We start from the raw sequence: 69,523 nt of genomic DNA, 5'->3' as shown, positions 1-69,523 counted from the left end.
CTGGTCCAGACTCGATTATTTACAGCCTGCCGTCATATAGCTAGAATATTGCTGAGTGCGGCGTTAAACAACAAACAAACAAACAAACTCTAATGTCCAGCACCTATTGTTACAGGTACAAATACACCCGAGCGAATCAGACTGATAAGACATTTGGGGTTTAAAGGGGGCATCTCACATACCATACAACTAATTGGTGAACTTCTCACAAAAAAATGATAAACGGAACAAAAAACTTATTCAAAAAGAAGACTTGGGCTACGAGACCCTCGTCTGACAATTTTTTAGTTCCATGCCGGAGGTAGTCAGCGGTAATTAATGCAAGCAGGATTTGATGTATTTTGCGCTGTACGTGATAAGAGATTTACTGTTACATTTTAAAACCTGTTTCATTTTATCTCTACTTGGGTTTTGCCAGTAATATTCAGTAATACACTTAACTCTATCTTTTCTTAAACTTTGGACATATTAAAAAGAAATGACACTCATCCTCGATAGTATATTTAATAGATTGTTAACAAATATCAATCTACAATCTCTATTTATATTAGTGTAACGGCCATAAGACATAAGAAAAGTCACCTCGTATATTTACGAAGCTATATTTTTTTAACGATGATTGTTGTATTTTGAAACAGGGTAATTTTATAACATGTCTGCGTAAACACTGACAAATCCAGCGGAAGAAATTCATTTTATCGACTTGTTTCGCGAAGAAGATTTAACTGTCCAATATTCGATCACCAATAAAAATGAGCCGCCACTTTCAAAATGTTAGAAAAAGCAACTATCCAGTCAATATCGGGTGTTTCGATTCAGGCTCTGACACGGCGCCGAGCAGGGAAAGTCAGTTGTGTAATGAAGTGCAGAGGGATCTGACGCCATTCTACCTGCATCGCCTGTCCTAACGCCACTTGCTGGAATAACGCTTGTGGGTGACGTTGAAGAAATGGCAGTACAGCTGGCGTTAACACTTCACTGGTGTAACGTGCAGCGGTAAGATTGCTATCAATAACAACCAGATCCGTCTTCATGTTTCCACAAATGCCACCCCAGACCTTCACACTGCCACCGCCGTTTGGTTCAATTGCCTTCACGCAACAACGTGCCGTCCGTTCCCCTGGCCGCCGATAAATACGCACTCTGCCATCTGCTTTGAAGAATTGGAACCTGCTCTCATTTCTCTGCTGCCATCGCTCGACATTCCTCGCCCACCTCATTTTCCGACGTCGATGTTCGGGCGTTAACGTCATTCCCTTGAACGGTCGGTAGGCTCTCAGACCATAATGACGAAGTTGTCTGGATACAGTCTTCATGCTGATGGGATGACCAAGAGCACGGCGTCCTGTGAGGTATTTGTTCCTGAGGTGAAGCAGACGTAAATGGCGGTTTTCCTGAGGGTTGGTAACTCTGGGTCCACCGTTCCTGATATATACAGTTCCATTCGTGTACATAATCTATAAGGCTTTGTTTAAAAATTGCGCAAAAGGTAACTGAATTTACAATCAATGGATTTAACCATCCATCAGCAAAATCATGTGTACGTAATAATGCTTTAACATTAAAAGCCCAAACGTTTTGACAATCAAACATAAAATATCATATGCTAGTGCTAATAAACAATTATTACTCTTTATAATTTTGAACCAATATTTTATTCTTCTTACATATCTCGAAATATACACCGTAATTCACCGTATATTGCTGCATGTAGAATGGACATTAAACATTCTTTGACAAAACACTAGGTGAACACGTTCTATATCTGGTGCATTTTAACACCCCAAACTTCACACAAGTTACACATTGTGAAAGTTAAAAAATGAATTAAAAAATTCACAACATGTCTTCGGCGTAAAAATTACACGATTTTATATTTGAATACAAGACATCCATGAATGGCATTTAGATCTTTACCTGCTGACGCCTTTTGGCATATAGGAAGTTACCCTTATACGTAAATATATTTCCTAAGTGACAAAATTCATTTACCAGCTCTAGCTCTTTACCATTTACAAACCACCATTACGTAAGATTCCTCTTTTGCGAAACACCATTATTTTAGTTTGACTAATATTCATATTTAGCCTCCATTGTACAGAATTATCATGGAGATTGTCCAGCAACATTTGAAGGCCAGTCACGCTTTCAGAAAACATATCCATATCATCTGAAATAGAATCATAAATAAGTGACAAAAATCAATAACCAAACCAGTATAATGACACCTCTAGTTGGGGAGCTATATTCACATAGACTGTATTGCATTATACAAGGGATTACAGATCAAAAAAGTGTTCCAATTTAGCAAATGCACAGGCTCACGTACCGTTTATTTCAAATCCTTAGTGGGGCCGGCACTTGTTTGTTTTATTGCCTGGTACATGTTTATGATTAAGACCCGACGTCAAACTTCCATTCATTTGAAATGTTGGAAAGAGGATTTCAAACCACCATGTACGACGAAGACGAAGCAGCGCAATGTGTCACTGGGAAGTGGGTTGATGCCGACACCCGTGATACTCATGGACCCGTCCATAACCCCTTCTCGGCATGCTGGAACCGTCCAGCTCTGGTTTTTGGTATGGCAGTTGGAACAACTAAAGATATCTTGTATCTTATTTCTTTCTAAATAGTCATTATAGAACACAGCAGCCTACATAGATGCAGACCGCTTCCGTGGTCTTGTGGTAGAGCGTCCTTCCGTGGTCTTGTGGTAGAGCGTCCTTCCGTGGTCTTGTGGTAGAGCGTCCTTCCGTGGTCTTGGGGTAGAGCGTCCTTCCGTGGTCTTGGGGTAGAGCGTCCTTCCGTGGTCTTGTGGTAGAGCGTCCTTCCGTGGTCTTGGGGTAGAGCGTTCGACAGGAAAACGGAAGGCCCGGGGTTCCATCCCCGGCCGCGTCATACCAAAAGACGTTAAAAGATGGTACTTGTTGTTACCCTGCCGGTGCTAGGCATTAAGGGGCTAAAACAAAGGGTATTCATGTTAAAACTGCGGCATGGTATCTCAGTGGGCTTGCATTTTATAATCGGCATGAATCCGGACGAGTACAAGCAGTCACACACACACACACACACACACACACACACACACACACACACACACACACACACCATTTCACCTCACCTATATAGATGCATGTATAACCAATTTAGATAAGTACATATTTGGTTTCATAAGTGACAATGTTATATTTATCTTATATTGGGTGTTAAATATGCCATTAAGAATTCATATATTTTTTCAAGTTGTAATTCATTCACATATTCATGAAACATTCTTCTTGATGATAGCTAAAACCCAGAACGAGGCCAGCAGTTGACGTTGTATTAAGGCGTAACGTCCCAGGAGTTGACGTTGTATTAAGGCGTAACGTCCCAGGAGTTGACAGTGCTAATTGATACATACATATAAACATGCGGCCTCCTTCCACATGATACACCTGGTAACACCAGCTGGCTACTAATGCTGGAAAGTTAGACCTTGGTCGGCCTTTAAGTATCCATAAAGTAAGTACTTACTTACAGTGTGCATAACCACAGACTTTTAGAATATCGGTATTCAAGCTAGTCCTCACAGAGTTGTGCCCCTTCACTGGCCCGTGGGAGTGTCACTACGCTCAAGTACTCCAGATTTCGATTCGCACAGTGGTGATAACCTCATCTGCGCGGCATGGTGCCCAGTAAAGAATAAAATGAGAGAGAGATTATTTCTTATTTGGGCCGCCTACTTTGAACATACAGCTATTCCTCATATCCAACGATATACCATGAGTGCGACATCGGCTCTACCTCAAAGCGCTCCTAAAATACTAATATGCTATTCTGCTTCGCACAATTCAGTTACCAGTGAGAGAGTGAGTATGGTTTTACGCCGCTTTCAGCAACATTCCAGCAATATCACGACGGGGGACGGCTTCACATATTGTACCCATGTCGGGAATCGAACCCGGGTCTTCGGCGTGACGAGCGGATGCTTTACCATAATCGAACATTACAACGTGCAATTGAATTTTTTTTCCATGACATTTTTTAAGGAACTATCTGACCGCGCGACATACTTCAAACTGTGTATTAAAGGTGTTAGTTTTACGCTACGTATGAAATAGACCAACCACGGGGCGACCTAATTCCAAGACCTGATTGGTTCTGTGACAAGCTGTTGACCGTTTACTGGAACCAGACACAATGTCTCTGCTGGAACACAGAGTACACAACAAATAAAACCTGAATTTATCACACAGAATTCATTTGTAATTTTTTCTACAACGCTCTTTTTAAGTGTGTTATTTAAGAAATATACGGCGAGTGGGAGTTGTTTATAGTAGCCCATAATGGTTTATTCTCCATGCAGTGTTTATTGTATATGAGATATCAAAATTATGTACAGGCTCTTTAAAGATGTTAATAAAATGTACAAGCTTTAAAAATGTTTACCCAAATTTTAATAATGATGACTCCCTTAATAGAATCCGACCTCGGCAATACCGGACAAGTCCATTTTATGAACAGGTGGGTTAAGTTTGGTATTTCTCGCATATTCTCACAATCCTCACGTCGATTATCTGTACCTTTTCTCCTAATACCGATGTTATGTTAAGGTAACTATTTTTAAAGCTTGTACATTTTATCAACATCCTTAAAGAGACTGTATATAATGTTGATATCTCCTATAAGAAATAAACGACTCGTGGTCGTTGTTTATCGTTTGCGCCCCTCGTGGTTTATTCTCCCTGCAGTGTTTCATTGTACGATAAACAACTCCCACTCGCCGTTTTTTTCTTAAGGATAGTAAACGACTAATCGTGGCGCATGACAAAATTATACTGTGGCCTTTGTTTACCTTGAATTTGAACAGAGGTCTGCCAAGATGTGTTGTACGACCCTAAATATTCAGACAATGGTAATTAAGGAACTGTTTTACGTGGAAGTGTGTGAGGGCTTATGGGAGATATAATCTCATTTTCAGCTGATTTCACACACTATTACCATAGGTTCTTGGCGTGTCTAAAGACTGCTACTACGGCCATGTTTGCGAAGGTTAGTGAGTGTGTCCGGTTTAACGCCGATTTTAATAGCATTCACGTTATATCACATCGTGTCAGCTTAATGTGGGAGGAAATCCCGAAGGCGGTCTGAGGCGTTTACGACGAGAAGCCCACGGGCACGGGTATGGTGCTGACAAACCTAGAAAAATCGGGGATAACCGGGATTCGAATCCACAATCATAGGTTTCTGGCGTTCCCAAGGGACGCAACTCTAGACAGCGAATTGTGGCGCTTTAGACGACTGGGCCATCTGTGCCTTCTTTCGAAGGTTGACAAACGATGCCTTTCTGTGTCGCGGGGACGTACACAGCGGGTTTAGTGAATCTATAGAGTGCGTTTTTCATCGTGTCTCTCTCTGCAGCATCACATCGAAAACCTAAATCTACTCCATACATATGAAAATGTGGGAACCAACATGAGCACGCCCAGCTAGACTTACCCACCGTTAAAATCCAATAATAGATGATGCTTAGACTAACGCTTAGTCGCTGAAAATATATTATTTATATAGAAACAAACAACTCCATTTAAACTGAAAAGGAGCGCCAGGGACGTGGAAGTTTCAAACATGAACCTTTGTAAAATCTAATTTGCTTCATTTTGAGCGTTTAGTGTGAGGGCTAGGCGGAAGGGAATAAAATATGGTTCAGGGACTGTGAGACAGGCTAGATGATGCTATCCCTAGGCGTCCGCTACACTGGCGTGTGTAGAAGATCCGCGAGGATCTGTAATCATCTGAGTGACTGACTTAATGCAATGAAGGGGGTAAGAAGATTAATGGCATATCCCGGTTACTGCAAAACAAACACAATCTGTCGTTCCAATGCCCAGTACATCATTCTAACTTGTCTCCAGGAGCCAAAACAAATACGACCTATCTAAATGGAGTAGAAACAGTTCGTACCGATCTATGGTGAAACTGGGGATGTGTCTACAAGCTTCAGCTCTTCTGTTGATGCGGTCTAGCCACTGACCTCATCGGGAGATATATGCGCATTATATCTTTCATATGGAATGCTGTAAGGGACATTCTCGCGATCTCGACCTTTGGAAACAAATATGCCAAAAAGACGAGAATACGAGATCGCGAGATTTGGCCAAAATCTCGCGTTCTCGCGATCTCGCATGCTCGGTTTTTTTTGGCATATTCAGCTCGCTTCCAAAGGTCGAGATCGCGAGAATGTCCCTTACAGTATCCCATACTGTCACGAACAACCTCAAATCACAAAGATTCTGCATAGTACCATCAAGTGAAATGTATGTATTTCATAAGAAAGACTTGACGGTTCTTCTGTCAGCCGTCGCTGACGTAGTCATAATTTCTATTCAGTATTCAGGGCGAGTTTGTCGGTTAGATTGTTAATTGTTAATTGTTTCTTTGTTCTTAACGTCGCACTAAGCACAATGCCAGCTATATGACTGTGGTCTGTAAATAATCGAGTCTGGACAGAACAACACAGTGATTGACATCATGTGCATCGATCTATGCAATTGGGATGAGGTGACGTGTATCCCATAGCTGCCTCTTATGACAGGCATGGGTTGCTGAAGACACTGACCCTCAATGGAATATACAGCACGCCTACCAACATAGGTGGTTCTGTATGTAAGACTGTTGGTACCAACAATAACAGTACGCGTGAAACCAATCAGATATTGCTGTTAATGTAAGTCGCGTGAGACAGTGGTGTCATTGTGAAACAACTCGGACAATGATGTCAATGTGAAAAACATCAGACAATGGTTTAAGTGTGGACAAAATCGAACAATGGTGACAATGTGAAACACATCAGACAATGATGGTAATGTGAAACAAATCAGACAATGGTGTAAATGTCGGACAAATCAGACAATGGTGTCAATGTGGGACAAATGAGACAATGACAATGTGAAACGAATCAGACAATGGTGTCGATGTGAAACACATCAGACAATGGTGTCAATGTGAAACACATCAGAAACTGATGTTGGTGTGAAACACATCAGACAATGGTGTCAATGTGGAACACATCAGAGAAGGGTGTCAATGTGAAACAAATCAGACAATGGTGTCAATGTGGGACAAATCAGACAATGGTGTCAATGTGAAACGAATCAGACAATGGTGTCAATGTGAAACAAATCAGACAATGGTGTCAATGTGAAACAAATCAGACAATGTTGCCAATGTGAAACAAATCAGATAATGTTGTCAATGGGAAACTAATCAGACAATGGTGTCAATGTGGAACACATCAGAGAAGGGTGTCAATGTGAAACAAATCAAACAATGGTGTCAATGTGGGACAAATCAGACAATGGTGTCAATGTGAAACAAATCAGACAATGGTGTCAATGTGAAACAAATCAGACAATGATGTCAATGTGGGACAAATCAGACAATGACAATGTGAAACAAATCAGACAATGTTGTCAATGTGAAGCGAATCAGACAATGGTGTCAATGTGAAACAAATCAGACAATGTTGTCAATGTGAAACTAATAAGAAAATGGTGACAATGTGAAACAAATCAGACAAAGTTGTCAATGTGAAACAAATCAGACAATGGTGACAATGTGAAACAAATCAGACAATGGTGACTATGTGAAACAAATCAGACAATGGTGTCAGTGTGAAACAAGTCAGACAATGACAATGTGAAACAAATCAGACAATGTTGTCAATGTGAAGCGAATCAGGCAATGGTGTCAATGTGAAACAAATCAGACAATGTTGTCAATGTGAAACTTATCAGAAAATGGTGACAATGTGAAACAAATCAGACAATGGTGACAATGTGAAACAAATCAGACAATGGTGTCAATGTGGGACAAATCAGACAATGACAATGTGAAACAAATCAGACAATGCTGTCAATGTGAAGCGAATCAGACAATGGTGTAAATGTGAAACAAATCAGACAATGTTGTCAATTTGAAACTAATCAGAAAATGGTGACAATGTGAAACAAATCAGACAAAGTTGTTAATGTGAAACAAATCAGACAATGGTGACAATGTGAAACAAATCAGACAATGGTGACTATGTGAAACAAATCAGACAATGGTGTCAGTGTGAAACAAGTCAGACAATGCCGACTAACAATCTATGTGAAACAAATCAGACAATGTTGTCAATGTGAAACTTATCAGAAAATGGTGACAATGTGAAACAAATCAGACAATGGTGACAATGTGAAACAAATCAGACAATGGTGTCAATGTGAAACAAATCAGACAATGACAATGTGAAACAAATCAGACAATGCTGTCAATGTGAAGCGAATCAGACAATGGTGTAAATGTGAAACAAATCAGACAATGTTGTCAATTTGAAACTAATCAGAAAATGGTGACAATGTGAAACAAATCAGACAAAGTTGTCAATGTGAAACAAATCAGACAATGGTGACAATGTGAAACAAATCAGACAATGGTGACTATGTGAAACAAATCAGACAATGGTGTCAGTGTGAAACAAGTCAGACAATGCCGACTAACAATCTATGTGAAATAAATCAGACAACTGTGTCAATAAAGTATAGTGTTTAACGCGGGCAGCCCTGAACGGAAATCCTGTTATATCCCGGCAAGTCAGCTTCATGTGGAGGAGTAAAACCCTGAATGATAACATACACAATAAACACACACTGCCATAAACATTTTATTTCATTCATGACTGAATTTATTCCATGGGTGGACCTGTAATATTAAATATATATCACGTGACTAAACTATTTCGATACATGATCTTTATTTATCTAAGTAACCATCATTTTAACTTTAAGCATTCATAGCTTGTAGTGATGTACTCACATTGCCTTAAACAATGTGTTCAGAGATAAAATCCGGTGTGTAGAAAAGGTGCAATAATTCACACAAAATTGTGTGATTTTTTAAAAACATATCGTGGTTGCATATACCACGTACAGAGGTCGAATGCACAACTTTATACCGGCGTTATGTAACTTAAGAGGTGTGATATGTAACGTTCCGTTAATGATATAAAACAGACCTTATTAATATAAAATAAATCTAGAAACCGTTAAAACAAAGAAAGTGTGTAAATTTCGAATGAATCTCAGAAGTTAGACCGTTTTGAACTATTCAGGAACGCACCGAAAGAAAATTATCCAACAAAACTCTCATAAAATCCTGATATAGTAACTTTTAGTGATCAGCGCATATTCACTGAAGAGTTGCGTCCCCCTTAACCGGTGACGGTTCAAATTGAGAGCCTATACAATTTATTTCACCAAATAGTATTCTTTTTTTTCCTTAATTGTAAAGTATCATTTCCAAAAGTTTTCTTATACACTGTTCTTTTACTTTGTTTAATAGTAATTCAGGTTGTGACATGTACAAAAAGCATGAATATGTGTTATAAAACAAACATACAGGCGAAGCTATTCGGATTATGGGAGTGATTCAATATTTGTGACACCGTCTTGTCACAACATGTGGTGAAAGAAAACGTGTAAATTTGAACATTTTGTCGTGCTCGGTCTGGAGATCAGCTGAGAATGACGAGTGGGGAAGATGGTGGTGGTATTCCGAGTGAAATGAAAGAAAAGCTGGCATCCTTTGATTCAGCTTTGACCAGCCTGGAGACAGAGTTGAAGCCGCTTCTAGCGAAACCAAGAATGGAGTTCTTCGAAAAGGTGGCACTGAGAACGAGATATTAGGAGGCTTTGTATCTGTTAGCTGTTAATGTTATTATCATGTCGATGATCACTGAAATACAACCATCCCACAGTCACGAAGTTATCGATTTAGATACTAGACAGAAACCAACTGTAAAATAGGCCTAACTTGTCCTTCTTCAAGGTCTTGATTTCCAATCTAAACAACCATGGCTCTTATGGGTACTGTCGTATTTATCAATGCCCCCACAACGATTTTGTGTGGGTTTTTTTCTGTTTCTTTGTGTTTTCTGTGCAACATCGAGTATATAACAAATAATTTAATATGGCTAGTGTTTAGGTATAGTGTAAATATGGCAGTCTAACAATGAGAGGGTGGTATCTCACTCTGCTTGTTGTGACCAGTACAACACTGCAAGAAACAAGAAGAGATGACTGTGATCATGAGTTAGTTGACTGAATTATTTAGTGTTCATACGGTTCAGCCAAGAAATAAATGTAGTTTATTTTCATGCTGTGTGTCAGCCAATGAACATGAGGAATGAATGTATTTCAATAATTTGATTGTGAATGTTTCATGGGTTCATGGCTTTATAGCCAATATATTTTATGAATTAGGCCCCTAACCAGTATACACCGTTGTATCCCCAAGTCGCCCGTTTTCAAACCACTTAGCAATACATAACCACTTGCTTAATGACGTAATCAAGGCAGACGCTAAAAAGCCCACTGAAGACATCAAAGTGTTCGCCACCGGAGTTATGTTTCAAATAAAGCTACATTAGGAAAGGTTTTCAATAAGTAATGAAAACATACCTCAAAACTTATTTTTTCACAAATGCACATTTTAGTAAACTTGATCTGTTGGTAAATTTGGATCAGGACAATAAGTCCGAAATATTACATGACAGTTTATTGTGTGATGACCATGATCACTGTAACACAGTATTTGAAGTGGTGATGATACGTTTGCACCTACATTGTTTAGGCTGCAGAGTTTGCACTTTGCTGAAATCAGTGCCAACACTTTCAGTCTTTTGAGTCTGGGCTTAAAACTCATTTTTTCCAGCTGACTTCTTCTTCGTCTTATGCCAGTGACTCTCATGTTTCAGCTGGAGCCCCTGGACATGGGGAAGATGGACTTGGTGGCATCGTATGCAGTCAACTCATTGTTCTGGAGTAAGTTCCCCCTGCACAGTTTCCAGTTCACTTTGTACACTTCTTGCTACTCCTCATCACAGTCCTTCACAACACCAGACAATTCCAGTTAGACCCATCTCAGATAGTGTCATCAGCATGTTCAGACACTTCGAAGAATGACCTCAATTCTGATTAGTGTTTGGATTCAAATAAACATGATAAAGGATTAAACATGTCGAGAAGTCATCATTTTTACAAATCAAATGTTCAACATTAACACATATTATAGGATTGTTTAGGTCCTTTGGCAAAAATATGTAGCCAAAAGTCTGATGCTGTTCAGCGACAAGTAACAAATCTATCTGACAGTTGTGGGAAAATTCCTGCAGCCCGAAAGAAAAGTTACCAGCCATGGGCAGGTGGGCAGGCAGTTATTTCAGACACACCCACAGACTTGGACTATTGATTATAGTACTTTGTTCACTAAGTAATTCTGTGCTCCTGTTGTTGCAGTGTATCTGAATGTGTGTGGAGTCAACCCCAAAGACCATGCCATCAAGCAAGAGCTGGTAAGAAGGGATTTCTCAGTTTGCATTTCAAGAGTTGCCTCCCTGTAAGCTCTTCTCTAACTTGTAGAAAATCCGTTTTTAAAATAATGCAGTTTTACTGCCAGACACATCATCTCCAAATTTGTGGTACATACAATTTGAAAGTATATTGTGAAGGGTTTCCATTTACCATTGTATTGTGCTCCAGGAGCGTGTGCGTGGATACATGAACCGCGTGAAGGAGATTCAAGACAAAGCAAAGGCCCCAAAAGTTAATGCTGGAGCTGCTAAACGTATGGTGAAGAGTGCTCTTTGGCAGGCAGCACAGAAGAAGGTCGAGCAACAGGGTAGAGGTGAGACCAGTCACATGTTTTTGGCTAGTTACTTGGCTGGAGTAAAGCCAGTCATAGACTGGTCACAGTCACATAGCCTGTCACAGATTTGATTCACAATGGTGGGACCTACAAAAATAAGTCATTGGATATACCCAAACAGGCTTTAAGCAAAAGAATCATGAGTGTGAGTGAAATGAACTCAAAAGAAAAACTCCAAATCACACAATTAATTTGTGTAATACATCCCTAATGGTTCAACTGTGGTTAAACTTATCTGTGCCCTTACTCTACATATTTGTGGCGAGTAGAAGTTAATAAGGGCCAAAGCAGTGTTACATAAGTACTCTCTTCTATTCAGACGAGGAAGGACCTTCGCAGTCACGACATTCCCTTAATGCCCCTGGTGGGAGCAGGAAGAGGAAGTTGGATGACGTTCAGGAGACGAGGAAGGGGAGGAGAACCAGGTGACAGGATGCCAGTCAAGTGAATGTAGAGAAGATGGTGTACTTCGACATACTGCCAGCAGTATGCTCTAGGATGGGGATACACTGGTTTCCTGGGCTAGTTGTCCTATCTCACTCTTGAAATGCTGTGTATCCATTGGTGAGAACTTGACTCACATGGTCCTTGGCAAGTTCAAGACAACATGAATCACTGAATGTTGTGATAGTCCCTATCAAGACTCAGGGTGCAAGGACTGTATGTTGGATAAGTGTTGATGATGTCTAACAAGATGCAAAGTTATGTATTCAAATTATTGCTTGAAATCCTGATAAAATGCTTTTCCAGGAACATTGATTAAGGGAGTTGAAGCGTGTACCGCTGTTCAGTCAAGACACTGGGAAGGTCAAGCTGCTTATTTAGTGTGAACTTAGTTGAATCCTATTTCAGACATGAGACACACAGGTCACTGGTCACAGGTCCAACACAATAAAGCACCATTTAATTTTCAAAAGTATATATGAAGGTCAACTTGCATGTGTTGCAGATAAAAAAGTTATTAAATCTCATCACATAGAGCCAGGCCCTGCTGGGGGTTTAAAATACCATGGAAATATAGTTGAAATACTGTTAAAGACCAGACTTAAACCCCACAATAACATTACCCTATTTAAGAGAGCTGTTGACATAAAAGTGACATTTTTGGTCATGGTGAATACCACTAAAGGGATTTACCTGTGTTATTTATTTTGGGGTTCAGGGGACACACAATCTTCAATTGTAGGGGGCGGTCAGGTAGCCTAGTGGTTTAAGCGTTTGCTCATCACGCCGAAGACCCGGGTTCGATTCCCGACATGGGTACAATGTGTGAAGCCCATTACTGGTGTCCCCTGCCGTGATATTGCTAAAAGCGGCGTAAAAACCTCACTCACTCAATTGCAGGAGTCCCATGTTTAAGATTGGTGTTCCCAAGAAATGACAAATATTGAATATATCAATGTTGATTCAAATAAAGTAGCTTCTTGACTTGCTGGTTTTTATCATATTTAATATGTGATATCATATGGAAGTTTTCCTCATGTTTGTTTGCACTTATTATAAAAGATGTACTCAAACTCCCCCCCCCCCCCCCCCCCCCGAAATAACATTCACATCTAGTTTTGTCCTGCTTTGAAGCACACACTTCACCCCAATCAATACAGAGATAGTACTCTACCATCTGACCACAATTGATCCATGCAATCGGGATACGCTGACATGCATCAACCAAGTCAGCAAGCCTGACCACCCGATCCAGTTAGTCGCCTCTTACAAGCATAGTCGCCTTCTACGGCAAGAGACTGCCCGTGGTCTTGTGGTAGAGTGTCCGCCCAGAGAGTGGAAGGTCCGGGGTTCGATCCCCCGCCGCGTCATACCAAAAGATGGTACTTGTTGTTACCCTGTCTGGCGCTCGACATTAAGGGGGTAAAACAACGACTGGTCGGCTCGGGGTCAGTATACTGTGTCTAGTGGGGTATTCATGTTAAACTGCGGCATGATATCTCAGTCAGCTAGCACTATAAATCAGCATCAGTCCATACAAGTACAAGCAGACACACACACACGTGCATGCACATCGCTATATAAGTGCAATAATTTTGGACATGACGTTAAACCCCATTTCACCTCAACTCTACGGCAAGCATGGGTTGCTGAAGACCTATTCTACCTGAATGTATTAAGTGGTATCCAATTATTCATTCCTTAACATGCGTAAAAACTTGTGGTTGGGTTCTGTATATCTTTCCAATTTTGTGTGCGTTGGAAGCAGGATTTCCCATCCTGTGACTCCCAGCACTATCTAAAATGAGCATAAAGCTAATGTTGACAGACTACAGTGATGTATGTTCCTGGTACAAAACATGTAGGACAAACACTGTGTTGATGTGTAAAATATTTATTGCACAGGATGATATAAACAGGTATATCACAGTGGTTGTGGCAACAACGAAGTGCAGAATAACAAAAACTTGTATAGAATTCAGTTGTGTGAACACTGACTAAAATATTTTATACATTATTGAAGTGTATGATCCCCGAGAGATATAGTTCATCATGACATTTCAGGGCAATCCCTTCATCAAGTGACCAAACCATTCACAGGGTGAGCAAAGCTGATTAAGGGGCAGGAAGTAGCCCTGAAACGTCGAAACAAGTAATAAAGAAGTTGTTATACAACCTTTCAATTTCTGAATGCCCATCAAGGGTTGTATGACAGACAGACATGTTTTGTGCATTTCAGGCCACGTGACCAAAGTACATATAGTATTACAAGTACTTTTAGAGTTACCACTACTCTCATATTGACTTATATTATGCATATAAATATTAATGAGGTTTAGCAAAAGAAAATACATTCGAGAAACTTAGTAAATGGAACTAAAATATTGATATCTTTTGAGGTACACAAACTTTTAAGTGAGTAGTACTGGTTATTTGTTAATCTTGGTAGTAAATCCCTACGGTTATCTTCATAGAACATGCATACATATACAACATGTGCTTCATCTTCAACTGATCCACAATGTTTACAAAGAATCTTAGGATCACCAAACGTAATATTAAAGGTTGTATGATGCCACATCAGTTGGCAGACTAGCACAGAGCTGCTCAGTAACAAGCCTGGCCAGGTGTCGGATAAGTGCTCTTTCCCCAGTGCCCAACGTGTATATCAGTAGGAAAATAACATGGAATGTTAAAGAAGTACAACAAATTTAATGACAACAAATCCCTTCAGAAGTAACTCATTAAACATAAGAAACAAACTGTTCACGATCAGGTGATATGGACATTGGACGGTTTTACATCACATCTTCATACATGTTCCTTATGAGAGGAATAGTAGTATACAGCCAATTCTTGAACATGCTTAACATATGGGAGCTGAGATCACCAGTCCAGTTCTCCATTAGTCTCAGTTCTGGACCATGACACCAGTAGTTGAATGTGCTGTCAAAAGCAACATCACAAAGTAATCTAAGAACTCCAAATTCTAGTTCAGGAGTGCATCACACAGATCTAGTTCAGGAGTGAAACACAGATCTAGTTCAGGAGTGCATCACACAGATCTGGTTCAGGAGTGCATCACACAGATCTGGTTCAGGAGTGCATCACACAGATCTAGATCAGGAGTGCATCACACAGATCTAGATCAGGAGTGCATCACACACATCTAGTTCAGGAGTGCATAACACAGATCTAGTTCAGGAGTGCATCGCTCAGATCTAGTTCAGGAGTGCATCACACAGATCTAGTTCAGGAGTGAGGTGAAAAGATCTATAGTTGAAACTCTGAGCTAAAACAGACAATGTAAGAGTCTTGCCAAGTTTGATGACGCTTTCAAAGGAAAGTTTCCCGATCTATCTAGGTCCCAATGGTACCAGGATCTGTGCATGCTCCTATTGGAATTACAACATCTGAAGTTAAATTTGGATTTCATGGAGAACGATATATGGGAATATCCTTTCGATCCCATTTGACACACTGTTTTAATTTGTATGGAGTTTCACAAGATATCTAGTATAAAGGTGAGAGGTTGTTATGAGCTTTCTTAAACTTTAGGCAGACTACTAACATTGACTACGATGACTGGAGTTCCAGGCTCACGTGGTACAGAAGGCTTACTGTATACAGGTGTGAACGTTACAACGCCAAGTGTGGATGAACATCCGTGATTATCCAAAGGCAGAAGGCAGCAAATTTGTAACCATGGTTACATAATACTGAAGCAAAGGAGCCAACTCCAGGCAATTGTTTGTGTCAGTAGTTGTACTCACTGAAGTTAACCTCATTTGGGTTCATCACAGTCAAGAACACATGCAAATCATGGGGTTTCCCAGGACATAAATGACCCTCACCGTTTATTGTGCGTTGTGAGGTGACACTCTTTGGTACATTTCAAAACCTAAATTTGTGTGATTCCGGGTTCGAACTGGTCGCTAGTAACCTATGCCGTTTGTAAGAGCTAACTAAACCGATTGGGTGGTCAGACTTGATGACTTGGTTGATTTGATGTCATCGTATCCCGATGGCATGGTTTTTAATATCAATCACTGGATGGTATGGTCCAGACTCGATTATTTACAGGTCACCTGAGTGCAGCGTTACACAACAAACAAAATGTTAAAGCGTGAAGCAGGTTGTGTAAGATAGAGCTCGAGCAGGGACAGGGTTGGCCGTCCAAGTGATATATACCCTGTATTCACCCAGTGCATGATAATATCAAACTGAGCCTGGATCCACCAGCTCCTCTCAATCTCCCATGTTTCCTTCCATTCACACATAACAACATGAAGCTTTCATCATACACAGAACACATTATGCTACCTACATTGATTATTACTCTCTATGCCACGAACTCCATGCATGGGTCGACACAGGTCCCCAGCAAAAAATTCAGTAAATAACATGATTGAAGTAGGAGTGAAGTAATCAAGAAGTTTCCTCAGCGAATTCGGGGCTCGATTTATAGAACTTTTATTTAAATTGCACCAGGTGCATGTTGACATGAAAACCAAGTTGCACCCAAAACAAATCCAGGTCCTATAAATTAAAGTTGAAACTGGCCGGACTGCTGCCATTGTCACATACGTCTATAAAGCGACCCCCCTGCACAAGTCTTCAAAATCGATGCTTATTTATATACCCCGTCTATAAATCGAATCGGAATGAAGCACATCACCAGTGCATACACAATCCCTACATTTGCAATAAAAACGTGTTTGTCTTCCGCAGAAAAAATTACATTGTATCCCTTTAGTGAATTCAGGGAAAGGGGACAGATGATAACAAACTTGGTCAATACAAATTTGAAATTTGAGACAAAACATCACTACACATGATGATTTACCAATTAAAATGTATTGGGTTGCATATTCCAATAATAGGTTGCACTTGTGCATGTTTCATATAGCTAAATCAAGCCCTGGAATTTGCTATGGAAACTCTGAACTCAGGATTATGCTGAATATGATACAACACTGGACATCAAGCTTCGTCCTGAAAGACATGCTTAGTTTGCACTGGTTGAGATTACAGCTGTCATCATGGTCATGCATAATCTGGACGGTTTTATTGTAAAAGAGATTATGTTCTAAACTCGTCTTTAAAAGACAAAAATATTGTGACTATGAAAAATCATCTTGCCGAGACAAGGGAGATAACTGACTATAAAAGTCCCATTTCCACACTTAGCAAAGTAGGATGGAATTTCATGGCTCTGTCATAGTCTCACCAGTAGCTATTATGAGTTATTGATTCCACCTCTCATGTTACTTGCATTTGTTTGAAACAGAATAGCTGCGTCCAGTCAAGACATTCTCATTGATAAGCAAGATCTATATTGTAATGAAATCTGGAGAAGTGCATCAAACCACTTTACCAAGTTGATCAAACATTAAAAGATTTGGAAAATATCTTTCGACGCCCAGTTGGTGGTTCATCTGCTTTGCAAATCCTGCAATCAACCGAAATCTGCCCGTCAGTCGCCATGTTGTTTATGATTAAGATGTTGATTCTGTTACGTGATTTTGATTGGACTATGCATAGACTCGTTTGGACAACCAAAAATAAATCAATAATTCCATCATAGTTCGGCAAGGGTGGAAACTGGACTTGCATGGTCAGTTAACTCCCTTGTCTCAAGAAGATGCCAAATGGACAGGAGTTTGTATCAAAACTGAAACATTGTTAGTTGTGGTACAGCAGTGTACCAGGACGGATGATTCTCCTGCAGGGTGGCGTCGGTGGAACATTGTTGTCTAGGTGTGATCCTACCTAGGTGGCAGGCTGTGACCTGCTGGTCTGTCCAATATGGTGCAAGACAACACAGTTACAACATATGATTGGCGGTTGTTTAGAGTAGATGATAGTCGTTGCAGCGCCATCTAATGGTGACGATCTGTGAACACACAAAAAGTAGAAATTCATATAATGGTTCCTGCAAATCAATATCTACAAGCTTTTTACACACTCTGATTTATCTAACAAATATTTCTTTCTCTGAAACGTTTACCTGCATCTCAAAGCCTGTAACTTTGATTTTGGACTAGCTATTCTATGTACCAAGATGAGTCCAACAACTTGGATGCGTGGCAATGTTGAGTTAGAGCTGGGGTATTTGAACTACAAGGTTCTTGAATGTACATAGATTTTGGCAGAGAATTTAGGCTTTCATTGACAAGAGTCACTCTCACCCCCTGATACTTCACAGGGACTGCTGATTTATTTTTGGTGCACTAATGTACTAAAAATAATGACGAGCCTCTCATGCTTGTCAAATTCTCAAACATTTGAATGACCCTTCCCACATGCTTGTACATTTATTTCATGACCCTCCCTAAAAAGACAAAATGCAAAAGAACTTTATATTTAAAATAAAATGTTCATTTTTGTCATGACCCTCCCATAATATGTGTCTCATTTTTTATCAACCTCCCCTAGGGACTGTCAAAATGAGGTGATCACCACCCCCCTCATTCCCTATGGTAAATGACCGGTTCCTTACACATAATAGATGACAAACAATCTGTGACAAAGACTGTATAATGAAATTTCAATCCAGGTCGAAGCTACACACTGTCCAAAGGATACTTGACAATAGTGTCATAGTAACATTGTTAGAGCTTGTCTTGATGCTTTAATACGGAACTAATGAGGAACAGTCGGTCAAAGTGATGGCTGTAGTGCTTCGGGCCAGGAGCAACAGAAAGGGAGAGCTTAGTGAATGAGTGAGTGAGTGAGTTGGGTTTAACGCTGCTTTTAACAGTAGTCAAATTATATCGCGGCGTGTCAGCTTAATGTGGGAGGAAAGCCCCAAGTGATGCAGGTCTCAGACGTTTACCACTTCGGTGAAACCCACGAGCATAGGTATGGTGCTGACACACCTAGAAACATAATCAGGGCGAACCGGGATTCGAACCCACAATCATAGGTTTCTGGCGTGCCCAAGGGACACAACTCTGCACAGCAAATCGCGGTGCCTTAGACGACTAGGCCATCCGTGCCCTGAGAGAGCTTAGACTTTGGATAGACACAAAAAAGGTGACACCTTATTATTTCATACTGATGATAATATTTATTATTAAAATATGATTAAAACATAAAAAAAACATACTTCAGTGGGAAACAATCACATGCATATAGTCAGTGACAATAACAGAAGACAGTGGTACAGAGAGGGCACTCTGGCATCAGTGACAGTAACAGAAGACAGTGGTACAGTGTGGACACTCAGGCATCAGTGACAGCAACAGAAGACAGTGGTACATAGAGCATACTCAGGCATCAGTGACAGCAACAGAAGACAGTGGTACAGAGAGGACACTCAGGCATCAGTGACAATAACAGAAGACTGGTACAGAGTGGACACTCAGGTATCAGTGACAGTAACAGAAGACAGTGGTACAGAGAGGACACTCTGGCATCAGTGACAGTAACAGAAGACGGTGGTACAAAGTGGACACTCAGGCATCAGTGACAGTAACAGAAGACAGTGGTACAAAGTGGACACTCTGGCATCAGTGACAGCAACAGAAGACAGTGGTACGGAGAGGACACTCAGGCATCAGTGACAGTAACAGAAGACAGTGGTACAAAGTGGACACTCTGGCATCAGTGACAGCAACGGAAGACAGTGGTACAGAGAGGGCACTCAGGCATCAGTGACAGTAACAGAAGACAGTGGTATGCAGTGGACACTCTGGCATCAGTGACAGCAACAGAAGACAGTGGTACAGAGAGGACACTCAGGCATCAGTGACAGTAACAGAAGACAGTGGTACAGAGAGGGCACTCAGCATCTGTGACAATAACAGAAGACAGTGGTATGCAGTGGACACTCTGGCATCAGTGACAGTAACAGAAGACAGTGGTACAGAGAGGACACTCAGCATCAGTGACAGTAACAGAAGACAGTGGTACAGAGAGGACACTCAGGCATCAGTGACAGTAACAGAAGACAGTGGTACAAAGTGGACACTCTGGCATCAGTGACAGCAACAGAAGACAGTGGTACGGAGAGGACACTCAGGCATCAGTGACAGTAACAGAAGACAGTGGTACAAAGTGGACACTCTGGCATCAGTGACAGCAACGGAAGACAGTGGTACAGAGAGGGCACTCAGGCATCAGTGACAGTAACAGAAGACAGTGGTATGCAGTGGACACTCTGGCATCAGTGACAGCAACAGAAGACAGTGGTACAGAGAGGACACTCAGGCATCAGTGACAGTAACAGAAGACAGTGGTACAGAGAGGGCACTCAGCATCTGTGACAATAACAGAAGACAGTGGTATGCAGTGGACACTCTGGCATCAGTGACAGTAACAGAAGACAGTGGTACAGAGAGGACACTCAGCATCAGTGACAGTAACAGAAGACAGTGGTACAGAGAGGACACTCAGGCATCAGTGACAGTAACAGAAGACAGTGGTACAGAGAGGACACTCTGGCATCAGTGACAGTAACAGAAGACGGTGGTACAAAGTGGACACTCTGGCATCAGTGACAGTAACAGAAGACAGTGGTACAGAGAGGGCACTCAGGCATCAGTGACAGTAACAGAAGACAGTGGTACAGAGAGGGCACTCTGGCATCAGTGACAGTAACAGAAGACAGTGGTATGCAGTGGACACTCTGGCATCAGTGACAGTAACAGAAGACAGTGGTACAGAGTGGACACACAGCATCTGTGACAGTAACAAAAGACAGTGGTATGCAGTGGACACTCAGGCATCAGTGACAGTAACAGAAGACAGTGGTACAGAGTGGACACTCGGGCATCAGTGACAGTAACAGAAGACAGTGGTACAGAGAGGGCACTCAGCATCTGTGACAGTAACAGAAGACAGTGGTACAGAGTGGACACTCTGGCATCAGTAACAGTAACAGAAGACGGTGGTACAGAGAGGACACTCAGGCATCAGTGACAGTAACAGAAGACAGTGGTACAGAGAGGACACTCAGGCATCAGTGACAGTAACAGAAGACAGTGGTATGCAGTGGACACTCTGGCATCAGTGACAGTAACAGAAGACAGTGGTACAGAGAGGGCACTCAGCATCTGTGACAGTAACAGAAGACAGTGGTACAGAGTGGACACTCTGGCATCAGTGACAGTAACAGAAGACAGTGGTACAGAGTGGACACTCAGGCATCAGTGACAGTAACAGAAGACAGTTGAGACTGATAGGGAGAGGATAGGCATGCAAGAAGCAACAAGGACCATCAGATAATGATAGAGAGAAGAAAGGTAATATTCGATGAGTTTGATAGGATTCAGCAGATGTGGACTTGAGTGTCAACAGGTAGTTGTCTGAGCAGTACAGATGATGTAAAGTGTGTGAAAGACTTGGACGGCATATCATCATTTAGTATTATGTAAAACACAGTTGCAAAATTACATAATTCATTTGAGTCATCATGGCTATACGAACAACAAAGTGCACAATAATACAACAAAATCATGGACTGATAGAGATGACACTCATGGGCCAGACATGATCTCACTTGCTACATCAGTTGTGAGATTATTCTGCCCCTCAATAAATATTAATGTTGACAGTACTGATCTCTCAGTTTTCACAAGAAATTGGTCAGGAATTATGTCCTCATGGCTGTCTTTAGTGCCGAATAATGGATCGTTCTGTGTTTTTAAGTCATGCATGGAACAATTTCCGAGTGTGATGTCACACTTTTAGTTCATGCACAATTCAATTCTCAAACCAAAACAACAGAGCTCCACACAGAAAAGCCGACAACCCAAGTGCTGCGCAGAATAGTCATGTTTTAGTTTAAGGCAAATTAAAGAGAAAGGGTTACAAAAGTCTAACTGCCAGCTTTATTGGATTAAAAGCCAGTGTTTATCAACGTCAATACTACAAAATAAATGCCTCGGTCAAATGAATCCATGGTATCACTCGTCTACCCAGAGTTCCTTGCGGCCAGCTCGCCTACTATCATCACAGTCAATGACAGTCCATTCAAGATATTGCATGTTTTTCATGTACACATCTAGATAAACATGTGTCATGAAGTGTTTAACTTTCATAGAGAAAATATCCTGAGGCGTGAAAAACTGTTTCCATTTGCATATTTATCCTTTGTTTACATTGGTTGTACAGCTCCACAAGCTGTCATTGAGGCCCTACGGAGAGCTAGCAATACCGTCACTCACCCTCTCAGTTGTAGTAGTATGTCAATACAATTATACAAAACAATATGTAAAGCATTGGGTCCGCCTGTTCTTACTTAAGAATAAGTGCATTTGTTTACAACATGTACAAAGAGAAAAGTCTGGGTCACGTGATAGGCCTACACCCGCATTGTGGTCACTGGAGCAGACACTCCTCTCGTGGAATAAGGAGAGCCGAGTAAGCTCGATAGGGTTATCGGCTTATGTTTACAAACAAAGCTTCAGAATGGTCAACCTATTGGCCCTTTAATGCTGTCTGTGAACCCTATTTGGCCAGCACTGCAACTGCTGATCTCTTCTGTTTAAAATTTAATCTGATACATATATTTCATCTTCCCGAGGCAAGAGGGTCCACTAGCCTTTTTATCGAAGTCTTGTTTCAACCCTTGCCACATCAAGCCTACTTTCCTGTGCTAAATATGACTGGACTATTGCACATATAAATAGTGCAATCAGGGAACCTTTCATAAAATCAACATCCACGACTGGTACACCTTGTTACGTGGTCATCTTTGTGAAGGTATACAAGATAAGGACAGCGGTCTGATTGGATATCGCGTTTTAATGACAAGGGGCACAACTCTTGATGGCTGGGGTCGAGCCAAGAAAAGTGGCCTTGATGTGGCAAGGGTAGAAACTAGGCTTTAATATAGACTAGTGGACACGCCTGCCTCAAGAAGATGCATATATAATGGCATGTTCTTTTACCCAATCCATGAAATGTATATATCATTCAAATTGCATCAATCAAATTGCCACGTTTGAAATTAGATCAGACGACAGTGACGTGTAAGAGAGTTGAGTTGCCTCAGAACCTTGGTAATTATGAATGGAAATGGAAATCACAAAAATATCATACATAGTTTTCTTCAAGTAGATCTATAAGTAGCTGACATCAGTGTTAACTGTAAATAAACTTAGTAGGGTGGCAAAAAACATGACGGTCAGTCCGATGAACAAAACTTCAACAAACATTTTTAGAAGTTGTTTACAATGGTGGGACGTAGGTGCAGACTTTCAAACAATTGTGAACAAATTCAACAATATGTGATATCAAACAACATCATGATGTTACAAACTGGTTAAGTCATAAACATCATCACACCACAAAAATAAGGACATAAAACAAATTATTATGAAATGAATATATTAAGATCACACGGCAATAATCACAGAAATGCAAATATAAAACATATTAGCATGACTAACATGTAGTCCCAGAATAAAGTCCTCTTATCTACAATATATATGTATATCTACAAAATAAAAAATAATATCCAAATGAAGCCCAGAATAACGCTCAATTTCAGGCAATGTTGAGTTGGATTCATTTTGTTCATTGTCTAGGGTCTGGGAGACTATGACACTTGTAACCAGAGCAATGGCCTCCACTACAGGATTCAACAGCAGAAGGACCTTTGCAATCAATACCATGTATACAAACATTTATAGTGTCCAGGATGTCTAGTGGTTGGATGTCAAACAGATCTTCTCCTAACTGATGCTATCTACACATAATACGCAATATGTTGGTTAACTTCATGTAAATGGTGAATTGCTTTGTCCCATATTGTGATGTGACTTCAAGTGCATGATGTCAGCAAACGGTGCACACAACCTCGGTCCACTCACGGACCTACTTCACTCCAATCTCACCTTCAACTCCAGCATCAGAGGGTTACATCACTACATGCTGATCTAACCTGAATCAAGCAGAGAATGTCAAGACATGATTGCGTGGGGTTTAAGGCCACTTCAGCGTTAGAAATTGGCACTAGTCCTGTAATCCTTGCCAAACTGTCCAACAGTTAATGTATCATAAGGACTAGTAGAAATTTGCCATTTTTAAGGGTTTTACTATATGTTATCATTATAAGGAGTAGTGGGCTAAAAATGTTAGTTACTACTGCTGCGCTTTGACCATTGTTTCTGTTGCTGTTAGAAGCCTGGAGAGATGCAGGTCTCAGACATTAACCACTTTGGTGAAACCCACAAGCACAGGTATGGAACTGAGAAACCGAGAAACATAATCAGAGCAAATGGGCATTCGAACCCACGATCACAGATTTTTGGCACGCTAAGGGAGGCAACTCGGCGCTCTGTAGCACCTAGATGACTGGACCACATGTGCCCCCATGACGCAGGAAGAGACGGGATGAGAAAGTACTTGACAAAGATGGCAGATCACATGGTAAAATTACATTACAATGCAGTCCTTATAAATGAACACAGTAAAAGAAGGTGTGGTACAAGGTGAGGATGTGAGTCAGTGTGCAGCAATAGGGGATGTGAGTCGGTGTAGTGCAACAAAGGGATGTGAATCAGTTCTACAAAATGGGGATGTGTGTCTGTGTACAAGGTGGGGATGTGAGTCAGTGTTGTACAAGGTGGGGATGTGGGTCACTCAGTGTTGTACAAGGTGGGGATGTGGGTCAGTGCAGTACAAGGTAGGAATGTGAATCAGTGTTGTACAAGGTGGGGATGTGAGTCAGTGTTGTACAAGGTGGGGATGTGGGTCACTCAGTGTTGTACAAGGTGGGGATGTGGGTCAGTGCTGTACAAGGTAGGAATGTGAATCAGTGTTGTTGTACAAGGTGGGGATGTGAGTCAGTGTTGTACAAGGTGGGGATGTGGGTCACTCAGTGTTGTACAAGGTGGGGATGTGGGTCAGTGCTGTACAAGGTAGGAATGTGAATCAGTGTTGTACAAGGTGGGGATGTGGGTCAGTGTTGTACAAGGTGGAATGTGAGTCAGTGTTGTACAAGGTGGGATGTGAGTCAGTGTTGTACAAGGTGGGATGTGAGTCAGTGTTGTACAAGGTGGGATGTGAGTCAGTGTTGTACAAGGTGGGATGTGAGTCAGTGTTGTACAAGGTGGGATGTGAGTCAGTGTTGTACAAGGTGGGATGTGAGTCAGTGTTGTACAAGGTGGGATGTGAGTCAGTGTTGTACAAGGTGGGATGTGAGTCAGTGTTGTACAAGGTGGGATGTGAGTCAGTGTTGTTGTACAAGGTGGGATGTGAGTCATTGCACTACAAGGTGTAAATGTGAGTCAGCGTTGCAAGGGCAGATCCAGCGTTACCCTGGACGCCACTCTGGATCCGCCTATGGTGGTGTACAAGGTGGGGAGTACACGTGAAAAACCTCCACCATAAGTACATCCCGAGAAGGGCACCAGGGGTGTGCACCTCAAACTTGAAGCACACAAAACATGTAAACATATCAAAACAAGGTATATGGTGTTTTCAAATCGTTTCACAAATTGATTGTATTCATCTATTTATCCAGCATGTTGTATGTCAAGTGAAAATATTCTTTCTAAAAGTCTTATCAATGCTTGTCTACACATAACACACATACACAACCCAGACATGCGCAGATCAGTAGAACCTCATTAAAGTCAACTTCTTTCCTTTACAGCCTAACCTCAATAACTAGTGACTAAAAAGACCTACTGTTTCTTCAGTGCTGAAACACTTTTATTGTTAAGGGCTGAAACTCTTTTATTGAAAAGAAGACGGTTTAAACCACTAATGAGGTTCTTCTGTACACTAGTGTACCTGATTATAAGGTTGGATTGTCCATACAGGTCCATCTTCCTGAGGCAAGGGAGGTAACTGACGAAAAGTCCAATTTCCATCCTTGCCGAACGAGGTTTGAATTTCTGGACTCAATCGTAGTGCCACCAGTGGCTATTATGAGGTATGACCTTTCTATGTTCCTCCTATTGACCAATCTGATTCCACCTCTCCTATCACTTGCATTTGATTAAAACAAAATGGCAGCGCCAAGTGAATGCAATCTATAATCAAGATCTATATTGTAATAAAACAGGTCTTACTTCGCGAAGTGCATCAAATCACGGGAGCACCTTGGTTAAAAACATTCGGTAAATATCTGTTGACGATAAGTTGACGGTACACATGCTTTGCAAATCCTGCCATCGATCGAAATCTGCATGGCAGTTTGCCAACCGGATGTCAATTTCGTAACACGATTTGGATTGGACTATGCATAGACTTGTTAGTCCAGCCAAAATATAACTCTGTAATTCTGAAACGTAGCTCTTAATTGTAATGAAGAAGTTATTCATCCATAAATTCTTATCCTTACTCTGTAATTCCAGACCTTTATAGTCAGTTAACTCCCTTGCCTCCTAAAGACGATACAGGTCAAGCATACATTGTGTGTTACAGAGAGGACCACACAGTTGGTGTCTGGCATATATACCACAACATTGATAGCCACAGGTCCTTGATTCAGCCACCTGTAGAGAGTATACAACAGTGCAGCACCATGCAGGAGGTCTCTGAGGGTCACACTCTGGATGAGGCAGGGTGGGAAGGATGAACATTCATGCAGTGTGCAGCCACCAGTGTCTGAAGTGCAAGTTTCAGCATGCTCACAACATCAAAACTTCTTACCAATCACTTCAGATTTGAGTCTATCAGCTATAGCTTTTCTCATAGCAAGTCTTTTCTCCATCTCAGGGTCTCGTTTCTCAGGTTCAGCCATTTTGCCGGACATTGAAGCGCGAGCTGCCCGTGCCGACTGTGGCCGCTGTGGCTGAGCGGACTCCACCCGCCTAAGCTGCTTCTCCCTCTCCTCCTTCTTCATCTTCACCAGCTTGTCCCTCTGCTCCTTTAGGAACTTCAGACGCTGTTGTCGCTCATCCATTGACATTGCTTCCATTGATTTCTGCAGGGAGAAAAGGCAATACTGTGCACATAATGATCAATACAACACTAATTGGATATTAAGCAAAATGAACTTCCAAGTACAATTGTGATACACATGAAACCAAACTTCTTCCCGTTCCTTGTTGTTATGTATGAAGCCAATTTCTGGTGTCCCCCATCCATGACATTGTTGGAATATTACTACAAGCAGTGTAAAACCATACTCACTCACTGACCTTGCTGTTCTTGAGATAATGAATCTCAAAGATTTTCCCCAATTTGTCCAACCGATGAAGATCCGGATTAGACTAGGTCTTCAGCAACCCATGTAAGGAGGCGACTAACGGGATCAGGTGGTCAGACTCACTGACTTGGTTGATGCATGTCATCGTATCCCAATTGCGTGGATCGATGCTCATGATGTCAATCACCATATTGTCTGATCCAGACTTGATTATTTACAGACTGCCATCATATAGCTGGAATATTGCTGAGTGCGGCGTCAAACAACAAACAAACCAAACCAAACCCCAATTTGTTCAATTGGTTTGTTTTCTCTTTCTTGTAAAGCAAAAATGCCAATTACAAAACTGTGTTCCACAATGGCGAAAGGCATCCCTTTAGTCAGTCGGGATAAGGAGTTGTGAGTTAACATACTGATGACGGACAGTGCCCTCTGTACACTACTGAGCTATAAACAAAGAACCAACACCTTGCTTTGTCCAACTGAAGTAGACAGACAATGTCCCAACTCTTTCTTCCACCTACCTGCATGGCCTGGAACCTCTCGGACTGCTGCACGCTTGTGCTGGACTCGTCCTGGGCAGACTTCATCCAGTTGGCTGCAGCATCAGCGTTGCTCACCCCACCTGCCTTTGGCACATCGCCTTGCTTTGGCCGCACAGAAGATGTAATGGGGGCAAGACCAGTGGCAGAAGTTGGGGATTTCTGGGTAGCAGCAGTGGCTTGTGATGGACGGGAGGCAGCAGGCACGGCAGCAGGCACGGCAGCAGGCACGGCAGCTATTTTGGGCTGAAATACAAAGCAAACAGATCGATAGCCATAAAGTGTGAATACAATATAACTATACCTGAACATATGACAAGAGTCTTAAATTGGTTGGTTTGTTGTTTAACACTGCAATCAACAATAGTCCAGGTCTGTAAATAATCAAATCTGGGGCGAATCCAGTGATTGATATCCTGAGCATAGATCTACGCAATTGGGATACAATGACATAAATCAACCAAGTCAGCCAGCCTGACCACCTGATCCCGTTAGTCACCTCTTACGACAGGCATCAGTTGCTGAAGACCTACTCTATCCCGGAATCTTCACAGGGACATGATGCTTTTAGCAAGTCCACCTTGCTGTGCTGGGTCGGGTTCAGATTTGCCCAGCCCTCACATAATGTAATCACATGAGTAACCTCACATAGTCTTGCCAAAAAAAGTCTTCAATAAATGAAGCAGGAATAACAATATGTCAGTCATCCATCAGATTCTCAATAAGCCTATGGCTAATAGTAGCCGGCCACTGGCTCACAAACAAGTAGACGACATGTTTCACTCTGAATTGGCTGTACTACAAACACACAGAATGTTGTACCAAGCAGTCTGTGACTTTAGTCACTAGTAGGCAGCCAGTGTCTAGTAAACTTCTGTCCAGTCTTGTAAACTTAGTAAAATCTAATATTTTGTTTACATTTGTATACTTATCCTGCATTACTCCTTATTTACTGCTTACCTTACGACAAAAGACGGGACAACGTAACAGAGATGGTCCTGGGTGAAGAAATAAAACTGTTGTTTGTAGTCCCACTTTTGGTGACCACTGCTGCTGTTATGTGACCTTGATGACCTGAGGTCACATCACTGCTTTTAGAAAAAAAATTCTTTCTTAAGGTTTCTGAAGCTAAAGTGGGGAGGCAAGTCTGTGATGGGTGGTCCTTAGACGTAGTAATGCAGGATATGTATACAAATGCATAAAAAATTTAGATATTACTAAATTTTTTACTTATCCTGCATTACTCCTTAATGCATCTGTATGGAGGTCATGAATGTAGGAGAAACACTGATTTCTTGGTGAGGTCATAAAATGAGGATGCATAGGGGGGATTGAAGGGGGCCCTCGCAAACCTCGAAGTACCACATTCAAGCCCCTAGCAGGTGGGCGGAACTTGGCCTTTTGATCCTCAAGCCTGAATGATCGAGTTGGGCCTGTAGTTCCGTGACCTAAGTCATCTTGCGATTTTCCGGAAGGCCAACACTGAGTTAAGTACAATCCAGTAAGTAGTAATGGTGCTACCTTCCAAGTGTCTTTGGGTACGCAAATTCAGCCTAGGAATTGTGGTGACACAGTTGTAGGGTCTTGACTTTTTGCCTTGCAAAAAGTTTCAAATGATCCCCACTTGTCATCGTAGACCTCTGGTAGAGGAATGATGAGCTGACGTGACAGCTTTTGTTGCCCGTGCAGAATAGCTCTTTGCACTTAACGCCACCTGTCTGGTGTTGGAGAAGGCAATTTGCTGTGAGGGTGGATAAGTAGGTTAAACCACTGTGGGAAGGGTAGTGGATCATCCTCTGCTAGATTTCTGAGCTTGACGAACCACCCTCTCAATGGCTACCAGGGCTTGACCAAAGTCAGAGCAAGGCTCCTTGTCTCCTTGATCTTTTGTATTACCTTGGGAAGTAAGACTGGTGGCGGAAAGGCATACGCTTTTAGTCCTTCCCAAGGAATGCTGAACATATGGCAAGTTGCAAACAGGTCGATGTTTGGTTGCCTGAACTTCTGAAACAGTAACTGGAATGCTTCTGTGTGAAGTTTCCACTTGGTGGGGGCCACCCTGTCTGGACGCAATAAGGCATCGGCCAGAATGTTTCAACAACCGGGGATGTGCTGAACTATGAATTGTAGTTCCAGATGATCCACTAGATGGAAAATTCTGAATGTCTGTTGAAGCAGGGAGTTGGAGTGCATTGTTCCCTGATTGCGCAGGCACCAAACAACAGTGCTGTGGATATTGCGAGTTGGGCTGACTGTAGCTGATACTGCTAATGTGATATTGCCAGAATTAAAGCTTCCAACTCCAAGTTGACTATGTGCCACTTTCGATGAGCGCCGGACTATAGCCCTGAGGCTGTCTGGCCTTGCAGGTGAGCACTCCATCCCTGAAGGGAGGCATCTACGAACAGGTGTAGATTCGGGGATAACCTGGATAAAGAGACTACCATCCACCAATTGAGGTAAGGCCTTAGATGGAGCAGTAGAGTGATGGCCTTGAGTGGATCCTGACACCTGATGTAAGGATTCAGGAATTGTGGAATTTGGCGTAATTGTAATCTGACTCCGCTGGTCAGGTCCTGGGCTGAGGTGAGTAACCCTAACAACACTTGCCATTGGTGAAGTGTGAGCGGTTGATGAAGAGCAGGTGACAGGAGGTGTAAAATCTTGTGCCATCTGTCCCTCGGAACTCATAGGAGATCATGGTCTGTTTGGAACAGGCCTCCTATGAACTGGAGATGATAGGATGGAGTTGATGGGCCACTGAAACGCCAAATGCCAAAAACCCCATTGAACTTGAATCTGAGTAACCTACGGTCGGAGAGATGGATCGTATATGCAGGTAGGCATCCCGCAGGTCGAGACTGATCAAGGAAACGAACGCCTTTAGGTCATCAAGGTCACAGGACAGCGGCAGTGGTAACCAAAAGTGGGACTACGAACAACAGTTTTATTTCTTCACCCCGGACCATCGCCATTACGCTGTCTTTTGTTGTAAGGTAAGCAGTGAATGCATTAATGAGAAATGCAGGATAAGTAAAAACTTCAGATAATAATAGTCCATATAATAACACTAAATTCTTCTGAAATCATGCTAAGAGCCATATTTAGGCTGATTGTCTCAAAAGTGTTTGGCACAGACTGCTCTGTAGTTTTGGTGGTCCTTATATATATATCTGGTCATTTGTCCAACATTAAGCGTTGCTACAGTACATGAGGACCTACCGCAGATCTGAGGTCAGTAGCCATCTTGGTGGGACTGGCTGGCTGGGTTGTTGCATCATGGGAGCCAGCAGAAACAGGGGGGACAACTGCAACATTTCCAAAACCACCACTGGATCCACTCTTGAGAGCCTACAACACAGAAATGTTATCACATATGAAATTTTTTGCTTGTTTGTTTGTTTGTTGGCGGTCAGTAAATAATCGAGTATGGACCAGACAATCCAGTGACTGACATCATCACCCCAGTCTTGCCATGTCAATAATACACCCTCACCCCTGACTCACCATGTCAATAACACACCCTCACTCCAGATTCACCATGTCAGAAATACACCCTCACCCAAGACTCACCATGTCAGAAATACAACCTCACTCCAGACTCACCATGTCAATAAAACACCCTCACTCCAGATTTACCATGTCAGAAATACACCCTCACCCCTCTCACGTCAGAAATACACACTCACCCCACTCATCATGTCAATAATACACCCTCACTCCAGATTCACCATGTCAGAAATACACCCTCACCCCAATCACGTCAGAAATACACCCTTACCCCAGACTCACCATGTCAATAATACACCCTCACTCCAGATTCACCATGTCAGAAATTCACCCTCACCCCAGACTCACCATGTCAATAATACACCCTCACCCCAGACTCACCATGTCAATAATACACCCTCAGCCCACTCACCATGTCAATAATACACCCTCACCCCAGACTCACCATGTCAATAATACACCCTCACCCCAGACTCACCATGTCAATAATACACCCTCACCCCACTCACCATGTCAATAATACACCCTCACCCCAGACTCACCATGTCAATAATACACCCTCACCCCAGACTCACCATGTCCATAATACACCCTCACCCCAGACTCACCATGTCCATAATACACCCTCACCCCAGACTCACCATGTCAATCTTCTTCTCTTCTACCTGTCTACTGTCACTGAGGCGCTTGGCTTCACACATTGAAATCTCCAGTACAGCCTTCATCTCCTGCTCCTCCTTGCTGCTCCTACGTTTTTGACTCTCAAACTCCTGGCGTGATTTCCTGACATTAACAGAAAAAATTCACCCAACTAATGTAAGAAAGAAGATGATATGACAATAACTTCCTTGCTACAAGAAGAATTAAATAAGACAGTGATGTTACAGCTCCAGCTGCATCCTGAAATCCAGAGATGTCCAGAGATGTCCAGTCACATGAAACTGATGCAGCATCAGATTCCAGGGCTCGATTAAGGGACCTTGATTTAAAGTCTACCAGGAGCATGTTAACATGAAAACCTAGTTGCACCAGAAAAAAACAGGTTGCATCCTCAAAACTCAAAACATAAACATGACAGATGCATACACTGGTCCAAACGTATAAAATCTCAGACTTCAGATGACTGGGTCATGATTTTATATCCATTTGTGCAGCAAACAACAACAAACAATGGAATATAATATCATAATTTATTTACATTGGACATGTTGGAGACAAAGGGGGGCTACCTCGGTTGCTGGTGCTAGTGGGTGGTTAACCCGAGTGATAGGAATAGAGAAAGAGTACCCCGAGGATCGTGGATCCTGGGTTAATAGCTTGTTAGTGGGTCGTCAACCCGAGTATTGTTGTGAATTAATCTGGGATCTAGGATCCCAGTATTAGTAGAGATGTACCCTTGGAGGTCGTGAAGCCCCGGGTGTTGGGTTAGGGAGAGGTATATGGTATGAGTTGGGGGCTACAGACCCCCAAAGAGAGGTTGTGTAGCAACCGAGTGCCACCAAGGAACTCAAAACTCAAAACATAAACATGACAGATGCATACACTGGTCCAAACATATAAAATCTCAGACTTCAGATGACTGGGTTGTCATTTTATATCCATTAATAATGACTTATGTATTGTTGTAAACAATAATAGGAAATTGGGCACATAATCTTGCAGTAGCCACATTTTGATGACGTCAAGTCCAAGAAATAACACAGGGATTTGTAATGTAGTGCAGTAAATAAAGCTTAAGAGGTATCGAGTGTGTTCACAAATCATTTTTGTGAGGGAAAGTATGGGTTAGTCTGACATAAAATGTTTTTTACAAGCACTTGGTTCATGTAGACAAAAAGATTAGGTTTCACTTTTCAATTTATAGGTTGTACTGGTGCATGTTTCATATAGTTAAATCAAGCCCTGATGATTCATTCCATCGGGTAACAAAGCAGTGTTCGAAATTAAGGGGGCTCCTGGGGGCATTGAGGTTTTCTATGTTTTCTTAATCTTGGGACCCCCTATATCTGTTACTATTAACAGTAATGACAAAGGCACCTTGACTTTTATGCTTAATTTCAAACACTGTAAAGGCACTGCAAGACAGCCTGCACCAGGAGAATGGGAATATCATCATGGAGTGAGTTGGGTTTAACGCTGCTTTTTAACAGTATTCCAGTTATATCACGGCGTGTCAGCTTAATGTGGAAGGAAAGCCCCATGCGATGCAGGTCTCAGATGTTTACCACTTCGGTGAAACCCACGAGCACGGGGATGGTGCTGACAAACCTACAAACATAATCAGAGCCAACAGGGATTTGCACCCACAATCATAGGTTTTTGGCGTGCCCAAGGGACGCAACTCTGCACAGCAAATCGTGGCGCCTTAGACAACTGGGGCTTCCGTCCCCCTATCGCATCATGCATGGAACCCTCCTATGGCGTTAGTATCTGTGACCGATATTTACCAAGATCAACATTTGTACTGAATTTAGTTAGCTGTTGATGGACCACTGGTAGTGTTGTAATACACTTCGTTGAGATACAATACATGTCAACACAATACAATACACATCTTCATTGGGAGATTGTACTACAAACATATCTCGATCGTGAAGTCTGACACAATACATATCGCGATAGTGAGATCGTAATACAATACACATCTCAATCGTGAAGTCTGACACAATACATATCTCGATAGTGAGATCATATTACAATACATATCTCGATCATGAAGTCTGACACAATACATATCTCGATAGTGAGATTGTAATACAATACATATCTCGATCGTGAAGTCTGACACAATACATATCTTTATAGTGAGATTGTAATACAATACATATCTCGATCGTGAAGTCTGACACAATACATATCTCGATAGTATGATTGTAATACGATACATATCTCGATCGTGAAGTCTGACACAATACATATCTCGATCGTGAAGTCTGACACAATACATATCTTTATAGTGAGATTGTAATACAATACATGTCTTGATCATGAAGTCTCACACAATACATATCGCGATAGTGAGATCGTAATACAATAAATATCTCGATCGTCAGGTCTGACACAATACATATCTCGATAGTGAGATCGTAATACAACATGTACAATACATATCTCGATCGTGAAGTCTGACACAATACATATCGCTATAGTGAGATTGTTATACAATACATATCTCGATCGTGAAGTCTGACACAATACATATCGCGATAGTGAGATCGTAATACAATACATATCTCGATCATGAAGTCTGACACAATACATATCTCGATAGTGAGATTGTAATACAATACATATCTCGATCGTGAAGTCTGACACAATACATATCTCAATAGTGAGATCATAATAGAATACATATCTTGAAAGTGAGGTCGTGATAGAATTGATGATACAACACACAATAAGAAGCATGAAAATTGGACACTTGGTTATTGCTGACTTTGGTGCTACACAACCAACCAAACATGCTTCCACTACCCTCACCAGAATGAAATACTTACTCCATGGCAGCTGCAAGCACTGCGTCTTCCTCCTTCTGTCTGGTGTTCACCTTCTGTGCTTCCGCCGCTCTGCCTTGAGTCAGGCTGCTGGGCAGGGCTCCGAGGTTCTTCATGATCATTTTCAGAGCTTCCTCCTGGAGGACGATATTCTTATGGGCCATCACTCTTACAAACAGTCCAAAGTCGACCGACGACATCACCTGCTCCAGCACAGTCTACAACAACATCCACAATGCATGTAGGGCATGAAGGGTGTTTATTCTGGCTCAGCACAGTTATTCACAATTTGCCTAACTGGTAATACACACTTAAAGCATCAATCTTTGATAGAAACTGGAAGAGGAATAGGGTGTGAATGATATGTGGTTAAAGACAACTCCAAAAAGTGTATTTAGTAATATCACACTGTGTCAGCAGTCTGCGTGTGTGTGTGTGTGTGTGTGTGTGTGTGTGAGTGAGTGAGTGAGTGAGTGAGTGAGTGAGTGAGTGAGTGAGTGAGTGAGTGAGTGAGGTTTTACACCGCTTTTAGCAATATTCCAGCAATATCACTGATATCACCAGAAATGGGCTTCATACATTGTACCCATGTTGGGAATCAAACCCGGGTCTTCGGCGTGACATAAGCACCAAAGTTACAAAGTAATTAAGGTTGTCAATATATACTGCTTTGATGGAAACCTCAATCTCTTTAAAATTAGATCTTAGTTTTCGCTGCCACTAAACAAAGGTCTGAGGACGTCCCATTACATGTCATGTCAGACCGACCTTTCTTGAACTTTGACTGACCAATGGAATGACTGACGAGAAGTCGACATTAGCCAATCAGAAGGCAGCTGTCTCATGCTTTACAAATTACAGCACTAGTTTCAAACTGGCGACTACGAAACACATTTTGACAAATTCTCTGTCATTAATTTGAAAACCGAACAAAAGAACATTCTGGAATGGCTAATAGATGGCCTAGATTGTTAACTGTTGTTCGGAATACCCTGTGTTAATTTTCTTGAGGTTGCATGATTAAAAAACACATTCCGACTGCCACATTCCTGATTTGGTAAGTGACGCTCTGATTGGTCGAGTGAAGGTCGTTCTGACGTGACCCGTAATGGGATGTCCTCAGATCTTTGTTTAGCTGTAGCAAGAATAAGAACTTATTGTAATGAGATTGGTGAAACCTAGGTGGTGACAGTTTAGCCACAGCTGAAAAATGAGCTCTGGAATATGTTCGATCAGAAAGGTCATAAAAGCACAAAGAAAGATAAACAGAAGACAACAGAAGCTGCTACTAAACAGAGTTCCTCACATCATGTTCATTAAATTGCTCATGATTTACCTACAAGCAGAGCACTAAATCATCAAGACAACAACGGCACTGTCGGCAGCCACAGGGATACAAGGTCAAATGTTGCAGTTGTTGCAAATATGACAATACACAGCAAAATGTAACACATCATATCATATTATCACTGTATACCAAATTTGATAATGACACATGCTCATGGGGCTATGTTTAAATTAGATCAGAATCCTGTGAGCATGGCGAGTGTTTCTTTTTTAACTGGGATCATTCTTGCAAAGATTCAGTTTTTTAGTCCTTGCAGTTTATATGATGGCAGTACTTCCCACAAGCTATGGATTTCTTTTCCATTTCAAACTTATCAAAGGTTTATATCATTTGAAGCAGGCGATAGACAATGAGTTTGATGGAATCAGTCGTATAGGCCGAACTGTTGTTCGGAATACACCACGTTAACATTATGGAGGTTGCAAGATTCGCTCCCTGATCTCATAACCGACACTCTGTCGGTCGGATGTCAGGTCATTCTGACATGACCTGTAACAGGACAGGTCACAGGATGTCCTCAGATCTTTGTGTAGATCTGATAGGTAGTCACTGACCTGGAACACGGTCCTGATGTCCTCCTTGTCATTCATCTCCTGCACTGCCCCCATGATGGCCTTGTAGTCCAGCCCTGTGTCCTGCTCGAAGGACAGCAGCATCCGGTCCACCTAGCAGACGTAACCATGGAAACAATAAACTGCCTGCCCATTTTATTATTTTAATATCCTATATGATATGTATGATACATACCAAAGCAATACAATATCATACATAATGATATCTAGAGGTGACAACATTACTTTCATGATGAACTAAAATTAATATTTCAGGTGAAAGAATGTCTTCACAGTTTGAGACAGATTTTCTGACATATATATCATAAGTAAACATGAAAACACTCATTACTATATTTTATTTTTATAACACCCACCACCTATTATCCAAATTCACCGAAACAGGAAACTACCAAATACTGCTATGGAAATTACATCAGGGATGTTGAGTTGAGTTTAAATGGGGCTTAGTTCAAGTCCAAGATGATTGCACTCACATAGTGACGTGCACGGTGTGTGTGTGTGTGTGGCTGCTTGTACTAGTCCAGACTAAGGCTGAACTTTTAGCACTAGCCCACTGAGATACCATACTGCAGCTTAACATGAATACCCCACTCAGGCACAGTATACTGACTGAGCCGACCAGTCCTTGTTTTAGCCACTTAATGCCAAGCCCCAGACAGGGTAACAACAAGTACCATCTTTTAACGTCTTCTGTTATGACGCGACTGGGAATCGAGCCCAGCACCTTCCACTCTCCGGGCAGAGGCTCTACCACTAGCCCACGGAGACAGTGACATATACAACAAGATGATGAATTCAACTCTACATCTCATCTCAAAATAATGCTCTGTCAACTGAACCCACCCTCATATGAACTTAAGGCCAATTTGTTGCTATGACAACACAAAGGCATAATTAAAAACTGACAAACAGCAAAAGGTACCAGGTCGGTGGCCGATGTATATACAAGGTTTCATGAGTGAGCGAGTTGGGTTTAACGCCGCTTATAACAGTATTCCAGTTATATCAGCTTAATGTGGGAGGAAAGCCTGGGAGGAAAGCCCGAATTGATGCAGGTCTCAGACGTTTACCACTTCGGTGAAACCAACGATCACGGGTATGGTACTGACAAACCTAGAAATAATCGGGGCGAACCGGGATTTGAACCCACAATCATGGGTTTCTGGTGTGCAAGGTTTCATGCAGACATATTGAATGTTGATGAACTGTGCACCCAAAACAAGACAAAAACGTGATGGACGGAACCCGTTCTCATATCCCCTGCAAAGCCTTGTTTGGTCGTGGAATAAGAAATGAGGTTTATTTGATATGAAGTTGCATATGTTGCTCTATTAGTCCATAATTTTCAACTCAATCATACTGACGTGAGACTGTTACAAAAATTAACTGACATCAGGCCCGATGATCACCTGCATCAGAAAACCATTGTTAACATGGCAATCTCATCGTTATAATGACAATCTCATTGTTAACATGGCAATCTCATCGTTATAATGACAATCTCATTGTTAACATAGCAATCTCATCGTTATAATGACAATCTCATTGTTAACATGGCAATCTCATCGTTATAATGACAATCTCATTGTTAACAAAGCAATCTTATCGTTATAATGACAATCTCATTGTTAACATGACAATCTCATCGTTATAATGACAATCTCATTGTTAACATGACAATCTCATCGTTATAATGACAATCTCATTGTTAACATGGCAATCTCATCGTTATAATGACAATCTCATTGTTAACATGGCAATCTCATCGTTATAATGACAACCTCATTGTTAACATGACAACCTCATCGTTGTAATGACAATCTCATTGTTAACATGGCAATCTCATCGTTATAATGACAACCTCATTGTTAACATGGCAATCTCATCGTTATAATGACAATCTCATTGTTAACATGGCAATCTCATCGTTATAATGACAACCTCATTGTTAACATGACAGTCTCATCGTTATAATGACAATCTCATTGTTAACATGGCAATCTCATCGTTATAATGACAACCTCATTGTTAACATGACAATCTCATCATTATAATGACAACCTCATTGTTAACATGACAATCTCATCGTTATAATGACAATCTCATTGTTAACATGGCAATCTCATCGTTATAATGACAACCTCATTGTTAACATGACAACCTCATCGTTGTAATGAGAATCTCATTGTTAACATGGTAATCTCATCATTATAATGACAATCTCATTGTTAACATGACAGTCTCATCGTTATAATGACAATCTTATTGTTAACATGGCAATCTCATCGTTATAATGACAACCTCATTGTTAACATGACAACCTCATCGTTGTAATGACAATCTCATTGTTAACATGGTAATCTCATCATTATAATGACAATCTCATTGTTAACATGACAGTCTCATCGTTATAATGACAATCTCATTGTTAACATGGCAATTTCATCGTTATATTGACAATCTCATTGTTAACATGACAATCTCATTATAATGACAATATCATTGTTAACATGACAATCTCATCGTTATAATGACAATCTCATTGTTAACATGGCAATCTCATCGTTATAATGACAATCTCATTGTTAACATGACAATCTCATCGTTATAATGACAATATCATTGTTAACATTGCAATCTCATCATTATAATGACAATCTCATTGTTAACACGACAATCCCATCATTATAATGACAATCTCATTGTTAACATGGCAATCTCATCGTTATAATGACAATCTCATTGTTAACATGACAATCTCATCATTATAATGACAATCTCATTGTTAACATGGCAATCTCATCATTATAATGAAAATCTCATTGTTAACATGACAATCTCATCATTATAATGACAATCTCATTGTTAACATGACGATCTCATCGTTATAATGACAATCTCATTGTTAACATGACAATCTCATCATTATAATGACAATCTCATTGTTAACATGACAATCTCATCATTATAATGACAATCTCATTGTTAACATGGCAATCTCATCATTATAATGACAATCTCATCATTATAATGACAATCTAATTGTTAACATGACGATCTCATCATTAACATGACACACTGGGATAAAGATGATCAGCAATTACCAAGCGCTTGTAGTCTTCATGGCTCTTGCGATATTCTGCCGAATCCTCTATTTCTGGATCAAATACTGCAAAATAGGGAAAAGTAGGAACTATATATGCTCTTGCAGCAATCGGAAATAAGCATGAAAACTAAGAGGTCCTTGTCATAGCCCTAACGTTAAACATTAAACATTAACATGTTAAGGTCATCAGATTCAAATATCATAGGAACAGACCTCAAGGACTCAATTTAATTTCAAACACTGATCTTGCAAATTACAAATATGACACAACAATGGCTACAATCTTACTGGACCAGCATATTCATTTTCTCAAGTATGAGCAAAAATATGTTGCTCTCATATGTTACACTTTGTCATTAAGGATTAAGTAAAAGTAAAGGAGTATTTTCTTCAATGACTTATGAGTAAAAGGCAAAACATTATGTGGAACCTTCTCGTTTGCTCAAACCACAGGTCCTCACAGTCACAGCAGAAGTCCTAATAATGTAATGACCGCAAAAGAGCTTAATGTACAAAGTCCATCTAACAAGGTCTCCAGCTTTGAGACATATATTTTTTATGATAATTACATAACATTATTACTTACTACACTGTAAATACTGCCACAGTGCAGTTTGGGAAATTAAGCATGAAAGTCGATGGGTCATTGTCACATACTTAAGGTGGGGGGGGGCGAAATGGGGTTTAACGTCGCATCCAAGACATACAGTAAACTACAGTGATTACAAACTCAACATGCTCAAAGGGCCCACTACTTTTAGTTTGTCATAAGCAAATGCCCAGGGCCAAGAAACAATTTTTTATATCCATCAAGTTTACTGTATATAGCGACATACATGCACATATGTGTGTGTGTGTGTGTGTGACTAAAGGGTAGGGCAGGGATGGGTAACTCGGGTACCCGGGTCAGGTGTGTACTGAGTAGGACCCGGGTACCTGCAGAACTACCGGGGCCTGTGGTTATTCACGTGATATATTGTTTAATGACAAAAATTATCTGGAACTCTATGGTTACACTACAAAGTACAAGTCACTAATGTTCACATTTCTATGCACCCATTCCTTCTGACTTGTCATATGGTTGAATGAAGATATAACTTAAATCAACTTCAGTGTATGCATGACCAGATTGTTTAATACATGTATCTAAATACGTTTTGCCAGGGCTATGGTAAAACAAATTCCCAATGGGACATTTGGTACTTATCTCTTGAAACCTACAGTGGGTACCCGGGTAGGGTTGAGAAATAGGGGTGGGCTGGGGGGGGGGGGGGGGGGGGGGGGGGGGGTATCGGGTATTAAATTTGAAATCATCTCAGCCCTAATAATAATAATTTATGCATTTGTATAGCGCAGCATTCACCGTGCATAAGTGCTCTGTGCGCTACAATGAAACTTATAGTCAGTGGGAGTGTTTTTTTAACAGCCCTACTGCATTATTTAGGTGCACTAGACCTACACTTCGAACTCTTTATCAAATATTTCAGGTTATGAGATAATGAATATAGGTGGGAAAGTGATTACTGTGTGATGTGGAATCATAAACGTGTGCTTCTGTAAATAGGCAAGACACGATTTGGAACTGGAATTAGCAGATTCGACAGGCCGACAGCGATCGAAGTTTATTCTCAGGGTTGTGGGCTTTTAATACTGCCAACCACAAGAAAATGGCTGGTCTTGTCAGTACAGTTACTTACTCAAGCACCGATCTTCCATAAAGGTTAAAACAGGTACTTGAAATATTGGGTTGCTTAGGAAACAAAGCAACTCATCCAGAACATATTCTCTGCTTCTCGACGCCATCTTGAATCCATATGACGCTTTGACCGATCTCGCGAGAGACTGCGAGTTTTCCCAACAAACTCCGCACTCTATACATGTAATGACATGAGTTCAAAGCGCTTCCTTTCCCTGATACATTGTATTTCTGAAGTCAAATATGCTAAACCATCAATCCCGAAGAGGCGATGTAATCTCAAGATATCAGAATTAAAACACTACTGTGATATTTATTTGCTGTTATCACTATTAACTTCTTTGAGAGACATTTAGAAGTTGGAGAAGTATACTAAGTAAAGTTTAAGATTTGTGGATGAACAACTTCTTTATTACAATTTAGGAGCGACGTTTCAGTGTAGGCTCTAACACCATTATCAAGCTCTTGCTTAAAGTTGTTCATCCATAAATCTTATCCTTACTTGATTATCAGTATTGTTTGGTATCAGACATTATTTATTATTATAAAAAAAATATAATGTAGTTTAATAACAAATCCTTTCGGAATATTTTAAAATGACAGTCAATTCCAGGTATTTTACATCCGTATATAATATTGACTGTAGACCACCTATTTAAAGAAATCCAAGCAAAAAGGCAAAACATCTTGGCAATAAAACTTGGCAATTATGGCAAATGATTGAAGTATATCAAGTCGCCCATTCAATCTAAACTAAAACTGTTCTAGATGGCAATTGATAGATAGAGGATATAATATGTTCATGTTATGTTTACGACACGAGTGTCTAAATTCTGGTATGTCCTAGTAGCGAGTGCGAGGGAAATACCGGAATTTAGGTACGGGTGTCGTAAACATAGTATGATATGAACATGAATATTATATTCTTTTTATTACCGCAGAAGATGTCTACATAAATAGACGAATTTTAGTGTTTACCTATAAGGTCATTCTGACCTCACGTCACAATATGAGTGAGTATGGTTTTACGCCGCTTTTAGCAATATTCCAGCAATATCACGGCGGGGGACACCAGAAATGGGCTTCACACATTGTACCCATGTCGGGAATCGAACCCGGGTCTTCGGCGTGACGAACGAACGCTTTAACTACTAGGCTACCCGACCGCCCCTCACGTCACAATAAGATTTGAATGACGTCAACAATGCTGTCCGGATGACGGCAACAATACACTGTTGTTTCATGACGTGATATGACCCTATGGCACATAAATTATGATTTTTATGAACCCCGATATCTTTGACCTCGTAGGTTATAAATAGTAGTATTTTCTTTACTTGGAAACAACACCTCCTGGTATTGTACAGGGGTGTAAAAACGAAAAATCATGATGTAATAAAGATGCTATAATTGTTTTTAAAGAAATACAATGTAGTTTGCTTGAAATTTCATCAATCAATATAATGGCTTAGAACTGTTATAATCGATGGTGCCAACCCCCTTTTGGTTAGCCGGATACCCTCTTTAAACTCTTTTACTGTCTGATACAGTTGGTGCCATGAGACCACTATGCATGGTGAACTTCTCTCGTTTACATGCTCTTATATCCCGTTCCCATGCGCCTCTATACATATGTGTGTATATGTGCATGCGTGCGTAGAAATACATACGTGAGTATACTTGTCATGTGAACGCGTTTACTCATGTGTGTATATTTACACCAGGAGCAAATTTGCATCATGTCTGGAGCAGGTGCAAATGTTAATGTAAATTTGCACTGTGTGTATATGTTGCAATGTGAACGTTTATGTTAACGTAAGAGGATGATCTAATTAATATCTGTTCTTTTGCCAACACCAAACAAATTGTCAACAGTTGCCAACTTCTATGCGTATATACAGAGTTGAGCGGACGGTGTTTTCTTTTGGTTTCAAGGAGTCAAAACTTTGTGTACAAATTAAATCAAACACATGTTGCTTCACGCGAAAATTATCGATGAAGTAACTCTCTTCTCATTCAACTTTGATTGAAAAGCAACCTGTTTTGTGTTGAAAGTCGTTTGACGAATATGTGTGCCTTACATACTCTATTTACATACCTAAGTTGATTTATATGTGAACGCATAGTAAATTAACATATACACACGTATGTATAGTTACAAATGTGCAAAATTACTTACGTTAGTAAATGCATGTGAACGGAGTATTTGCTTACATGCGAAGAATATACACGTATGCAAAATAATATGCATGTCAGTATTTTCGTCATGCAAACGCAAATGCACACCTAAGCAGAGTTGTATGTGGTGCAAATTAACCAAACTACTTTACATATATGCAGTTTTACACCACGAGTAGTTCTTACCTTGTATTTTAAAACGGGTAGGAAATTTGCTCGTGTGTGAATTTCTTCTGATTATGAAATCGCATTGTATAAATATATTTGTGCCCAAGACAACTCGATCGTATCTGATGTCTGCTACTCTTTCGAGATATACTCCTCCCGTTTTAGTCCACATTCGAGGTTAAACATAATGTGTAAGGAAACGTTCTCCTACGTCGCCACTAAAAGAATGCATTCTTTCCATCCTTAAACAGGCTTAACAGCTGAATTCACCACGACTTGGAACTGACAGTTATAGGTCATGTAAACGCTAAGTAAATTTACTCATCTTAACTGTTAATTACATACATGTGTAAAATTGTGTAAATTATACATATACAGGCAAATATGAGCATGTAAATGGGGCACTAGGTTTTATTATTACTTCAGTAATGCTCCCGAACTACTCGCCACGAAAACAATGTACGTTCACACACAAATTGTAAATTATACACATATAGGCAAATATGAGCATATAAATGGGGCACTAAGTTTTATTATTATTTCAGTAATGCTCCCGAACTACTCGCCACTAAAACAATGTACGTTGGCAAACTGTCGTCCAGGGTGGCTCCGTGATCTTGACACGAGGCGCCGCTATTCACTGTGCGGGGTTTCGAGCCTTATCGAGGCACGTCATAACCCTTTGATCGATGGTTCGAATCCCAGTTAGCCCCGAATATGTTTCTAGGTTTGTCAGCACCATACCCCTGCTGGTGGTTTCACCAAAGTGGTAAACGTCTGAGATCCGAATCACTTCGGGCTTTAAATTCCTTCCACATTAAGCTGACACTATGACATAACTGGACTACTGTTCAAAGCGGCGCTAAACCCAACTCACTCATGTAGTCATTTAAAATCCATTACATGCACCATCTTCAGATACACAGAGGTGGCCAGGAACGTTTATTGTTTATGAATCTCTTAAAAGAAGATTTAAGCATTTTTAACATTCTTCTTCCTTCACTAGACGTTGACAAAAGATCTGTTTTGAAGTGTCATACATCTGATGCTTATCAGGATAGTTGCTACTGCGAAGTCAATGATTGTCAATATTAAAGTATTAGCAACAAAGACTTCTCCCTTTTTAAGCGTTTGCTGTAATTACAAACACTTACCGCGCAAAGAGTATTCACTCAGAGAACCAATACCCGTGCCTGGTCGCACCGCTGGGCTTCTGGGCGGACGACGTCAACCGAGCGACTCGCCATCCCACGTTATAAGACTATAAAGACACACATCAGTAGTGTCACTAAAGGGTTCACTACTAAAATCGAAATACTAGCCAGTTCTGACATGATTAAGTATTTTGTTTTGGACGCTACTCTTTGAAAGGTTGGCAGAATATTTTGGCGGTGGTCTGTTGATGTCGATGATGGTGTGTTTCGGTCTCTGATCAAAGGTGTGACATTTTCACCGCTTTCATAAGCGTCATTGATAGTTAGTAAAATGTACGTAGTCATTAGATAGATAAATAGATAGATAGATCGAAGGATAGATAGAGAGTAGGATCTAAATAAATAAATAAATAAATAAATAAATAAATAAATAAATAAATAAATAAATAAATCTGATGTCATTGCTTACAAAATATTCCAAATCTAATTGAGAGTAGAGATACAGTAAGTAGAGATACTTTAATCCATTTACCCGAGGCGAGGGAGTTAACTGACTTTAAAAGTCCAGTTTCCAACTTTTAAAGTCAGTTAACTCCCTTGCCTCGGGAACATGACTTTAATCAAGTAATCATCAGCTTGTGTCATATGTAGATAATAATATATATCTTGAAAATCACAATCGTGATTGAGATCGATCATAATATATATATTGAAAAACATGTACGTATGATCCCGCACAAAGTAGTAGTGATGGTGGTAAGGGTAACAGCAGCAGTAGTAGTAGTAGTAGTAGTAGTAGTAGTAGTAGTAGTAGTAGTAGTTGTAGCAGTAGTAGTAGAGGAAGTAGTAGAGGTAATGGTATAGATACTATCAGCGGTTTGGTAGAAGTATTAGTAGAGGTATTATTATTAGTAGTAGTAGTAGTGGTGGTAGTAGTGGTGATAGTAGTGATAGTAGCAGTAGTAGTAGAAGTAGTAGTAGTAGAAGTAGTAGTAGTGGTAGTAGTAGTGATAGTAGTAGTAGTAGTGGTAGTAGTAGTGATAGTAGTAGTAGTAGTAGTAGTAGTAGTATTGTAGTAGTGGTAGGCGTAGTAGTAGTGGTAGGCGTAGTAGTAGGGGTCTTAGTAGTAGTAGTAGTAGTAGTAGTAGTAGTAGTAGTAGTAGAAGTAGTAGTAGCAGCAGCAGTAGTGTTCGAAGTATTAGTAGAGGTCGTAGTAGTAGTGGTAGAAGTAGTAGTAGAGGTCGTAGTTTTGGGGGGTTTGTTTTGTTGTTTAACGCCGCACTCAGCATTATTCCAGCTATATGACTGCGGTCTGTATTAATCCAGTGATTGACATCATGAGCATCGATCCACGCAATTGAGATCGATGACATGCATCAACCAAGTCAGCGAGCCTGGCCACCCGATCCCGTTAGTCGCCTTTTACGACAAGCATAGTATCCTTTTACGGCAAGCATGGGTTACTGAAGACCTATTCCCTCGGGTCAGAGGTCGTAGTTGTAGTAGTAGTAGTAGTAGTGTTCGAAGTAGTAGTAGAGGTCGTAGTAGTAGTTGTAGTAGTGGTGGTGGTAGAGGTAGAAGTAGTAGTAGTAGGAGTGGTAGTAGTAGTAGTAGTAGTACTACTACTACTAGTAGTAGTACTACTACTACTAGTAGTAGTAGTAGTAGTAGAAATATTACTAGAGGTAGTAGAAGTGGTTTGGGTGGAAGTAGTAGAGGTAGTATCGGTGGTATCACCATCCCTATACATAATCTTCTTACCATCCCTATATATAATCTTCTTGAAGTCGAAATATAGACTGGATAATCTTTTTGTCAAATCAAATCTCAATTAACAATCTGCGAAAATACAAACAAATTAAAATGTACAAATGTATCCTGTTCCTTCACGTGGTCGTCTTCCCTGTGCCAGACGCTTGTCCCAGGGCTCGACACTTCCTGGGAGCTCTAGTGAGGGTGCCGACAGAGTCCCCCCATGCGTCTGAGGAATGTTATCGTTGGGTAATCTGTCCTCGTGTCTACCATATACGTGTAGGGTATCACGGATGAAAGGGGTAACGTGTTGAGATATTCGAAGCCGAGGGTTACAAGGGCGGGCGTTATGAAGGCTGTGATAGGAACAGTGTTAATAGCAGGCAAGTGATCCCACTAACTCAACGCTAGTCTCGTCTTCCTGTAATACAGTAATCGTGATATACCTTTGTAATAAACCCCTCACTTGAATATGCCGTTGCTGCTAGAAGTGTCTACTGCTGTGATTGATGGTATGGTTGACAGAGACCCCACAACCCCACCCCCCTCCCACTCAGCCCCATTCGACGCAACCCCATATACCAAACACACCGCCCCTACCACTATATCGCCCATGGCAAGCCAACACAACCACCGGTATAAGGTACCACACTACCCAACCCCAATACCATACCACTAGCTCATAGCCCCCATACAACGACACCCACTCGCCCTACCACACCTTTTCCCCACCCCGACCTCCTCTCCCTATCTCACACACGTTTTTCAAGTTTCAGTCATCTGAATAAAAATACACCACCAGCATATCCCTCCATTAGATGATTTAGTTAATTAATCAATCTTGTTATTAATGAAGACCGATCTCGTCACTTTAATTTTCACGTGGGTTTCTTGTACTACCATCCTTCTTTCTCTTCATCTTCTCTCCAGTCATCACCCCCTCCCCTCCCCTCCCTCATCAACTTCTGACAGTATACATCAATCTAGATAGCAACTCCCCACCCCCTCCCATCCCGACCCGCCCACCTTCCCCGTCTCCCCCAAACGTGTAGTATTTCCACATAATCTCAGTGACGATCTTATCAGTCGACTTTAATTCAGATTTCTCGTTTACTTTTTATACCATTTCACTTTATAATTATTAAAATGTATACAAAAGCAGTATTTTCCGCAGGAACGCAGCGATCGTTTTAATTCCGGCGTTTAGGGATAAAAGCGTGGGTGAATGAGTTTGTGTGGTATGATCGGAGATGTCGCGGGTGGAGTTCACTTGGACCGACCCCCGCGCCACTTTGATCCCCTCGGCCCGACCCTCGACGTCAATATCAGGTTTCAATATGGAATATGGAACGCAAAATAACCAGCATCATTTCAGTGCAAAAAGTGTTTTATTAATCGCCATAATTGCTTTTGACAAGGCCCTGTCTACACATTGAAATCCCATTTCTCCCCAAACGCTAGATGGCGTCTCAAGATAACGCTTCAAAGCAGCGCGCGCATCTTACTGGTCCCTTCACGGGATATTTATCTGGGTATCAAAGTAGCCTCATAAAGGATCTTAGCACGACTTTACAAAATATTTCTTGTTCAGACGTCTAATACTTGTGTGGTGTTGTTGCCATGATTTATATGACCATCTATAGACTACTTAACGCGAGACACTTGAGAAAGGTTGTAAATAAAATTGTCTTTCAACACTCTCCCCAAGTAAATGGAAGACAATCTCATACACAGCTTAAACGAAGATGGACTTTGTTAACACACAATTATTGTGGATTTTCCTGCTCGTTTTTATTTGCCCTGTATTTGTGATCGGCGTCAAACACGACACGTCGCTCCATCTATGACCACTCCTGAACGTATACCAGCAGGTATACGGCGTGGGACCATTTGTTCTTTTTATGCGATGATTACGAAAGATTAAGTGTTTTGCATACAGAAGGCCATGCAAAAAACGAATTTGATTTATTTAATTTACAAATGAAGACTCGGAAGGGGGAGTATATCCTGTTCGTTATCTTGTGTGGAAATGCCCTGTTAGCTTGGTTAAATATGGCCTATGAAATCACACTAGCAATCTTAAGCATGTCAGATTGAGAAAGTATTCTGACAGAATTAAAGCGAGCCATTCATTCCTACGAAAAAGTCAGTTTTCAACGGCGTTTGTGTGCGGATTCTAGCGAACGAATGTAGATCAGTTTACAATACAATTATCTAACAGGATGTTAAAAACTAGAACACGCAAAGCATATTATATACAAAGTATGAGACGTTGATTCAATACGTAAAATTATTGGGATTTTTTAGTTTTATTGTGTTACCTTCTAGACAAAAACGAAACAGTCGGTGCTTTTACGGCCACTTCGCTCAGTTTCAGGGATGGGATTTTCGTCCAAGAATGTTCATCGGCAGAATTTCAGCGGGTTTTGCCCCGTGCTGAGTCAGACATATTTTATTTACTATCAAGGATTAGAAAAAAAGTTCCTGGAGCTTACTCAACCCTTTTCTTTTCTAAAATACAGAATGATTAATTAAATCAACAAATGCAACAAACAGTATTATTTACAACAAACATAATTGGACACAAAACCAGGAATTCGTTAAATCTTTTAGTTGACAGAATGTAATTATGTACAATTTTTTAAAAGGAATTCATTGACACTGTCATCTGAGTTTGGGTAGCCGTGTAGAATAAGATTATGATCGTTTAAAACTGTGGAAAACTCATGCGATAATAAAATAATCGAGATCTGATGTAATTACCACATTCGAGGAGATCACGCAAACCACTTCCAGAGGCTGAAGCACAATCACAGATATGGTTTTCTATAAGGTCTGACTTGAATAAGTCCACTTTAAGGTTACTGCGTGCATGCCTAACTCTCTAACGTGTTATCTCCACACAAATACAGTGAAAAGGGATGAATAAACACATGAAACCTATATAAATACATCTCCCCATCACATTCAGACATAACAGGTTTGGTACATATTATGCCACATGAAATATATGAAAGCTAAACAGTTGTTGGTATCTATATAAGAGTAGATTTTTATACAAATCTTTTTTTCACAGTGACGACAATTATGTTCAGAATCAGTTATATCAAGAAGTGTTTCATTATCTGAATCTAAATTGTGGAAGGTAGAAATTATTTTCTATACAATTCAGTTCGTCAGTTAGGCTCATGAAGATCATTATTGTTTCGTGTTTCATACTGTGAAGCATCAGAATTGTTTCTTGGTATCATATCAGATAAATATCTTGTTGTTATGCCAGTTCTTATTTGATGAAATATGCCTAATTTGTGGAAGTGCCTTCTTTCTGCCAAAGAGGATAGTACGGTTTCGTTATATGATTTTAAATTTCTGTTTCCATCACAGCACCGAATATTGTCCGAAGTGCATCAAGATGTATCATTTCTAAAGACAATGCAGTACAATTATTCCATATATGGACACAATAATCAAACAGAGATAAAATGAATTTCGACCCAGTATGTAAAATATTTAGTTCTAGTATTTCCTGTCATATATAAACAAGGCACAAAATTATTATTTCTGGCTAACAGAAAGTTATTATTTTCTGTTGAAATATTTTTTTATTAACTTGCCACTTATGACTACTGATTGGAGCTGATTCCACATGTAGCTGTGTCATAAACGAAGGCTTAGTCTATCAATATGTTTCCTATGCTACACTGAAATTAACTTTAGACCGATAATTATATTTATTTTATTTCTTGTGGCATTTCCGTGTAAGGAGTTTTTTTTCCAATTTTGGTTTATGGATCCGCCAGAATTTCAAAAATATGGAATAATATAAGATTCGGGAAATAACATTTTCCCTCTGCTGAAATCTGTAACAGTCACCCGTTTCCAGTATAGGAAAATATTCAAAGTAGATTTATATTGAAAGCGAAGTAACCCTGCATTTGTCATTCACACATATTCATTTTTTTCTCATTTCTCTTAAAAAAACAATATATTTCGTACAAGAGAAATTAACTCGGTAAACCAAATGATTAAAATAGGAAGCCATATATTCCGAATATTCCAAGTCATCACTTATCAATCCTTAGTATTATGTCGACCATCGATTGGTCACGGTCCAGCTGTCCATTGGCTTAGAAGTTTGAATTGCGGAAAGCTTATTGGCGGATTCTTCACCTAGGTTGCTAGGCTGCCATCACGTGACCCGCCCTCGCGGGGACGTGAATAATTGTTGATTATTCGACATCAACGCACCGTGACAGGTAAAAGTAAATGAATCTAGAAATTCCATTAAAAGAGGTTTACGTGCCTGTAAGCGGCCAGATCCTGGTGACAGAGCAAGGTTTAGCGTATCGATAAGCCAAGTGATATCGCCCTGTCGTCAAATCCCCTCCGTTTGACGGGATTTTCACATTGAACTGTCTGAGTACACGGCTTGATTGCGATTCTATCTAAACTCGCTCAATGGAAGCCAAACAACGGACGCATCTCTGAACTGGCGCCTTTTTCTCTATGAAATCTCACGGTCTCTCGTGCGTGACGAGAACACAGGATTAGAATCTGTTCCCAGATCTCGTGGAAGCGGGAGACACTCTGTTAAATCAGTAATGCTTTTAACTTCGTCCCACGGGAGTGCTAAACATCGAAAGTGGCGATATATTATAACTAACTCAAACAATGAACATACATGGTTAATTGTTTGTCTAACTTGAACATTTTTCCAGCAACTTTTAACACAGATAAGGCATGTTCGTAGACTGTATTGATGAATGACAACAAAGGCCTACCGTGACGAATGTTTAGTCAAGTGTTGTGTTCTAAACTATAGCACGATACAAATAGGTTATAGTTTTTTCACGCATTTTCATCACAATCCAAGGTTCAAACATTCATTGATTATGTCATTTCCTTCATAGTCGTTACAATGTAAACACGCCAGCCTGTTTGACATGGGTGTTTGGGCGCGTGTGCATTTAAATGAAGACAAGCAATTTATTTATATTTCCCTTTGAACAATGAGCACACACACACAGAGTTGACAGATGACGGAAATGTAATATTCGAGTGTACAATGGTGTGAAAAGAAACATTTGAATGAAAGCATATATGTTTACATTTTCCTTTAAATGTATGTATGTATATTTGTGCGTGTGTGTGCGTACGTGCGTGCATGTATGTATCATGAATTACATGTTATGCAAGTGTTCGGTGTACAGATGGATAATATGAAATAAATTCAGAAATTTATACAAAACATTGACATTGAATCGGGTAATATTTAATGAACACCGTGGTTTGGAATTATATTTTGATGCTCGATTTATCTGTAAACTTCCGGAATAGGAAGGATGTATGTCAAACGTTACAGAATGACGTGGACTATTCTGTGATGTTCAAGTGACATTGTACTGATCTGGCACTGTGTAGAAAGTGCAGGAAACTGGCTAGACTATATAAGTGGAGCGGGCGCGTCCCTGTCTCATCTCACATTTCATCTGACATTACATCAAGACCAGCTTTTGATTATTGACCGAATATTATTAAAACCACTCTATTGCATACTGTCTTTGCTGTGCAGTAATTTGTATTGATTTGAAAACCTAGTTATTTGTTTAAAACAATTGTTGACTGTATACAATTTGTTGGTTGTTGGTTGGTTTCACACTAAATTATTTTACGTACAGATTTCTGGCTTAACATATTGTTTCAATTTGGGAATCGACAGGTAAGAACATACAACAGTTTACCCTCATGAACATGATACCTGATATCACAGATTAACCCAAAAAAGTGTTTATTTTTTTGGGATAATTTTTATATCAACAAGGAAAACAAGTCTATAGAGCGAATATTGCTGCGTATTGCGTTAAACAACAAACAAACATATTACAACGAATAAAAGCTTATATTATCAACGTAGGTATATTTGAAAATATTGACCTATAAAAGCTCGGCTGTGTTCATGGTATCATCGTTTGTTAGACAATAAGACGATTATGTAAAGATTAGTCTTGATTCAAACCGTGCCGGCAGTCAACCTGAGACATCTATTCATGTTTGACCTAAGTTTGACTTGACTCAAACCACTGAGCCATACAAACACAACTCGCGTGTGCAGATGCTTTGTCATAGCCTATTCAGATTTAATAGAGTGCAAAACATTTTTAAAACATGTTTTATCACAATTTGTTAACATCAAACATCCACCCCACACACAGAGGCGCCACACAGGTAAACATACCATCAGGTTGAAACGGGTGGAGAGTTTATTGGTCGGGTACAAGTCTGAGAGGGGTTCGCGAGCTACCCGGGCCGCTGTGTGCATGGCTCGCAGGTTCTTGTAACAATGAACACTATTGCGCACAATTAACTGGGAACCGATATCATTCACGTAGATTACAGTTTTTACTGTTGATAATCTACTCTCAACACACAAAGTAAAAAGTTTACACGGCAAATCACATAGAGTATTCCTGTTGTTATATGTGCGCTAAGGAGAAGAGGTCTCAACGAGTACGGGGGTAACTTGTTAATCCTCCATGGAATTAATGCATCCATTCGACGTATCTACAAAGGCATCATTTGATACATATCACATAACACACACATTGGCACCAATTGTGCGCCCCTTCTTACTGATCTGTTTCTTTATTGCTATAAATATGAATTTCCGCTCGCATTGATAAAGTCAAAATGAAGGAATTTAGCCAAGATGTTTAACTTACACTTCAGGTTTATCGATGATCTAATACATTAAACTACGGTTATAACGAACTCAAAGGGACCACTAATTTTAGTAGTTCGTTATAAGCATATATACAGCAAATATACAGCATATATACAGCAAATATACAGCATATATACAGCATATATACAGCAAATATACAGCATATATACAGCATATATACAGCATATATACGGCAAATATACAGCAAATGGACGGGATCAAAACACATTTCGTTATATCCGCCAGTTCGTTATAAGCATGTTCGTTATAAACGTAGTTAACTGTATTGTTCAATAATGGTCAAATAGCCAATTCCCTGTCACTGATTTACCAACATGAACTAGACATTAAAGAAACCAGTTAAACCGCCTCATCTATTTCACATTTATATCAATGCTTAAAGATTTAGAAAAATACTTTTCACAAGACTGTATGACAGTAATTACTTTCCCGTTATGTAGAGCAATATTCCAACAGCTGCAGCTTTTTTTGTCTACATTTCACTTCTTTTGAGATACAATCTAGTATGCTCTTTGTACAAAGATATTAAAGAGCCTCATGCGACCCTTGCTCAAAAGTTTTTTTGATCAGGGTCACAACATCAAATGCATCAATGCAGTTTTCAAAATGTTTTGTGCATGACATGTGAGGGACATTTCAAAATTTGACACATCAGTGACGAAAATTATGTCCAATGCAATTCCCTATTTTGACTTGTGTCATATGTTCCTGTGTTTTGTCAGCTATACAATTGACCTGCCCTTGCACGTGTTGCGACGGATGCCACCGGTTTTCGCGAACACCTGGTATCATCACTATTTGATAGTTATTCATAAACACATGCTTATGATATAATCGGAACGGAAGAATGGACTCTGCTTTCAGTAGAGATTCCTCATGTGTTTTCTTTGCTTATGTTAGTTGAAACTTCACAGAACTGCACTCCCACTAAAAAATAGTACTTTATATGCTGGTTCTCTAATGACGCCTAAAGAGAGTAAGAGGACCACAAAGGCATGCCCTACAGTGAGACGTACAATTGATTCTCTCAGAGATATTGCATTATAAGCGTGGAGGCTAAATTCACTGGCATGTATTCAGATTTGACGTCGTTTGTTCTCCCAAACGACCTCTGGATTGTGACCTAAGTATGGTCAAATATATTACCAAAAGGACACCGTAAATTAGAACTATTGCAGCGCTACTTTGCCAGATCAACTGATGTAAACTACACAAACTCGTGGTCTCGATTGACAAGACTAAACTCGCCTACCTCGGTAGACTTTGTCGATGTAAAGCAGACTATTTTGTTAAAATTCTATTTTACATCAGACTAATACCGTAACTAAACAAGTGTCTCAGATCCACTCTCATAATGATAAGAGGTATCAGCTATCTTATTTAATAAAATAAAATCGATGAAACCCTTTTCATATTCATAAGAAATCGAGTGCACGATAACGATTATATCGTGAGCATGTGTTAATGAAACACATCACACTGGGGGACATTTCCCACTGAAGATACCGCGGAGAAAGATTGTTAATTACACAGCGGCTCGACTTGAACGACAATGAAGGACAGAGAAGGAGGTCTATCAGCAAGATCTGAAACGGTTTCATATGCTACATGAAAGACTAGCGCCACACATGTTGGGGAATATGTGTGACGTCCACAAAATGCATACTCTAGTTAAAATCGGTATTTTACCTGTAACAGCTGATATATGTATGATATGTGACGAAAATATGTCACTATGTAGTGCTTCACCAGTTAGTTAACTGTGACAGCCTGGAAGAAATCTCATCTATTTATACGTTTTTATATCTAAAAATGAAGTTGTGAGGTGAGATTAAATTGGTTTTAAGGTCGCGTCCAAGATAATTGCACTTATATAGCGCGTGCGTGCGTGCGTGCGTGCGTGCGTGCGTGCGTGCATGTGTGTGTGTGTGTATGGCTGCTTGTACTAGTCCGGACTGATGCCGATTTATAGTGCTAGCTCACTGAGATACCATGCCGCAGTTAAACATGAATACCCCACTCAGACACAGTATACTGACTCCGAGCCGACCAGTCCTTTTTTAGCCCCTTAATGCCGAGCGCCAGACAGGGTAATAACAAGTACCATATTTTAATGTCTTTTGGTATGACGCGACCGGGGATTGAAACCCGGACGTTCCGCTGTCTGGGAGGACGCTCTACCACTAGGCCACGGAGACGGTCAAATGTAGTTGTGAAACTACTTGGTAGCATCACGCGTCTTGCAAAGATGACATTAGGCACACGGGCACAATTCATAGGCTTCTTTAAACTCACAATATGTAGATCATATTTGTAAAAAATAAAAAAACTTTGTTATCATGATTTTTAGATATTGACTATTTTCCTTGTTCGAAGTCTTGATAACAATGAAGGAGATACAGATTAACCATTCAATATCACACAGATACGCTCTACGCACCCCACATACGCGAGCTATATATGAAGGAAAACCTTTCCACCATACATTTAGTTTGAAGGACACTTTGACATCCTATTTTCAGTGAAATAAGTTGCCAAAGTTGCAAGCAAAGCTTTATCAAGTATTTACACTTTGTATTATGAAGCTGGAGTGATGACTCATAAAACATTTACAAAACTATATTAGATGGTTCAATTCAAGATAAACAAGTATGACAGAACAGTTTAAACTATTTCAATGCCTAATCAAAGAAAACATTGGTCCCAAGAGTTATCTCCCTTGGTGTCATTTCAAAGAACATGTCAAACAGAGATGTTGTTGTTGATTATTGTTTAAGGCCGCACTCAGCAATATACCAGCTATATGACGGCGGTTTGTAAATAATCGAGTCTGGACCAGACATTCCAGTGATTGACATCATGAGCATCGATCCACGCAATTGGGATACAATGACATGCATGAACCAAGTCAGCGAGCTTGGCCACCTGATCCCGTTAGTCGCCTCTTGCGACAAGCATAGTCGCCTTTTACGGCAAGTATGGGTTGCTGAAGACATATTCTACCCCGGATCTAGACGAGTCACGAGTCATGGTTCTACGAACTTTGGAAAGTTAAACGAAAATTCAGGGTATGTGATGAAGTGGAAATGTCTTTAACACATTAAAGTTGTTTGTGATTTACAGCGATGGTGGAGTGCCTGGATACCCCTGCTGTAGTAGGTTTCCTCCTTGCTGTGTGAAGTGAGGTGTAATGGGGTTTAACGTCGCGTCCAAGATTATTGCACTTATATAGCGATGTGCATGTACGTGTGTGTGTGTGTGTGGCTGCTTGTATTAGTCCGGACTGATGCCGATTTATAGTGCTAGCACATTGAGATACCATGCCGCAGTTAAACATGAATACCCCACTCGGACACAGTATACTGACTCCGAGCCGACCAGTCCTTGTTTTAGCCCCTTAATGCCGACCGCCAGACAGGGTAACAACAAGAACCATCTTTTTACGTCTTTTGGTATGACGCGACCGGGGGTCGAACCCCGGACCTTCCGCTCTCCTCCTTGCTGTGTAACACGTCCTCCACACCAGAAATGGCGCCACCACTTACATATCATTACAGTAACACTTAAGTGGCAATTTTCTTTTAATGATACATGGTCTCTCGTACGGGTGGTTTCTGTACATTATGTTTGCAGAATGTTTTATGTATACGTGTATATATATGTGTAGTAAATATAAACGGAGGGGCAAAAGAAAGCATGCCAAGTTTTTTCATGTGATTGAAGATTGAAACTGTTGGTAAAGTTGATGATTTAATCATCACAGTTACCAAAAGTAATCAAGCTGTGGTTGGGTTATGGGTAAAGTAAATCAGTTCGATGAAGACTGGGGTCAGAAATGCATTTGCAGCCACATGACTGCTGCCATGTTTAAAATGCAAACTTGTGTTGAAAAGCATATTTATTTTCAAAGATAAGATGTCTGAGGTACGAACCAGAAGTTGTTGTATGATGTGAATTGTTTTGAATTTCCGATGTTTTGAAGAAGACCTAACTGAGTTTTTTTCGGGGTTTGTAAACGTGGATGAGTCTTGGGCTCACCACTACCACCAGAGACTAAACAACAAATCAGTGAAAATAATAAACGTCTCCTCTGAGGAAGAAGGCAAAGGTTATGGCTTCGGTTTTCTCGGATTCCCAACAATCCTACTGGTGGACGTCCTCGCAAACGGCCACACTATTAACAAAGTGAAAGTCTATTCTTTACTAAACTGCGTGAAAATTCCCAGTCGTGGACAACTTACTAAAGATGTGTGTTCTTCTACAAGGACGATGTACCTGTGCACAAGTATGTTGTTGCCATGGCTGCAATGCATAAGATCGTGGATTTGGATTCATTGAACATCCTCTGTATTCAACAGATTTGGCACTACAGATTTTCATCTCTTGAAGAAAGAACTGTCTGACACGCATTATACAAATCTCCTACACCAGTTGGATCCAGGCACTGATGTACATCACGCACGCACGCATGCACGCACGCACATCACACACCTGCACGCAAGAACCGTTAAGATCCGGATAATAATTAACCTCCATCAACCCATGCTTGTCGCAAGAGGAGATCGGGATCGTGTGGTCAGGACTTGTATCCCATTCGCGTAGATCGATGCTCATGATGTTAATCACTAGATTGTCTGGTCCAGAGTCGGATATTTACAGATCGCCGGCATATAACTGAAATATTGCTGAGTGCGGCGTTGAACAACAAACAGCAAAAATCTGCGCGCTGTGTACATCAACACACACACACACACACACACACACACACACACACACACACACACACACACACACACACACACACACACACACACACACACACACAGAAACGCACAAACACACAGAAACGCACAAACACACACACACAAAAAAAACCCAAAAAAACCACACACACACAAACACAAACACAAACACAAACACACACACAAACACAAACACACACACACAAACACACACATGCAGGCTTTTTACATCACACACGTGTTGTCAGGTGCCCAACACAGCTGGACAGAGGGGCAAACAGCCATCGATTGAATTAACGAGGCCTGTTAAAGTGATCAGTTCCATGCAATCTCAGAATGTTCTTTCTTTGCTGATAAAAAAAGAGAGTAAAAAAACAACCTTTATACAGGGTCAAAGACTAATGAAATGAAAATGTCTTCCTAGTCTCATTAAAATATAAACCACTTGACGTGCTACAAGTCGACCGTGTTGATTCAAGCTATCTCAATTAAACTACTTAATTATTATTGTGTTTCTTTGTACGTGCAGCCCACGTCAGCAGTCGTGTATGGAATCCTAGAAGGGACTTTGTCGCGTTGTGGTCCTTGGCAATGAGTGAGTGGGTTTGGTTTAACGTCACATTTAACAGTATTCCAGTTATATCTCGGCATGTCAGCTTAATGTGGGAGGAAAGTGATGTTTCTCAGACGTTTACCACTTTGGTGACACCCACGACCATTGGTATGGTGCTGACAGACGTGGACACGTAATCGGGGCTAACTGGGATTCGATCATTTGTCGCTTGTCGCGTTTTGAACAATACTTTTTTGTTTTTTACGAAACGGCAACAATGCGATAACACAACACTTTTTCAAAATAAAAATATGTCGCGTTTTCGCATTATTGTCCTTTTTGAACTATAAAAAACAACTTAAAAGGTGAGAACGCGACTATGTCCCTTCTAAGATTCCATACACATGGGCTGGTGGAAATCGTCTTGAAGCCACCGGGTCCAACTCTTTCTCCACTAGGAATTCCTGCAGTCATCACATTACCTGATGTCTTCCTTGATTAACAATCACACTGACATGTTTTAATTCGGGTGATGAAAGTAACTGCCCTCCGTGTCGTAATAATTCAGACCCAGTCAGATTCGATTACAGCGCGATCATGACACTCAATACTGTAATTAGTTAACTGAAAAAAATAAGTATAAATATTTGATACCCTACCAATAGGATGATCATAAGTCCGAATACTGCCATAAAACTTACTGAGGCAGGACTCCAGGTCTCAGGTGATGAGGATGGGGAGGAGGCGGAGTCTCCAGCGTTCCCTGACTGGCCAGGGAGGGGTAAAACAGGTAGCATGCTTCTGTAATGGCCCCGCTGGGAATACCGGTAACATATTGAATGTATCGTATCCAGGAGGTAGTATTATCTGTGGCCGTGTTCAATGATTACCTAACATATGCCAGTAATTAGACCCTAATACACCGTCACAATCAGGCGATCCCACTTCTTGCGTATTGTTTTTCATTGGACATGTAATGAGATCTTTTCAATTACATGTAAATAATTAATATTTTCAAATATTTCAAGGCGCCAAACCCTTTCGTCAGCAGCTTGTTTTGACACGATCTTGCTTCACTTTCACGCTACTGTGCCTCGCCCCATTCCCTGTTTAAACAATTAGTTTCAATATTTCATCACTTGATATCAATCACTTCCAAAAGCAGTCTTAGATTAAAGTGTTATAAGAGTAACAGAGGCGATCTCCCCCGGAGATTGCCTGACACGTGCTCGTTCCCGCCACTTCCATCTCCTGGTCGGTAACCTCGTCTTTGGAACGTTGATTAGGTAGGTGTTATACAACTACTTCGACGACGATCTAACGCCTGAGCCGGGTTTTTTAGTGTCTGTTTTCACACCAGAAAGAAATAAACGACACCAAAATATACACGCTTTAAATATTTTAACATTAAAGATGTGATTTATGAATAGAAATGGTTTGATCATGTTACCATTAAGTGGTTCAGACATTGTCTTCTGTGTGTTGTGTTTAAATGAGTGATATAACATGACAAATTAATATTGAAGAAATAAATATGATAATTACAGTTTTAACTTATATTTAAATTTTATACACAATGTCACGTAATTTAGCCTGTAATGGTCCATCTACACTACAGAGACTATGGTGTTACCGACAGGGTGAACGCTGCCTTCAGAGAATGCTGTTACTGGCGTCATTAACGTCGCCGATGGAACATGGCGTTACTGACGAGGATGAACACTGCCTTCTGAGTATGCCGTTAGTGGCGTTAACGAACGTCGCCGATGGGACATGGCGTTACTGACGAGGGTGAACACGCCTTCTGAGTATTCCATTAGTGGCGTTAACGAACGTCGCCGTCGGAACAAGGCGTTACTGACGAGGATGAACACTGCCTTCTGAGTATGTTGTTAGTGGCGTTAACGAACGTCACCGCCGATGGAACATGGCGTTACTGACGAGGATGAACACTGCCTTCAGAGCAAGCTGTAACTAGCGTTAGTAACGTCGCCGTCGGAACATGGCGTTACTGACGAGGGTGAACACGCCTTCAGATCAAGCTGTAACTAGCGTTAGTAACGTCGCCGTCGGAACATGGCGTTACTGACGAGGATGAACACTGCCTTCTGAGTATGCCATTAGTGGCGTTAACGAACGTCGCCGTCGGAACATGGCGTTACTGACGAGGGTGAACACTGCCTTCAGAGCAAGCTGTAACTAGCGTTAGTAACGTCGCCGTCGGAACATGGCGTTACTGACGAGGATGAACACTGCCTTCTGAGTATGCCATTAGTGGCGTTAACGAACGTCGCCGTCGGAACATGGCGTTACTGACGAGGGTGAACACTGCCTTCAGAGCAAGCTGTAACTAGCGTTAGTAACGTCGCCGTCGGAACATGGCGTTACTGACGAGGATGAATACTGCCTTCTGAGTATGCCTTTAGTGGCGTTAACGAACGTCGCCGTCGGAACATGGCGTTACTGACGAGGATAAACGCCGCCTTCTGAGGATACTGTTATTGGCTTTAATGAACGTCGCCGTCGGAACATGGCGTTACTGACGAGGATGAACACTGTCTCCTTGGGATGCTGTTATTGGCATTAACGAATGTCTCCGACGGAACATGGCGTTACTGACGAGGGTGAACGCTGCCTTCAGAAAATGCTGCTACTGGCGTTTATGAACATCGCCGTCGGAACATAGTGTTACTGACGAGGATGAACACTGCCTGTAGAAGATGCTGTTATTAGCGTCATGAACGTCGCCGTCGGAACATAGTGTTACTGACGAGGATGAACACTGCCTGTAGAAGATGCTGTTATTAGCGTCATGAACGTCGCCGTCGGAACATGGTGTTACTGACGAGGATGAACACTGCCTGTAGAAGATGCTGTTATTAGCGTCATGAACGTCGCCGTCGGAACATGGTGTTACTGACGAGGATGAACACTGCCTGTAGAAGATGCTGTTATTAGCGTCATGAACGTCGCCGTCGGAACATGGTGTTACTGACGAGGATGAACACTGCCTCCAGAGGATGCTGTTATTAGCGTTATGAACGTCGCCGACGGAATGTTCCCAAGACTACTCGATCACACGTATCTGTTGTCCGCTACCTTCAAGGCCAAAACAGAGCGTATAAGTAAACATTCTATGTCGCCACTAAAATAAATGCAGTATTTCCATCCTGAAAGTAGCTTTGCACCTGAATTCACCACCCCTTGGTACTGACAGTTACAGGTCATATAAACGCTCAGCAAATTTCACTCGTCTTAACAATTACAACACATGTAAAATTGAAGATATGTAACTTATACATAAGACTGAAATCTCTTGTCAGTCTATTGCTAATATCAGTATACTGCATCTCAGAGTATCATTTATAATTATATACTGTAGTAAAACCTTGTAGTGTACCGTGAAACCTTGTGGTCATCAAGCCAATGTAATACACCAGCACGGGTTATTAGTTACACAGCCCATGGTTGTCGGTACGAGGCGACTAACGGATCGGGTGGTCTTGCTCGCTGACTTGGTTGATGCATGTCATCGATCTCAATTGCGTGGATCGATGCTCATGATGTCACTCACTTGATTGTCTGGGTCCAAACTCGATTATTTACAAACCGCTGAGTGCTGAGTGCGGTTAAACAGCAAAAATAATCCTACACCCCATGTGTCAGAATGTAAATGTACGACACGCGAACTTGCAGTGATGTGTCATTGGACAAGCGCCTGTGTCTTGAACTCGGTAAGACATGTTTCAGACTGACACACGCACACTTTAAGACGAGGTAACCCTGTTTAAAAACCTCATAATAAAGCAATGATATTCACGTTTGATGAAATACGTTACCTCAAACGTTGGGTATATTCATCTGTGAACCTTTTGAAGTCAGCGAATGTTAAAGTGAGTGAGTTTTAACGCCGCTTTAAACAGTAACTTCACGCAGTGTCACCTTACAGTGGAAGGAAAACCCGAAGTAATGCAGGTGTCAGACGTTTACAGATTTGGTGAAACCTACGAACACGGGTATGGTGCTGACAAACCTAAAAACAGAATCGGGACGAACCGGGATTCGAACCCACGACCATAGGTTTCTGGCGTAGGTTGTCCGTAGACTGATGTACGTAGGGTGTCCATAGGTTGATTTACGTCGGTTTTCCGTATATTGGTGTCTGTAGATTGTCCGCAGGGCTGTCAGTACGTCGTCCGTAGATTGTCCGCATGTTGTCCGAAGGTGGTTGTCTGTAGGTTACTGACCATAGGTTGTTGTCCGTAGGATGTCCATATTCGATGTTGTCCGTAGGTTGCCCGTAACATGTTGTCAGTCTGTTGCTGTCCGTATGTTGTAGTTATGAGGCGTGTGTGGGGGCGGCAACCTGGTCCTGTGGAGGGCGGGGCAACTTGGGTCTATGACGGGGTTGGGCAATCTGAGAGGGACGGGTCAGGGTCAGTCAGGGGTTTGTTGAAGGGCTCTTTGAAATCAACGTGGAAAGAGCATTACTCGATTGTATCTCAAAAGTTTTGAAATGTAGACACAAAATACTGGCGCTGCTGGAATATTCCTGGAATATTCTCGAAATTAAAGTTGCTTATTGGAAAGCAGAAGTCATAAAACATTACTGTGCTTGCAAATAATTATTACGATAATTCCATATTGTGACAAATTATTGTTGGGCTTACACGTAACTAAAACAATAATTCCAATTTGTGACCAATCATATATGTGAATTATTGTGCTTCAAATTATTTTACTTTAAAACAATTAAAAATAAATCTTCAAGTCCCAGCTGACACTTCAGAATCGCCAGAAAGCAAGCAAGAGTTATATTCCCATATAAAATATACTATTTTAGCTACAGAGGTCTGCCGCTTACCCTCCCCATTCATCGACCCTCTCCCTCCACCCTCACAGGTGTGTTCAGTCGAGGGTAAGCCTTACAGACGCTCTCTACCCCCGGTAAATATTGACTCCACACTGTAGAGAATAAGTCCTCTATTCACTTTCTATTAACGGGATTTTGTCAAGATTTTACAGCTTTATGATCATTAGAGCGGACTAAGGCACACACACTTACTTTAGATTAACAACAAATAGGACAGATTTTGATCCCAATGTGTTTGTGGCCAGTGTTTGGTGTTGGACTTAATGTAGTTCCCTAGTGTCGTGGTCAGGCGGGACATAATGAGGTGTTGACCACTGTCCGAGAGAGCACACATTCACATCCATAAGTTGCGGGGACAATACCTTGCATCTTGGCAATAGAGTAAGCCGGCCATTGTTATGCGTCCACAACGGCTTCCTCTTCGATATGGGATTAGACGTTACGTCAACCTCCAGTGTTCGTCTGAGGCAGGTGCGTTTCGCGTATACGGGATGTTAATACTGTGGGTAAATACTACACGACATAAACTGACAACATTCAGGAAACGCGCTAATTAATGAGGTAATACCTATGACAGATGGTAATGTGGCTATTACGATGCAACAAAACCTCTTATTTAGATAATGTTACACAAAAAACGACCTTTAATGTATTAACGCAGTTCCAGAATACAGACTCTCTCTAAGCGTTTTCTATCATCAACAACCATTGGGACTGGTCATTTTATTAAGGGGCTTGTGTAGGGGGAGACATGGCGAAAGAAAAAAATCCTAGGCGTTAGACGTCATGTGATTTCTGATTTGTGCGTTTCATTGAGTATTCGATGCCCGGAAGCAGGGTTTGTGTACATGTCCTCCAGGTTCGACACAGACCCCAAGAGCTTTGCTTCTTTTTTCATAATAATCTGTTACAGTAAACTACGTTTATAACGAACACGCTTATAACGAACTTCCGGATATAACGAACTGTTTCTTGGTTCCGTCCATTTTGTGTGTATATGTTGTACATATTGCTTATAACGAACTACGGTTATAACGAATTAAAATTAGTGGTCCCTTTGAGTTCGTTATAACCGTAGTTGATTGTACTTTGATGCATTGGCAATAGGTATACAGACGTACAGGTCGCTACACAAGTTCAAATATCTTGAACGTAACGGTAAATCCCAATTCTCCTCACCAAACAGATCTCAATGTATAGAATATATATGGCAAGATGTTAAACAGGTTTCATCTTTGTGAATGAAATGCGTGGAATAATCAAATGAAAATTGATCAAATTGATACAAAACGTCTTTATACTTTCTCTGCAAAAGCATCGCACGGAAATTACCGAGACCTGCTGAATGCGTGTCAGATTTGGCTGCTTAAATTAAATTGAGTGCTTTCTCGATTGTGACTTCAAAAGTAAGAGCGCGAGTTCCTCATTGGTTTAATATAATGTCCAGGCGTCATTATCCTAATGATTTTCGGGCACAATAAATATTTTCACACATTCATTTCCCTTAGATCTCTGGATTTTCAATTAAATACATGTCGATATTATCAAAAGAAGATTTGATTGTTGACTCGGACGGTCTCCCAATAGCAGTCAGCGAGCGGCCGTCACGCAATGGCCGAAGCTTTCAGCGCCGAGGCGTCAAACCAGATTGGTGGATGATCCAACAGTGACAATGTACAGGTAGAGATAATTCCCACCCTCTAGACATCACACGAACATTAATCACGTGGTCGTCAACACATAAAGGCAAATACATGCTCACCAAACGCCTATATCTCAGTCAGCGCTGCTCAACATCTAATACAAACATATCTGTCACAGAGTCGGGAATATACATAAAACATGATACAGAAAGTTAAGAAAAATCTCAACAAATTATTTATTTGTTTGTAGGATTCGTTTTTCAAAAGTAAGAAATTGGAGAAAACCTTTTTTTTCTTAATGAAAATATTTGTTTCATGTGCGATATTACAAGCACATCAGACCGCCTCCGTGGTCTAGTGGTAGAGCGTCCGCCCGGAGAGCGGAAGGTCCGGGGTTTGATTCCCGGCCGCGTCATACCAAAAGAGGTTAAAAGATGGTACTTGTTGTTACCCTGTCTGGCGCTCGGCATTAAGGGGCTAAAACAAGGACTGGTCGGCTCGGAGTCAGTATACTGTGTCTGAGTGGGGTATTCGTGTTAAACTGCGGCATGGTATCTCATTGGGCTAGCAATATAAATCGGCATCAGTCCGGACTAGTATAAGCAGCCACACACACACACGTGCATGCACGTCGCTTTATAAATGCAATAATCTTCGACGCGACGTTAAAGCACATCTTTGCTTCAAATATGGAGCCAATATCACTACTGTTCGGGCAGGACACGGCTATCCTTTTCACGAATACCAGGTGTCATCACTGATTTTTTCAGTGACCCATTCATACAATTTTAACGGCTTTTTCGCTTTTTACGCCCAGTGGAATCTGTTTCGTCGAATAATCGAGACTGGGTTTGCTATGGCGTTGACGTTTATTTTTTTAATGATTATTAAAAAAGTAGTAAAGAGTTAATTTAAAAGTCTCATTTGAAAAAAAAAAAGGCTGAAGACTGTCTTCATCGATGTTTGGACCTTGTGTCTGTTATCATATACGCAATGCCTTACCCAGAATTTAATAATTAAGCGTTTCGTTTTGATGAACGCTGCCGATGTTTTTTTTCCAAATACTTGTTTGATAAAATATTGTAATTTGTGAGTTACACAAATTCCCAAAACCTTTCTCCACTCACACACAATGAACACACAACAGCTGATGCGTGCTGTATTCTGTGTAATGTTTTCGGAAGATCGACAGAAGATTGTAACGATGGCCGCTTGTGATAGTTACAGTTTTCGTGTAACAGCTGTGAATTAAATCCAATGTTCAGTTGGTTGCTAATTATGCCCAGATTAAAGTTGGTGATCACAACAATGTCACTGTAAATCTATTAAGAACCATGTAACAATGTTATCATGTAACAGTTGGTGAAAACAAGTGTTTCCAGTCTTTGATATGACCGTGAGCGAGGTGCTGAAACATTGGCGCTGTCAACTTAATATTCACAGGAGTGAGTGATTAAGGTTTTACTCCGCAATTTTCCAGCAATATGGCGGCGGGGGACACCATAAATGGGCTTCACCCATTGTACCCAGGTGGAAATTCGAACCCGGGCTCTTCAGTGAGACGAGCGGACGCTTTAGCCACTGGGCTACCCCACCGCCCTAATATTCACAGACACATCAATGACACAATGTTGTTTTGCCTGAAAAAGCTGTCTCAGCCTTTGATTTCTGAGAATATACAAATTTGAGAAATTGGGTTGCTTTTGTAAATTTATTTTTCACATTGTCAAGCAAAACTTTATATACGCTCCTTCTAATATCCATGAAACACGTGAAAACATCTTACAACACATTTTCCATTCTGTCTACCAAGCAGGGACGGTGGAGTGGCCTAGTGGTTAAAGCGCTCGCTCGTCACGCCGAAGTCCCGGGTTCGATTCCCCACATGGGTACAATGCGCGTCTCCCGCCGTGATATTGCTGGAAAATTGCCAAAAGCGGCGTAATACAATACTCACTTACATCATCAAATCGTGTTGGACGTTGTAAACAATGTTGAGATGCAACGTCGATAACAACCAAGCAACGTTGATCTTGCTGACGAAAATTCCGGATAAAACTGTTTCTTGGTCCCGTCCACTTTGTGTGTATATGTTACACATATGCTTATAACGAACTACGGTTATAACGAATTAAAATTAGTGGTCCCTTTCAGTTCGTTATAAACGTAGTTGACTGTATTTCAAATGTTTTCAATTAATTAATTTTAATTTTTTATGTATTGAATGTATTTGAGGTCACTTCTGACCTGAAAGCGTCACAAAGCATTTAGCAACGTGTACAGCTGAAATAGTGACAATAATGATTGCAACGTCAACATATAATTAGAATGAACTAGCAGCATTGCACGACGGTAGGGGGACTCGGCCTCGGCGACATGGTATCATGTAGGTACACCGCCAGTGGTGTCACGTAAACAAATTAACATTATGACCAACGGCTCCAACGTTTTGTTATTTTTCTTTTCGTTCAAAATAATCCTTTCTTTACGCCCGCTATTATGTGTATCTTGTTCCATGCTCGCCTGAAACCCCCACCGTCACCCCCTAGCCCGGGGGTGGGGATTAAAGCAAGCGTGTAAACACGCCCCACAAGTAACAAAGACATTATGACACACATAATCGACTTACTATTGAGGACAATTAAGTGTTTGCGAGGATTTAAGATTTGTTTCTGTGCTTCGTGGGAAATATGTTAAGATTTTCAAGACTTCTTTGCCGGATAATCGCCCAGAAGGCTTTTATGGTTTAAAGGTGTGTAGCGGTAAATAGGGGGGGATTCTTTGAAGGTGACGGGAGGAGTGTGATTATCATCATAATTACCATCCGCAGCGTCACCGATCTTTATGGGTATTCTTCGCGTGGCTTAGTACCTGCATATTCGAGGTTATTCGCTCGCATTTGTTCGCTGGTTTGTAAGCTCCACACCCGGGTTCTTGTATTTAGTAACAAACGTCTGAGACCTGCATCACTTCGGGCTATCCTTAGAAAAGTAAGCTCATACTCCGAGATGTAACTGAAATACTGTTCAAAGCGCCGTTAAACCAAACTCTCTCAAAATGAGACGTATAGCTACGTGTGCCAATAACAATATATGTTTTAATACAGATTCAAAACGCCGTTCAACAAAGCGATGCTACAACTGTAGAAACGCCGTTTTAACATAGACTTACGAGCGCTAAGATAGCTTCGTGTCACCGAGCCCTGAATTTCAAACAACTGTTACCACATTGTCAACACTATATCCACCAACACATGAAGGATTTGCATCTCTCCGACAAACTTTGACTGAATAAGAAAACGTAATATTATGGATAACATCTTCTGGTTTATTGTTTATAGCGACTTTACGTGTAGATTTTTTACCCGTTATCATCGAATCTACATCAATACGTGGCTATAAGCAATTAACCAAAGCTTTTATCCATAAAGGTGACGTTTTCTTATTTACTTACCAACTTCTAGAATGCCAATCAAACAGTTGAACCTTGACTACATCATCGCTAGTTCTATTCATTCGGAACACACCCGTGACGAGAATTAACATATAAGGCTTTTGGTATAACAGTTTGGATAATTTATTTTAGAGAAAGAGCCTAACCAAATTGCAACGCAAATCCCTTCCATTGCTATTGCAATACAATTCAAAGTCAAAGTAAACACATTTTATGGATAACAACTTATTTATTTACTGTAAAGGCGGCGTTTCGGTATAAATCCTTATACCGTTGCCAAGCAAGGCTACCGTTGCCAATTCCAAGCCTTCGAGAAGTCATGCTGGAACCTTCATGCACGTGCAGTTGGAGGTATGGCGCTACAGATTCAAGGGGTTCGACACAAGGCTGTCACAATCGCGGACAATTCCTCCAAATGTCTTGTGACAACAAATATTACTTTAGCCGGCTTACTTGGAAAATCTCAGCTCAGTGATCAAGGAGCTGTATCGGGCTGTTCTTCTCCGTAGGATAGGATTGGGTGTAATCAGGATAAACCACTTCAAGTGGATGGGATAAATGGTTGTTTTTACAAGGTACAATCGGGTATTGTTTGCGGCCTAATATGTTCAACTTCAGGGCTTAATGCTAGAGCTTCACACTCGAGAAGAGATTTCAATTAACAGAAGAAATGAATTAAATAAACAAATCTGTTTTAAAATAGTTTTT

At 40.8% G+C, this 69,523-nt stretch overlaps 2 protein-coding genes across 5 annotated transcripts; one reads left to right on the top strand and one right to left on the bottom strand.

Annotated features, from left to right (window-relative positions):
• The first annotated feature begins 9,338 nt into the window (after positions 1 to 9,338).
• On the top strand, positions 9,339 to 13,161 carry LOC124123373 (nuclear nucleic acid-binding protein C1D-like). The gene is made up of 5 exons (XM_046486604.2): positions 9,339 to 9,686; positions 10,781 to 10,847; positions 11,322 to 11,377; positions 11,565 to 11,709; positions 12,050 to 13,161. The coding sequence occupies exons 1-5, from the start codon at positions 9,549 to 9,551 to the stop codon at positions 12,157 to 12,159; spliced, it is 516 nt and encodes a 171-aa protein (XP_046342560.1). The 5' UTR covers positions 9,339 to 9,548; the 3' UTR covers positions 12,160 to 13,161.
• An 891-nt stretch (positions 13,162 to 14,052) lies between these two features.
• On the bottom strand, positions 14,053 to 41,680 carry LOC124123352 (cilia- and flagella-associated protein 36-like). Of its 4 annotated transcripts, XM_046486596.2 has the most exons (10): positions 41,559 to 41,680; positions 39,860 to 39,924; positions 36,735 to 36,845; positions 34,836 to 35,050; positions 31,980 to 32,121; positions 31,051 to 31,179; positions 27,811 to 28,074; positions 26,788 to 27,061; positions 24,021 to 24,067; positions 14,053 to 18,070 (listed from the first exon to the last, which is right to left on the bottom strand). In XM_046486596.2, exons 1-9 carry the CDS (start codon positions 41,662 to 41,664, stop codon positions 24,063 to 24,065), a joined length of 1,311 nt encoding a protein of 436 aa, XP_046342552.2. In that variant the 5' UTR covers positions 41,665 to 41,680; the 3' UTR covers positions 14,053 to 18,070; positions 24,021 to 24,062. The 4 variants fall into 4 exon arrangements, 3 of the variants coding, with proteins under 3 accessions (XP_046342552.2, XP_046342551.2, XP_048258920.1); XR_007223102.1 differs by having other exon boundaries at positions 24,021 to 27,061; XM_046486595.2 differs by lacking the exon at positions 24,021 to 24,067.
• Between the last annotated feature and the right edge of the window lie 27,843 nt (positions 41,681 to 69,523).

This window comes from Haliotis rufescens, unplaced genomic scaffold (assembly GCF_023055435.1).
Source record: "Haliotis rufescens isolate VD_foot unplaced genomic scaffold, xgHalRufe1.0.p SCAF_3, whole genome shotgun sequence".
Taxonomy (NCBI): Eukaryota; Metazoa; Mollusca; class Gastropoda; order Lepetellida; family Haliotidae; genus Haliotis; species Haliotis rufescens.
Note: the sequence above shows the minus strand (reverse complement) of the source record. Positions and strands in the feature narration are given on the sequence as shown.

Excerpts from the sequence above, each read along its gene's own strand:
- LOC124123373 (XM_046486604.2), top strand. The coding sequence starts at position 9,549 with ATGACGAGTGGGGAAGATGGTGGTGGTATTCCGAGTGAAATGAAAGAA. Across the intron at positions 10,848-11,321 it reads AGTCAACTCATTGTTCTGGA|TGTATCTGAATGTGTGTGGA; the intron begins GTAAGTTCCCCC and ends CTGTTGTTGCAG. Across the intron at positions 11,710-12,049 it reads GGTCGAGCAACAGGGTAGAG|ACGAGGAAGGACCTTCGCAG; the intron begins GTGAGACCAGTC and ends TCTTCTATTCAG.
- LOC124123352 (XM_046486595.2), bottom strand. The coding sequence starts at position 41,664 with ATGGCGTCGAGAAGCAGAGAATATGTTCTGGATGAGTTGCTTTGTTTC. Across the intron at positions 39,925-41,558 it reads TATGGAAGATCGGTGCTTGA|TATTTGATCCAGAAATAGAG; the intron begins GTAAGTAACTGT and ends CCTATTTTGCAG. Across the intron at positions 35,051-36,734 it reads ACATCAGGACCGTGTTCCAG|ACTGTGCTGGAGCAGGTGAT; the intron begins GTCAGTGACTAC and ends ATGTTGTTGTAG.